We start from the raw sequence: 69,881 nt of genomic DNA on the forward strand, positions 1-69,881 counted from the left end.
AGGTTAAAAGAACACTAACCCTAGGCCTAACTCAAACCTCAACGCTAGGAAGGAAAATCAGCCTATGTTTGGGGATGGTCTCATGGAAATAGCAGTGGAGGCAGCCAAGTTGTGTCACTTTTGCACTCCCGTTTTGGTGCCTTCAACAGCTGCAATGTGCCTGGAGCACAGGGCTTCCTGGTTTTAAATGTCCTAGGCCTAAGCCTAACAGTAACCCTAGGAAGGTAAATCAGCCGGGTATGAGGGTTCTTCCTAAGGAAAAAGCTGTGAAAGCAGCCATGTTGTGGCATTTCTGAGCTCCCTTTTGGATGTCTTTCACAGCTCCAGTGTGCCTGGAGGTCTGGGCTTCCTGATTTTAAAAATCCTAGCACAAGGCCTACCTAACCCCAACCCGACGACGAGAAAGGAAAACCAGCCAGGAATTAGGGATGTCCCCAAGGAAATAGCTGTGGAGGCAGGAATGTGGTGGTACTTTTGTGCACTTCTTCGGTAGTCCTTCGCAGCTGCTGTGTTCTTGGAACTCAGGGCTTTCAGGTTAAAAGAACCCTAACCCTAGTCCGAACTCAAACCTCAACGCTAGGAAGGAAAATCAGCCTATGATTCGGGATGGTCTCATGGAAATAGCAGTGGAGGCAGCCAAGTTGTGTCACTTTTGTCCTGCCCTTGGGATGAATTGAACAGCTGCAGTGTGCCTGGAGCACAGGGCTTCCTGGTTTTAAAAGTCCTAGGCCTAAGCCCAACAGTAACCCTAGGAAGGTAAATCAGCCGGGTATTAGGGTTCTTCCTAAGGAAAAAGCTGTGAAAGCAGCCATGTTGTGGTACTTCTGCGCTCCCTTTGGGATGCCTTTGGCAGCTGCAGTAAGCCTGGAGCTCAGGGCTTCCTGGTTCAAAAAATCCTAGCCCTAGGCTGAAGCCTAACCCTAACCCTAGGCTGATAAATAAGCCTAGGAATAGGGATGGTGCCAACGAAAAAGCTGTGAAAGCAGCCATGTTGTGGCACTTTTGCACTCACTTTTGGATGCCTTTCACAGCTCCAGTGTGCCTGGAGGTCTGGGCTTCCTGATTTTAAAAATCCTAGCACAATTCCTACCTAACCCCAACGCGACGACGAGAAAGGCAAATCAGCCAGCAATTAGGGATGTCCCCAAGGAAATCGCTGTGGAGGCAGGCATGTTGTGGTACTTTTGTGCTCTTCTTGGGTATACTTTCGCAGCTGCTGTGTTCTTGGAACTCAGGGCTTTCAGGTTAAAAGAACACTAACCCTAGGCCTAACTCAAACCTCAACGCTAGGAAGGAAAATCAGCCTATGGTTGGGGATGGTCTCATGGAAATAGCAGTGGAGGCAGTCAAGTTGTGTCACTTTTGCCCTCCCTTTGGGATGCCTTGAACATCTCCAGTGTGCCTGGAGCACAGGGCTTCCTGGTTTTAAAAGTCCTTGGCCTAAGCCTGACAGTAACCCAAAGGAAGGTAAATCAGCCGGGTATGAGGGTTCTTCCTAAGGAAAAAGCTGTGAAAGCTGCCATGTTGTGGCACTTCGGCGCTCCCTTTGGGATGCCTTTGGCAGCTGCAGTAAGCCTGGAACTCAGGGCTTCCTGGTTCAAGAAGTCCTAGCCCTAGGCTGAACACTAATCCTAGGCAGATAAATCAGCCTAGGTATAGGGATGGTGCCAACGAAAAAGCTGTGAAAGCAGCCATGTTGTGGCACTTTTGCACTCCCTTTTGGATGCCTTTCACAGCTCCAGTGTGCCTGGAGGTCTGGGCTTCCTGATTTTAAAAATCCTAGCACAAGGCCTTCCTAACCCCAACCCGACGACGAGAAAGGCGAATCAGCCTGGAATTAGGGATGTCCCCAAGGAAATAGCTGTGGAGGCAGGCATGTGGTGGTACTTTTGTGCACTTCTTGGGTAGTCCTTCGCAGCTGCTGTGTTCTTGCAACTCAGGGCTTTCAGGTTAAAAGAACCCTAACCATAGGCCTAACTCAAACCTCAACGCTAGGAAGGAAAATCAGCCTATGATTCGGGATGGTCTCATGGAAATAGCAGTGGAGGCAGTCAAGTTGTGTCACTTTTGCTCAGCCCTTGGGATGCCTTGAACAGCTGCAGTGTGTCTGGAGCACAGGGCTTCCTGGTTTTAAAAGTCCTAGGCCTAAGCCTAACAGTAACCTTATGAAGGAAATTCAGCCGGGTATGAGGGTGATTCCTAAGGAAAAAGCTGTGAAAGCAGCCATGTTGTGGCACTTTTGCACTCCCTTTGGGATGCCTTTCACAGCTCCAGTGTGCCTGGAGGTCTGGGCTTCCTGATTTTCAAAATCCTAGCACAAGGCCTACCTAACCCCAACCCGACGATGAGAAAGGCAAATCAGCCAGGAATTAGGGATGGGAGCCAAGGAAATAGCTGTGGAGGCAGGCATGTTGTGGTACTTTTGTGCTCTTCTTGGGTAGTCCTTCGCAGCTGCTGTGTTCTTGGAACTCAGGGCTTTCTGGTTAAAAGAACACTAGCCCTAGGCCTAACTCAAACCTCCACGCTAGGAAGGAAAATCAGCCTATGATTCGGGATGGTCTCATGGAAATAGCAGTGGAGGCAGCCAAGTTGTGTCACTTTTGCGCTGCCCTTGGGATGAATTGAACAGCTGCAGTGTGCCTGGAGGTCTGGGATTCCTGATTTTAAAAATCCTAGCACAAGGCCTACCTAACCCCAACCCGACGCCGAGAAAGGCAAATCAGCCAGGAATTATGGATGTCCCCAAGGAAATCGCTGTGGAGGCAGGCATGTTGTGTTACTTTTGTGCTCTTCTTGGGTATACTTTCGCAGCTGCTGTGTTCTTGGAACTCAGGGCTTTCAGGTTAAACGAACACTAACCCTAGGCCTAACTCAAACCTCAACGCTAGGAAGGAAAATCAGCCTATGTTTGGGGATGGTCTCATGGAAATAGCAGTGGAGGCAGCCAAGTTGTGTCACTTTTGCACTCCCGTTTTGGTGCCTTCAACAGCTGCAATGTGCCTGGAGCACAGGGCTTCCTGGTTTTAAATGTCCTACGCCTAAGCCTAACAGTAACCCTACGAAGGTAAATCAGCTGGGTATTAGGGTTCTTCCTAAGGAAAAAGCTGTGAAAGCAGCCATGTTGTGGCATTTCTGAGCTCCCTTTGGGATGCCTTTGGCAGCTGCAGTAAGCCTGGAACTCAGGGCTTCCTGGTTCAAAAAATCCTAGCCCTAGGCTGAAGCCTAACCCTAACCCTAGGCAGATAAATCAGCCTAGGTATAGGGATGGTGCCAAGGAAAAAGCTGTGAAAGCAGCCATGTTGTGGCGCTTTTGCACTCCCTTTTGGATGCCTTTCACATCTCCAGTGTGCCTGGAGGTCTGGGCTTCCTGATTTTAAAAATCCTAGCACAAGGCCTACCTAACCCCAACGCGACGACGAGAAAGGAAAACCAGCCAGGAATTAGGGATGTCCCCAAGGAAATCGCTGTGGAGGCAGGCATGTTGTGGTACTTTTGTGCTCCTCTTGGGTATGCTTTGGCAGCTGCTGTGTTCTTGGAACTCAGGGCTTTCTGGTTAAAAGAACACTAACCCTAGGCCTAACTCAAACGTCAACGCTAGGAAGGAAAATCAGCCTATGGTTGGGGATGGTCTCATGGAAATAGCAGTGGAGGCAGTCAAGTTGTGTCACTTTTGCCCTCCCTTTGGGATGCCTTGAACAGCTGCAGTGTGCCTGGACCACAGGGCTTCCTGGTTTTAAAAGTCCTAGGCCTAAGCCTGACAGTAACCCTAGGAAGGTAAATCAGCCGGGTATTAGGGTTCTTCCTAAGGAAAAAGCTGTGAAAGCTGCCATGTTGTGGCACTTCTGCGCTCATTTTGGGATGCCTTTGGCAGCTGCAGTAAGCCTGGAACTCAGGGCTTCCTGGTTCAAAAAATTCTAGCCCAAGGCTGAACCCTATCCCTAACCCTAGGCAGATAAATCAGCCTAGGTATAGGGATGGTGCCAAGGAAAAAGCTGTGAAAGCAGCCATGTTGTAGCACTTTTGCACTCCCTTTTGGATGCCTTTCACAGCTCCAGTGTGCCTGGAGGTCTGGGCTTCCTGATTTTAAAAATCCTAGCACAAGGCCTACCTAACCCCATCCCGTCGACGAGAAAGGCAAATTAGCCAGGAATTAGGGATGTCCCCAGGGAAATAGCTGTGGAGGCAGGCATGTGGTGGTACTTTTGTGCACTTCTTGGGTAGTCCTTCGCAGCTGCTGTGTTCTTGGAACTCAGGACTTTCTGCTTTAAAGAACCCTTACCCTAGGCCTAACTCAAACCTCAACGCTAGGAAGGAAAATCAGCCTATGGTTGGGGATGATCTCATGGAAATAGCAGTGGAGGCAGTCAAGTTGTGTCACTTTTGCCCTCCCCTTGGGATGCCTTGAACATCTCCAGTGTGCCTGGAGCACAGGGCTTCCTGGTTTTAAAAGTCCTTGGCCTAAGCCTAACAGTAACCCTAGGAAGGTAAATCAGCCGGGTATGAGGGTTCTTCCTATAGAAAAAGCAGTGAAAGCAGCCATGTTGTGGCACTTTTGCACTCCCTTTTGGATGCCTTTCACAGCTCCAGTGTGCCTGGAGGTCTGGGCTTCCTGATTTTAAAAATCCTAGCACAAGGCCTACCTAACCCCAACCCGACGACGAGAAAGGAAAACCAGCCAGGAATAAGGGATGTCCCCAAGGAAATAGCTGTGGAGGCAGGCATGTGGTGGTACTTTTGTGCACTTCTTCGGTAGTCCTTCGCAGCTGCTGTGTTCTTGGAACTCAGGGCTTTCAGGTTAAAAGAACCCTAACCCTAGTCCGAACTCAAACCTCAACGCTAGGAAGGAAAATCAGCCTATGATTCGGGATGGTCTCATGGAAATAGCAGTGGAGGCAGCCAAGTTGTGTCACTTTTGTCCTGCCCTTGGGATGAATTGAACAGCTGCAGTGTGCCTGGAGCACAGGGCTTCCTGGTTTTAAAAGTCCTAGGCCTAAGCCCAACAGTAACCCTAGGAAGGTAAATCAGCCGGGTATTAGGGTTCTTCCTAAGGAAAAAGCTGTGAAAGCAGCCATGTTGTGGTACTTCTGCGCTCCCTTTGGGATGCCTTTGGCAGCTGCAGTAAGCCTGGAACTCAGGGCTTCCTGCTTCAAAAAATCCTAGCCCTAGGCTGAAGCCTAACCCTAACCCTAGGCTGATAAATCAGCCTAGGAATAGGGATGGTGCCAACGAAAAAGCTGTGAAAGCAGCCATGTTGTGGCAGTTTTGCACTCCCTTTTGGATGCCTTTCACAGCTCCAGTGTGCCTGGAGGTCTGGGCTTCCTGATTTTAAAAATCCTAGCACAAGGCCTTCCTAACCCCAACCCGACGACGAGAAAGGCGAATCAGCCTGGAATTAGGGATGTCCCCAAGGAAATAGCTGTGGAGGCAGGCATGTGGTGGTACTTTTGTGCACTTCTTGGGTAGTTCTTCGCATCTGCTGTGTTCTTGCAACTCAGGGCTTTCAGGTTAAAAGAACCCTAACCATAGGCCTAACTCAAACCTCAACGCTAGGAAGGAAAATCAGCCTATGATTCGGGATGGTCTCATGGAAATAGCAGTGGAGGCAGCCAAGTTGTGTCACTTTTGCGCAGCCCTTGGGATGCCTTGAACAGCTGCAGTGTGCCTGGAGCACAGGGCTTCCTGGTTTTAAAAGTCCTAGGCCTAAGCCTAACAGTAGCCTTATGAAGGAAATTCAGCCGGGTATGAGGGTGATTCCTAAGGAAAAAGCTGTGAAAGCAGCCATGTTGTGGCACTTTTGCACTCCCTTTGGGATGCCTTTCACAGCTCCAGTGTGCCTGGAGGTCTGGGCTTCCTGATTTTCAAAATCCTAGCACAAGGCCTCCCTAACCCCAACCCGACGATGAGAAAGGCAAATCAGCCAGGAATTAGGGATGGGAGCCAAGGAAATAGCTGTGGAGGCAGGCATGTTGTGGTACTTTTGTGCTCTTCTTGGGTAGTCCTTCGCAGCTGCTGTGTTCTCGGAACTCAGGGCTTTCTGGTTAAAAGAACACTAGCCCTAGGCCTAACTCAAACCTCCACGCTAGGAAGGAAAATCAGCCTATGATTCGGGATGGTCTCATGGAAATACCAGTGGAGGCAGACAAGTTGTGTCACTTTTGCGCTGCCCTTGGGATGAATTGAACAGCTGCAGTGTGCCTGGAGGTCTGGGATTCCTGATTTTAAAAATCCTAGCACAAGGCCTACCTAACCCCATCCCGTCGACGAGAAAGGCTAATTAGCCAGGAATTAGGGATGTCCCCAGGGAAATAGCTGTGGAGGCAGGCATGTGGTGGTACTTTTGTGCACTTCTTGGGTAGTCCTTCGCAGCTGCTGTGTTCTTGGAACTCAGGACTTTCTGGTTAAAAGAACCCTAACCATAGGCCTAACTCAAACCTCAACGCTAGGAAGGAAAATCAGCCTATGGTTGGGGATGATCTCATGGAAATAGCAGTGGAGGCAGTCAAGTTGTGTCACTTTTGCCCTCCCCTTGGGATGCCTTGAACATCTCCAGTGTGCCTGGAGCACAGGGCTTCGTGGTTTTAAAAGTCCTTGGCCTAAGCCTAACAGTAACCCTAGGAAGGTAAATCAGCCGGGTATGAGGGTTCTTCCTAAGGAAAAAGCAGTGAAAGCAGCCATGTTGTGGCACTTTTGCACTCCCTTTTGGATGCCTTTCACAGCTCCAGTGTGCCTGGAGGTCTGGGCTTCCTGATTTTAAAAATCCTAGCACAAGGCCTACCTAACCCCAACCCGACGACGAGAAAGGAAAACCAGCCAGGAATAAGGGATGTCCCCAAGGAAATAGCTGTGGAGGCAGGCATGTGGTGGTACTTTTGTGCACTTCTTCGGTAGTCCTTCACAGCTGCTGTGTTCTTTCAACTCAGGGCTTTCAGGTTAAAAGAACCCTAACCCTAGTCCGACCTCAAACCTCAACGCTAGGAAGGAAAATCAGCCTATGATTCGGGATGGTCTCATGGAAATAGCAGTGGAGGCAGCCAAGTTGTGTCACTTTTGTCCTGCCCTTGGGATGAATTGAACAGCTGCAGTGTGCCTGGAGCACAGGGCTTCCTGGTTTTAAAAGTCCTAGGCCTAAGCCCAACAGTAACCCTAGGAAGGTAAATCAGCCGGGTATTAGGGTTCTTCCTAAGGAAAAAGCTGTGAAAGCAGCCATGTTGTGGTACTTCTGCGCTCCCTTTGGGATGCCTTTGGCAGCTGCAGTAAGCCTGGAACTCAGGGCTTCCTGGTTCAAAATATCCTAGCCCTAGGCTGAAGCCTAACCCTTACCCTAGGCTGATAAATAAGCCTAGGAATAGGGATGGTGCCAACGAAAAAGCTGTGAAAGCAGCCATGTTGTGGCACTTTTGCACTCCCTTTTGGATGCCTTTCACAGCTCCAGTGTGCCTGGAGGTCTGGGCTTCCTGATTTTAAAAATCCTAGCACAATTCCTACCTAACCCCAACGCGACGACGAGAAAGGCAAATCAGCCAGCAATTAGGGATGTCCCCAAGGAAATCGCTGTGGAGGCAGGCATGTTGTGGTACTTTTGTGCTCTTCTTGGGTATACTTTCGCAGCTGCTGTGTTCTTGGAACTCAGGGCTTTCAGGTTAAAAGAACACTAACCCTAGGCCTAACTCAAACCTCAACGCTAGGAAGGAAAATCAGCCTATGGTTGGGGATGGTCTCATGGAAATAGCAGTGGAGGCAGTCAAGTTGTGTCACTTTTGACCTCCCTTTGGGATGCCTTGAACATCTCCAGTGTGCCTGGAGCACAGGGCTTCCTGGTTTAAAAAGTCCTTGGCCTAAGCCTGACAGTAACCCAAAGGAAGGTAAATCAGCCGGGTATGAGGGTTCTTCCTAAGGAAAAAGCTGTGAAAGCAGCCATGTTGTGGCACTTCGGCGCTCCCTTTGGGATGCCTTTGGCAGCTGCAGTAAGCCTGGAACTCAGGGCTTCCTGGTTCAAGAAGTCCTAGCCCTAGGCTGAACACTAACCCTAGGCAGATAAATCAGCCTAGGTATAGGGATGGTGCCAACGAAAAAGCTGTGAAAGCAGCCATGTTGTGGCACTTTTGCACTCCCTTTTGGATGCCTTTCACAGCTCCAGTGTGCCTGGAGGTCTGGGCTTCCTGATTTTAAAAATCCTAGCACAAGGCCTTCCTAACCCCAACCCGACGACGAGAAAGGCGAATCAGCCTGGAATTAGGGATGTCCCCAAGGAAATAGCTGTGGAGGCAGGCATGTGGTGGTACTTTTGTGCACTTCTTGGGTAGTCCTTCGCAGCTGCTGTGTTCTTGCAACTCAGGGCTTTCAGGTTAAAAGAACCCTAACCATAGGCCTAACTCAAACCTCAACGCTAGGAAGGAAAATCAGCCTATGATTCGGGATGGTCTCATGGAAATAGCAGTGGAGGCCGCCAAGTTGTGTCACTTTTGCGCAGCCCCTGTGATGCCTTGAACAGCTGCAGTGTGCCTGGAGCACAGGGCTTCCTGGTTTTAAAAGTCCTAGGCCTAAGCCTAACAGTAACCCTATGAAGGAAATTCAGCCGGGTATGAGGGTGATTCCTAAGGAAAAAGCTGTGAAAGCAGCCATGTTGTGGCACTTTTGCACTCCCTTTGGGATGCCTTTCACAGCTCCAGTGTGCCTGGAGGTCTGGGCTTCCTGATTTTAAAAATCCTAGCACAAGGCCTACCTAACCCCAACCCGACGATGAGAAAGGCAAATCAGCCAGGAATTAGGGATGGGAGCCAAGGAAATAGCTGTGGAGGCAGGCATGTTGTGGTACTTTTGTGCTCTTCGTGGGTAGTCCTTTGCAGCTGCTGTGTTCTTGGAACTCAGGGCTTTCTGGTTAAAAGAACACTAGCCCTAGGCCTAACTCAAACCTCCACGCTAGGAAGGAAAATCAGCCTATGATTCGGGATGGTCTCATGGAAATAGCAGTGGAGGCAGCCAAGTTGTGTCACTTTTGCACTCCCGTTTTGGTGCCTTCAACAGCTGCAATGTGCCTGGAGCACAGGGCTTCCTGGTTTTAAAAGTCCTAGGCCTAAGCCCAACAGTAACCCTAGGAAGGTAAATCAGCCGGGTATTAGGGTTCTTCCTAAGGAAAAAGCTGTGAAAGCAGCCATGTTGTGGTACTTCTGCGCTCCCTTTGGGATGCCTTTGGCAGCTGCAGTAAGCCTGGAACTCAGGGCTTCCTGCTTCAAAAAATCCTAGCCCTAGGCTGAAGCCTAACCCTAACCCTAGGCTGATAAATCAGCCTAGGAATAGGGATGGTGCCAACGAAAAAGCTGTGAAAGCAGCCATGTTGTGGCAGTTTTGCACTCCCTTTTGGATGCCTTTCACAGCTCCAGTGTGCCTGGAGGTCTGGGCTTCCTGATTTTAAAAATCCTAGCACAATTCCTACCTAACCCCAACGCGACGACGAGAAAGGCAAATCAGCCAGCAATTAGGGATGTCCCCAAGGAAATCGCTGTGGCGGCAGGCATGTTGTGGTACTTTTGTGCTCTTCTTGGGTATACTTTCGCAGCTGCTGTGTTCTTGGAACTCAGGGCTTTCAGGTTAAAAGAACACTAACCCTAGGCCTAACTCAAACCTCAACGCTAGGAAGGAAAATCAGCCTATGTTTGGGGATGGTCTCATGGAAATAGCAGTGGAGGCAGTCAAGTTGTGTCACTTTTGCCCTCCCTTTGGGATGCCTTGAACAGCTGCAGTGTGCCTGGAGCACAGGGCTTCCTGGTTTTAAAAGTCCTTCGCCTAAGCCTGACAGTAACCCAAAGGAAGGTAAATCAGCCGTGTATGAGGGTTCTTCCTAAGGAAAAAGCTGTGAAAGCAGCCATGTTGTGGCACTTCGGCGCTCCCTTTGGGATGCCTTTGGCAGCTGCAGTAAGCCTGGAACTCAGGGCTTCCTGGTTCAAGAAATCCTAGCCCTAGGCTGAACACTAACCCTAGGCAGATAAATCAGCCTAGTTATAGGGATGGTGCCAACGAAAAAGCTGTGAAAGCAGCCATGTTGTGGCACTTCTGCACTCCCTTTTGGATGCCTTTCACAGCTCCAGTGTGCCTGGAGGTCTGGGCTTCCTGATTTTAAAAATCCTAGCACAAGGCCTACCTAACCCCAACCCGACGACGAGAAAGGCGAATCAGCCTGGAATTAGGGATGTCCCCAAGGAAATAGCTGTGGAGGCAGGCATGTGGTGGTACTTTTGTGCACTTCTTGGGTAGTCCTTCGCAGCTGCTGTGTTCTTGCAACTCAGGGCTTTCAGGTTAAAAGAACCCTAACCATAGGCCTAACTCAAACCTCAACGCTAGGAAGGAAAATCAGCCTATGATTCGGGATGGTCTCATGGAAATAGCAGTGGAGGCCGCCAAGTTGTGTCACTTTTGCGCAGCCCTTGGGATGCCTTGAACAGCTGCAGTGTGCCTGGAGCACAGGGCTTCCTGGTTTTAAAAGTCCTAGGCCTAAGCCTAACAGTAACCCTATGAAGGAAATTCAGCCGGGTATGAGGGTTCTTCCTAAGGAAAAAGCTGTGAAAGCAGCCATGTTGTGGCACTTTTGCACTCCCTTTTGGATGCCTTTCACAGCTCCAGTGTGCCTGGAGGTCTGGGCTTCCTGATTTTAAAAATCCTAGCACAAGGCCTACCTAAACCCAACCCGACAACGAGAAAGGCAAATCAGCCAGGAATTAGGGATGTCCCCAAGGAAATCGCTGTGGAGGCAGGCATGTTGTGGTACTTTTGTGCTCTTCTTGGGTATACTTTCGCAGCTGCTGTGTTCTTGGAACTCAGGGCTTTCAGGTTAAACGAACACTAACCCTAGGCCTAACTCAAACCTCAACGCTAGGAAGGAAAATCAGCCTATGTTTGGGGATGGTCTCATGGAAATAGCAGTGGAGGCAGCCAAGTTGTGTCACTTTTGCCCTCCCTTTGGGATGCCTTGAACAGCTGCAGTGTGAATGGAGCACAGGGCTTCCTGGTTTTAAATGTCCTACGCCTAAGACTAACAGTAACCCTAGGAAGGTAAATCAGCCGGGTATTAGGGTTCTTCCTAAGGAAAAAGCTGTGAAAGCAGCCATGTTGTGGCACTTCTGCGCTCCCTTTGGGATGCCTTTGGCAGCTGCAGTAAGCCTGGAACTCAGGGCTTCCTGGTTCAAAAAATCCTAGCCCTTGGCTGAAGCCTAACCCTAACCATAGGCAAATAAATCAGCCTAGGTATAGGGATGGTGCCAAAGAAAAAGCTGTGAAAGCAGCCATGTTGTGGCACTTTTGCGCTCCCTTTTGGATGCCTTTCACATCTCCAGTGTGCCTGGAGGTCTGGGCTTCCTGGTTTTAAAAGTCCTAGGCCTAAGCCTAATAGTAACCCTACGAAGGTAAATCAGCCGGGTATTAGGATTCTTCCTCAGGAAAAAGCTGTGAAAGCAGCCATGTTGTGCAATTTTGAGCTCCCTTTGGGATGCCTTTGGCAGCTGCAGTAAGCCTGGAACTCAGGGCTTCCTGATTCAAAAAATCCTAGCCCTAGGCTGAACCCTAACCCTAACCCTAGGCAGATAAATCAGCCTAGGTATAAGGATGGTGCAGAGGAAAAAGCTGTGAAAGCAGCCATGTTGTGGCACTTTTGCACTCCCTTTTGGATGCCTTTCACAGCTCCAGTGTGCCTGGAGGTCTGGGCTTCCTGATTTTAAAAATCCTAGCACAAGGCCTACCTAACCCCAACCCGACGACGAGAAAGGCAAATCAGCCAGGAATTAGGGACGTCCCCAAGGAAATAGCTGTGAAGGCAGGCATGTTGTGGTACTTTTGTGCTCTTCTTGGGTATACTTTCGCAGCCGCTGTGTTCTTGGAACTCAGGGCTTTCAGGTTAAAGGAACACTAACCCTAGGCCTAACTCAAATCTCAACGCTAGGAAGGAAAATCAGCCTATGTTTGGGGATGGTCTCATGGAAATAGCAGTGGAGGCAGCCAAGTTGTGTCACTTTTGCACTCCCATTGTGATGCCTTGAACAGCTGCAGTGTGCCTGGAGCACAGGGCTTCCTGGTTTTAAATGTCCTAGGCCTAAGCCTAACAGTAACCCTAGGAAGGTAAATCAGCCGGGTATGAGGGTTCTTCCTAAGGAAAAAGCTGTGAAAGCAGCCATGTTGTGGCATTTCTGAGCTCCCTTTGGGATGCCTTTGGCAGCTGCAGTAAGCCTGGAACTCAGGGCTTCCTGATTCAAAAAATCCTAGCCCTAGGCTGAACCCTAACCCTAACCCTAGGCAAATAAATCAGCCTAGGTATAGGGATGGTGCCAAGGAAAAAGCTGTGAAAGCAGCCATGTTGTGGCACTTTTGCACTCCCTTTTGGATGCCTTTCAAATCTCCAGTGTACCTTGAGGTCTGGGCTTCCTGGTTTTAAACGTCCTAGGCCTAAGCCTAATAGTAACCATACGAAGGTTAATCAGCCGGGTATGAGGGTTCTTCCTAAGGAAAAAGCTGTGAAAGCAGCCATGTTGTGGCATTTTTGAGCTCCATTTGGGATGCCTTTGGCAGCTGCAGTAAGCCTGGAACTCAGGGCTTCCTGGTTCAAAAAATCCTAGCCCTAGGCTGAAGCCTAACCCTAACCCTAGGCAGATAAATCAGCCTAGTTATAGAGATGGTGGCAAGGAAAAAGCTGTGAAAGCAGCCATGTTGTGGCACTTTTGCACTCCCTTTTGGATGCCTTTCACAGCTCCAGTGTGCCTGGAGGTCTGGGCTTCCTGATTTTAAAAATCCTAGCACAAGGCCTACCTAACCCCAACCTGACGACGAGACAGGCAAATCAGCCAGGAATTAGGGATGTCCCCAAGGAAATCGCTGTGGAGGCAGGCATGTTGTGGTACTTTTGTGCACTTCTTGGGTATACTTTCGCAGCTGCTGTGTTCTTGGAACTCAGGGCTTTCAGGTTAAAAGAACACTAACCCTAGGCCTAACTCAAACCTCAACGCTAGGAAGGAAAATCAGCCTATGTTTGGGGATGGTCTCATGGAAATAGCAGTGGAGGCAGTCAAGTTGTGTCACTTTTGCCCTCCCTTTGGGATGCCTTGAACAGCTGCAGTGTGCCTGGAGCACAGGGCTTCCTGGTTTTAAAAGTCCTTCGCCTAAGCCTGACAGTAACCCAAAGGAAGGTAAATCAGCCGTGTATGAGGGTTCTTCCTAAGGAAAAAGCTGTGAAAGCAGCCATGTTGTGGCACTTCGGCGCTCCCTTTGGGATGCCTTTGGCAGCTGCAGTAAGCCTGGAACTCAGGGCTTCCTGGTTCAAGAAATCCTAGCCCTAGGCTGAACACTAACCCTAGGCAGATAAATCAGCCTAGTTATAGGGATGGTGCCAACGAAAAAGCTGTGAAAGCAGCCATGTTGTGGCACTTCTGCACTCCCTTTTGGATGCCTTTCACAGCTCCAGTGTGCCTGGAGGTCTGGGCTTCCTGATTTTAAAAATCCTAGCACAAGGCCTACCTAACCCCAACCCGACGACGAGAAAGGCGAATCAGCCTGGAATTAGGGATGTCCCCAAGGAAATAGCTGTGGAGGCAGGCATGTGGTGGTACTTTTGTGCACTTCTTGGGTAGTCCTTCGCAGCTGCTGTGTTCTTGCAACTCAGGGCTTTCAGGTTAAAAGAACCCTAACCATAGGCCTAACTCAAACCTCAACGCTAGGAAGGAAAATCAGCCTATGATTCGGGATGGTCTCATGGAAATAGCAGTGGAGGCCGCCAAGTTGTGTCACTTTTGCGCAGCCCTTGGGATGCCTTGAACAGCTGCAGTGTGCCTGGAGCACAGGGCTTCCTGGTTTTAAAAGTCCTAGGCCTAAGCCTAACAGTAACCCTATGAAGGAAATTCAGCCGGGTATGAGGGTTCTTCCTAAGGAAAAAGCTGTGAAAGCAGCCATGTTGTGGCACTTTTGCACTCCCTTTGGGATGCCTTTCACAGCTCCAGTGTGCCTGGAGGTCTGGGCTTCCTGATTTTAAAAATCCTAGCACAAGGCCTACCTAAACCCAACCCGACAACGAGAAAGGCAAATCAGCCAGGAATTAGGGATGTCCCCAAGGAAATCGCTGTGGAGGCAGGCATGTTGTGGTACTTTTGTGCTCTTCTTGGGTATACTTTCGCAGCTGCTGTGTTCTTGGAACTCAGGGCTTTCAGGTTAAACGAACACTAACCCTAGGCCTAACTCAAACCTCAACGCTAGGAAGGAAAATCAGCCTATGTTTGGGGATGGTCTCATGGAAATAGCAGTGGAGGCAGCCAAGTTGTGTCACTTTTGCCCTCCCTTTGGGATGCCTTGAACAGCTGCAGTGTGAATGGAGCACAGGGCTTCCTGGTTTTAAATGTCCTACGCCTAAGACTAACAGTAACCCTAGGAAGGTAAATCAGCCGGGTATTAGGGTTCTTCCTAAGGAAAAAGCTGTAAAAGCAGCCATGTTGTGGCACTTCTGCGCTCCCTTTGGGATGCCTTTGGCAGCTGCAGTAAGCCTGGAACTCAGGGCTTCCTGGTTCAAAAATCCTAGCCCTTGGCTGAAGCCTAACCCTAACCATAGGCAAATAAATCAGCCTAGGTATAGGGATGGTGCCAAAGAAAAAGCTGTGAAAGCAGCCATGTTGTGGCACTTTTGCGCTCCCTTTTGGATGCCTTTCACATCTCCAGTGTGCCTGGAGGTCTGGGCTTCCTGGTTTTAAAAGTCCTAGGCCTAAGCCTAATAGTAACCCTACGAAGGTAAATCAGCCGGGTATTAGGGTTCTTCCTCAGGAAAAAGCTGTGAAAGCAGCCATGTTGTGCAATTTTGAGCTCCCTTTGGGATGCCTTTGGCAGCTGCAGTAAGCCTGGAACTCAGGGCTTCCTGATTCAAAAAATCCTAGCCCTAGGCTGAACCCTAACCCTAACCCTAGGCAGATAAATCAGCCTAGGTATAAGGATGGTGCAGAGGAAAAAGCTGTGAAAGCAGCCATGTTGTGGCACTTTTGCACTCCCTTTTGGATGCCTTTCACAGCTCCAGTGTGCCTGGAGGTCTGGGCTTCCTGATTTTAAAAATCCTAGCACAAGGCCTACCTAACCCCAACCCGACGACGAGAAAGGCAAATCAGCCAGGAATTAGGGACGTCCCCAAGGAAATAGCTGTGAAGGCAGGCATGTTGTGGTACTTTTGTGCTCTTCTTGGGTATACTTTCGCAGCCGCTGTGTTCTTGGAACTCAGGGCTTTCAGGTTAAAGGAACACTAACCCTAGGCCTAACTCAAATCTCAACGCTAGGAAGGAAAATCAGCCTATGTTTGGGGATGGTCTCATGGAAATAGCAGTGGAGGCAGCCAAGTTGTGTCACTTTTGCACTCCCATTGTGATGCCTTGAACAGCTGCAGTGTGCCTGGAGCACAGGGCTTCCTGGTTTTAAATGTCCTAGGCCTAAGCCTAACAGTAACCCTAGGAAGGTAAATCAGCCGGGTATGAGGGTTCTTCCTAAGGAAAAAGCTGTGAAAGCAGCCATGTTGTGGCATTTCTGAGCTCCCTTTGGGATGCCTTTGGCAGCTGCAGTAAGCCTGGAACTCAGGGCTTCCTGATTCAAAAAATCCTAGCCCTAGGCTGAACCCTAACCCTAACCCTAGGCAAATAAATCAGCCTAGGTATAGGGATGGTGCCAAGGAAAAAGCTGTGAAAGCAGCCATGTTGTGGCACTTTTGCACTCCCTTTTGGATGCCTTTCAAATCTCCAGTGTACCTTGAGGTCTGGGCTTCCTGGTTTTAAACGTCCTAGGCCTAAGCCTAATAGTAACCATACGAAGGTTAATCAGCCGGGTATGAGGGTTCTTCCTAAGGAAAAAGCTGTGAAAGCAGCCATGTTGTGGCATTTTTGAGCTCCATTTGGGATGCCTTTGGCAGCTGCAGTTAGCCTGGAACTCAGGGCTTCCTGGTTCAAAAAATCCTAGCCCTAGGCTGAAGCCTAACCCTAACCCTAGGCAGATAAATCAGCCTAGTTATAGAGATGGTGGCAAGGAAAAAGCTGTGAAAGCAGCCATGTTGTGGCACTTTTGCACTCCCTTTTGGATGCCTTTCACAGCTCCAGTGTGCCTGGAGGTCTGGGCTTCCTGATTTTAAAAATCCTAGCACAAGGCCTACCTAACCCCAACCTGACGACGAGACAGGCAAATCAGCCAGGAATTAGGGATGTCCCCAAGGAAATCGCTGTGGAGGCAGGCATGTTGTGGTACTTTTGTGCACTTCTTGGGTATACTTTCGCAGCTGCTGTGTTCTTGGAACTCAGGGCTTTCTGGTTAAAAGAACACTAACCCTAGGCCTAACTCAAATCTCAACGCTAGGAAGGAATATCAGCCTATGGTTGGGGATGGTCTCACGGAAATAGCAGTGTAGGCAGCCAAGTTGTGTCACTTTTGCACTCCCGTTGTGATGCCTTGAACAGCTGCAGTGTGCCTGGAGCACAGGGCTTCCTGGTTTTAAATGTCCTAGGCCTAAGCCTAACAGTAACCCTAGGAAGGTAAATCAGCCGGGTATGAGGGTTCTTCCAAAGGAAAAAGCTGTGAAAGCAGCCATGTTGTGGCACTTCTGCGCTCCCTTTGGGATGCCTTTGGCAGCTGCAGTAAGCCTGGAACTCAGGGCTTCTTGGTTAAAAAAATGTTAGCCCTAGGCTGAACCCTAACCCTAGCCCTAGGCAGATAAATCAGCCTAGGTATAAGGATGGTGCAGAGGAAAAAGCTGTGAAAGCAGCCATGTTGTGGCACTTTTGCACTCCCTTTTGGATGCCTTTCACAGCTCCAGTGTGCCTGGAGGTCTGGGCTTCCTGATTTTAAAAATCCTAGCACAAGGCCTACCTAACCCCAACCCGACGACGAGAAAGGAAAATCAGCCAGGAATTAGGGACGTCCCCAAGGAAATAGCTGTGGAGGCAGGCATGTGGTGGTACTTTTGTGCACTTCTTGGGTTCTCCTTCACAGCTGCTGTGTTCTTGCAACTCAGGGCTTTCAGGTTAAAAGAACCCTACCCTAGGCCTAACTCAAACCTCAACGCTAGGAAGGAAAATCAGCCTATGGTTGGGGATGGTCTCATGGAAATAGCAGTGGAGGCAGCCAAGTTTTGTCACTTTTGCGCTGCCCTAGGGATGCCTTGAACAGCTGCAGTGTGCCTGGAGCACAGGGCTTCCTGGTTTTAGAAGTCCTAGTCCTAAGCCTAACAGTAACCCTAGGAAGGTAAATCAGCCGGGTATGAGGGTTCTTCCTAAGGAAAAAGCTGTGAAAGCTGCCATGTTGTGGCACTTCTGCACTCCCTTTGGGATGCCTTTGGCAGCTGCAGTAAGCCTGGAACTCAGGGCTTCCTGGTTCAAAAAATCCTAGCCCTAGACTGAAGCCTAACCCTAACCCTAGGCAGATAAATCAGCCTAGTTATAGGGATGGTGCCAAGGAAAAAGCTGTGAAAGCAGCCATGTTGTGGCACTTTTGCACTCCCTTTTGGATGCCTTTCACAGCTCCAGTGTGCCTGGAGGTCTGGGCTTCCTGATTTTAAAAATCCTAGCACAAGGCCTACCTAACCCCAACCTGACGACGAGAAAGGCAAATCAGCCAGGAATTAGGGATGTCCCCAAGGAAATTGCTGTGGAGGCAGGCATGTGGTGGTACTTTTCTGCACTTCTTGGGTATACTTTCGCAGCTGCTGTGTTCTTGGAACTCAGGGCTTTCTGGTTAATAGAACACTAACCCTAGGCCTAACTCAAACCTCAACGCTAGGAAGGAAAATCAGCCTATGGTTGGGGATGGTCTCATGGAAATAGCAGTGGAGGCAGCCAAGTTGTGTCACTTTTGCCCTCCCGTTGTGATGCCTTGAACAGCTGCAGTGTTCCTGGAGCACAGGGCTTCCTGGTTTTAAAAGTCCTAGGCCTAAGCCTAACAGTAACCCTAGGAAGGTAAATCAGCCGGGTATGAGGGTTCTTCCTAAGGAAAAAGCAGTGAAAGCAGCCATGTTGTGGCACTTCTGCGCTCCCTTTGGGATGCCTTTGGCAGCTGCAGTAAGCCTGGAACTCAGGGCTTCCTGATTCAAAAAATCCTAGCCCTAGTCTGAACCCTAACCCTAGCCCTAGGCAGATAAATCAGCCTAGGTATAAGGATGGTGCAGAGGAAAAAGCTGTGAAAGCAGCCATGTTGTGGCACTTTTGCACTCCCTTTTGGATGCCTTTCACAGCTCCAGTGTGCCTGGAGGTCTGGGCTTCCTGATTTTAAAAATCCTAGCACAAGGCCTACCTAACCCCAACCTGACGACGAGACAGGCAAATCAGCCAGGAGTTAGGGATGTCCCCAAGGAAATCGCTGTGGAGGCAGGCATGATGTGGTACTTTTGTGCACTTCTTTGGTATACTTTCGCAGCTGCTGTGTTCTTGGAACTCAGGGCTTTCAGATTAAAAGAACACTAACCCTTGGCCTAACTCAAAACTCAACGCTAGGAAGGAAAATCAGCCTATGATTCGGGATGGTCTCATGGAAATAGCAGTGGAGGCAGCCAAGTTGTGTCACTTTTGCCCTCCCTTTCGGATGCCTTGAACAGCTGCAGTAAGCGTGGAGCACAGAGCTTCCTGGTTTTAAAAGTCCTAGGCCCAAGCCTAACAGTAACCCTAGGAAGGTAAATCAGCCGGGTATGAGGGTTCTTCCTAAGGAAAAAGCTGTGAAAGCAGCCATGTTGTGGCACTTTTGCACTCCCTTTTGGATGCCTTTCACAGCTCCAGTGTGCCTGGAGGTCTGGGCTTCCTGATTTTAAAAATCCTAGCCCAAGGCCTACCTAACCCCAACCCGACGACGAGAAAGGCAAATCAGCCAGGAATTAGGGACGTCCCCAAGGAAATAGCTGTGAAGGCAGGCATGTGGTGGTACTTTTGTGCACTTCTTGGGTAGTCCTTGGCAGCTGCTGTGTTCTTGGAACTCAGGGCTTTCAGGTTAAAAGAACCCTAACCCTAGGCCTAACTCAAACCTCAACGCTAGGAAGGAAAATCAGCCTATGGTTGGGGATGGTCTCATGGAAATAGCAGTGGAGGCAGCCAAGTTGTGTCACTTTTGCGCTGCCCTTGGGATGCCTTGAACAGCTGCAGTGTGCCTGGAGCACAGGGCTTCCTGGTTTTAAAAGTCCTAGTCCTAAGCCTAACAGTAACCCTAGGAAGGTAAATCAGCCGGGTATGAGGGTTCTTCCTAAGGAAAAAGCTGTGAAATCTGCCATGTTGTGGCACTTCTGCGCTCCCTTTGGGATGCCTTTGGCAGCTGCAGTAAGCCTGGAACTCAGGGCTTCCTGGTTCAAAAAATCCTAGCCCTAGACTGAACCCTAACCATAACCCTAGGCAAATAAATCAGCCTAGGTATAGGGATGGTGCCAAGGAAAAAGCTGTGAAAGCAGCCATGTTGTGGCACTTTTGCACTCCCTTTTGGATGCCTTTCAAATCTCCAGTGTACCTTGAGGTCTGGGCTTCCTGGTTTTAAACGTCCTAGGCCTAAGCCTAATAGTAACCATACGAAGGTTAATCAGCCGGGTATGAGGGTTCTTCCTAAGGAAAAAGCTGTGAAAGCAGCCATGTTGTGGCATTTTTGAGCTCCATTTGGGATGCCTTTGGCAGCTGCAGTAAGCCTGGAACTCAGGGCTTCCTGGTTCAAAAAATCCTAGCCCTAGGCTGAAGCCTAACCCTAACCCTAGGCAGATAAATCAGCCTAGTTATAGAGATGGTGGCAAGGAAAAAGCTGTGAAAGCAGCCATGTTGTGGCACTTTTGCACTCCCTTTTGGATGCCTTTCACAGCTCCAGTGTGCCTGGAGGTCTGGGCTTCCTGATTTTAAAAATCCTAGCACAAGGCCTACCTAACCCCAACCTGACGACGAGACAGGCAAATCAGCCAGGAATTAGGGATGTCCCCAAGGAAATCGCTGTGGAGGCAGGCATGTTGTGGTACTTTTGTGCACTTCTTGGGTATACTTTCGCAGCTGCTGTGTTCTTGGAACTCAGGGCTTTCAGGTTAAAAGAACACTAACCCTAGGCCTAACTCAAACCTCAACGCTAGGAAGGAAAATCAGCCTATGTTTGGGGATGGTCTCATGGAAATAGCAGTGGAGGCAGTCAAGTTGTGTCACTTTTGCCCTCCCTTTGGGATGCCTTGAACAGCTGCAGTGTGCCTGGAGCACAGGGCTTCCTGGTTTTAAAAGTCCTTCGCCTAAGCCTGACAGTAACCCAAAGGAAGGTAAATCAGCCGTGTATGAGGGTTCTTCCTAAGGAAAAAGCTGTGAAAGCAGCCATGTTGTGGCACTTCGGCGCTCCCTTTGGGATGCCTTTGGCAGCTGCAGTAAGCCTGGAACTCAGGGCTTCCTGGTTCAAGAAATCCTAGCCCTAGGCTGAACACTAACCCTAGGCAGATAAATCAGCCTAGTTATAGGGATGGTGCCAACGAAAAAGCTGTGAAAGCAGCCATGTTGTGGCACTTCTGCACTCCCTTTTGGATGCCTTTCACAGCTCCAGTGTGCCTGGAGGTCTGGGCTTCCTGATTTTAAAAATCCTAGCACAAGACCTACCTAACCCCAACCCGACGACGAGAAAGGCGAATCAGCCTGGAATTAGGGATGTCCCCAAGGAAATAGCTGTGGAGGCAGGCATGTGGTGGTACTTTTGTGCACTTCTTGGGTAGTCCTTCGCAGCTGCTGTGTTCTTGCAACTCAGGGCTTTCAGGTTAAAAGAACCCTAACCATAGGCCTAACTCAAACCTCAACGCTAGGAAGGAAAATCAGCCTATGATTCGGGATGGTCTCATGGAAATAGCAGTGGAGGCCGCCAAGTTGTGTCACTTTTGCGCAGCCCTTGGGATGCCTTGAACAGCTGCAGTGTGCCTGGAGCACAGGGCTTCCTGGTTTTAAAAGTCCTAGGCCTAAGCCTAACAGTAACCCTATGAAGGAAATTCAGCCGGGTATGAGGGTTCTTCCTAAGGAAAAAGCTGTGAAAGCAGCCATGTTGTGGCACTTTTGCACTCCCTTTGGGATGCCTTTCACAGCTCCAGTGTGCCTGGAGGTCTGGGCTTCCTGATTTTAAAAATCCTAGCACAAGGCCTACCTAAACCCAACCCGACAACGAGAAAGGCAAATCAGCCAGGAATTAGGGATGTCCCCAAGGAAATCGCTGTGGAGGCAGGCATGTTGTGGTACTTTTGTGCTCTTCTTGGGTATACTTTCGCAGCTGCTGTGTTCTTGGAACTCAGGGCTTTCAGGTTAAACGAACACTAACCCTAGGCCTAACTCAAACCTCAACGCTAGGAAGGAAAATCAGCCTATGTTTGGGGATGGTCTCATGGAAATAGCAGTGGAGGCAGCCAAGTTGTGTCACTTTTGCCCTCCCTTTGGGATGCCTTGAACAGCTGCAGTGTGAATGGAGCACAGGGCTTCCTGGTTTTAAATGTCCTACGCCTAAGACTAACAGTAACCCTAGGAAGGTAAATCAGCCGGGTATTAGGGTTCTTCCTAAGGAAAAAGCTGTGAAAGCAGCCATGTTGTGGCACTTCTGCGCTCCCTTTGGGATGCCTTTGGCAGCTGCAGTAAGCCTGGAACTCAGGGCTTCCTGGTTCAAAAAATCCTAGCCCTTGGCTGAAGCCTAACCCTAACCATAGGCAAATAAATCAGCCTAGGTATAGGGATGGTGCCAAAGAAAAAGCTGTGAAAGCAGCCATGTTGTGGCACTTTTGCGCTCCCTTTTGGATGCCTTTCACATCTCCAGTGTGCCTGGAGGTCTGGGCTTCCTGGTTTTAAAAGTCCTAGGCCTAAGCCTAATAGTAACCCTACGAAGGTAAATCAGCCGGGTATTAGGGTTCTTCCTCAGGAAAAAGCTGTGAAAGCAGCCATGTTGTGCAATTTTGAGCTCCCTTTGGGATGCCTTTGGCAGCTGCAGTAAGCCTGGAACTCAGGGCTTCCTGATTCAAAAAATCCTAGCCCTAGGCTGAACCCTAACCCTAACCCTAGGCAGATAAATCAGCCTAGGTATAAGGATGGTGCAGAGGAAAAAGCTGTGAAAGCAGCCATGTTGTGGCACTTTTGCACTCCCTTTTGGATGCCTTTCACAGCTCCAGTGTGCCTGGAGGTCTGGGCTTCCTGATTTTAAAAATCCTAGCACAAGGCCTACCTAACCCCAACCCGACGACGAGAAAGGCAAATCAGCCAGGAATTAGGGACGTCCCCAAGGAAATAGCTGTGAAGGCAGGCATGTTGTGGTACTTTTGTGCTCTTCTTGGGTATACTTTCGCAGCCGCTGTGTTCTTGGAACTCAGGGCTTTCAGGTTAAAGGAACACCAACCCTAGGCCTAACTCAAATCTCAACGCTAGGAAGGAAAATCAGCCTATGTTTGGGGATGGTCTCATGGAAATAGCAGTGGAGGCAGCCAAGTTGTGTCACTTTTGCACTCCCGTTGTGATGCCTTGAACAGCTGCAGTGTGCCTGGAGCACAGGGCTTCCTGGTTTTAAATGTCCTAGGCCTAAGCCTAACAGTAACCCTAGGAAGGTAAATCAGCCGGGTATGAGGGTTCTTCCTAAGGAAAAAGCTGTGAAAGCAGCAATGTTGTGGAACTTCTGCGCTCCCTTTGGGATGCCTTTGGCAGCTGCAGTAAGCCTGGAACTCAGGGCTTCCTGCTTCAAAAAATCCTACCCCTAGGCTGAACCCTAACCCTAACCCTAGGCAGATAAATCAGCCTAGGTATAGGGAAGGTGCAGAGGAAAAAGCTGTGAAAGCAGCCATGTTGTGGCACTTTTGCACTCCCTTTTGGATGCCTTTCACAGCTCCAGTGTGCCTGGAGGTCTGGGCTTCCTGATTTTAAAAATCCTAGCACAAGGCCTACCTAACCCCAACCCGACGACGAGAAAGGCAAATCAGCCAGGAATTAGGGATGTCCCCAAGGAAATCGCTGTGGAGGCAGGCATGTTGTGGTACTTTTCTGCACTTCTTGGGTATACTTTCGCAGCTGCTGTGTTCTTGGAACTCAGGGCTTTCAGGTTAAAAGAACACTAACCCTAGGCCTAACTCAAACCTCAACGCTAGGAAGGAAAATCAGCCTATGATTCGGGATGGTCTCATGGAAATAGCAGAGGATGCAGCCAAGTTGTGTCACTTTTGCCCTCCCTTTCGGATGCCTTGAACAGCTGCAGTAAGCCTGGAGCACAGGACTTCCTGGTTTTAAACGTCCTAGGCCTAAGCCTAACAGTAAACGTAGGAAGGTAAATCCGCCGGGTATGAGGGTTCTTCCTAAGGAAAAAGCTGTGTAAGCAGCCATGTTGTGGCACTTTTGCACTCCCTTTTGGATGCCTTTCACAGCTCCAGTGTGCCTGGAGGTCTGGGCTTCCTGATTTTAAAAATCCTAGCACAAGGCCTACCTAATCCCAACCTGACGACGAGAAAGGCAAATCAGCCAGGAATTAGGGATGTCCCCAAGGAAATTGCTGTGGAGGCAGGCATGTGGTGGTACTTTTCTGCACTTCTTGGGTATACTTTCGCAGCTGCTGTGTTCTTGGAACTCAGGGCTTTCTGGTTAAAAGAACACTAACCCTTGGCCTACCTCAAACCTCAACGCTAGGAAGGAAAATCAGCCTATGGTTGGGGATGGTCTCATGGAAATAGCAGTGGAGGCAGCCAAGTTGTGTCACTTTTGCACTCCCGTTGTGATGCCTTGAACAGCTGCAGTGTTCCTGGAGCACAGGGCTTCCTGGTTTTAAATGTCCTAGGCCTAAGCCTAACAGTAACCCTAGGAAGGTAAATCAGCCAGGTATGAGGGCTCTTCCTAAGGAAAAAGCTGTGAAAGCTGCCATGTTGTGGCACTTCTGCGCTCCCTTTGGGATGCCTTTGGCAGCTGCAGTAAGCCTGGAACTCAGGGCTTCCTGATTCAAAAAATCCTAGCCCTAGTCTGAACTCTAAGCCTAACCCTAGGCAGATAAATCAGCCAATGTATAGGGATGGTGCCAAGGAAAAAGCTGTGAAAGCAGCCATGTTGTGGCACTTTTGCACTCCCTTTTGGATGCCTTTCACAGCTCCAGTGTGCCTGGAGGTCTGGGCTTCCTGATTTTAGAAATCCTAGCACAAGGCCTACCTAACCCCAACCTGACGACGAGAAAGGCAAATCAGCCAGGAATTAGGGATGTCCCCAAGGAAATCGCTGTGGAGGCAGGCATGTTGTGGTACTTTTGTGCTCTTCTTGGGTATACTTTCGCAGCTGCTGTGTTCTTGGAACTCAGGGCTTTCTGGTTAAAAGAACACTAACCCTAGGCCTAACTCAAATCTCAACGCTAGGAAGGAATATCAGCCTATGGTTGGGGATGGTCTCATGGAAATAGCAGTGGAGGCAGCCAAGTTGTGTCACTTTTGCACTCCCGTTGTGATGCCTTGAACAGCTGCAGTGTGCCTGGAGCACAGGGCTTCCTGGTTTTAAATGTCCTAGGCCTAAGCCTAACAGTAACCCTAGGAAGGTAAATCAGCCGGGTATGAGGGTTCTTCCTAAGGAAAAAGCAGTGAAAGCAGCCATGTTGTGGAACTTCTGCGCTCCCTTTGGGATGCCTTTGGCAGCTGCAGTAAGCCTGGAACTCAGGGCTTCCTGCTTCAAAAAATCCTAGCCCTAGGCTGAACCCTAACCCTAACCCTAGGCAGATAAATCAGCCTAGTTATAGGGATGGTGCCAAGGAAAAAGCTGTGAAAGCAGCCATGTTGTGGCACTTTTGCACTCCCTTTTGGATGCCTTTCACAGCTCCAGTGTGCCTGGAGGTCTGGGCTTCCTGATTTTAAAAATCCTAGCACAAGGCCTACCTAACCCCAACCCGATGACGAGAAAGGCAAATCAGCCAGGAATTAGGGATGTCCCCAAGGAAATCGCTGTGGAGGCAGGCATGTTGTGGTACTTTTCTGCACTTCTTGGGTATACTTTCGCAGCTGCTGTGTTCTTGCAACTCAGGGCTTTCAGGTTAAAAGAACACTAACCCTAGGCCTAACTCAAACCTCAACGCTAGGAAGGAAAATCAGCCTATGATTCGGGATGGTCTCATGGAAATAGCAGAGGATGCAGCCAAGTTGTGTCACTTTTGCCCTCCCTTTCGGATGCCTTGAACAGCTGCAGTAAGCCTGGAGCACAGGACTTCCTGGTTTTAAACGTCCTAGGCCTAAGCCTAACAGTAAACGTAGGAAGGTAAATCCGCCGGGTATGAGGGTTCTTCCTAAGGAAAAAGCTGTGTAAGCAGCCATGTTGTGGCACTTTTGCACTCCCTTTTGGATGCCTTTCACAGCTCCAGTGTGCCTGGAGGTCTGGGCTTCCTGATTTTAAAAATCCTAGCACAAGGCCTACCTAACCCCAACCTGACGACGAGAAAGGCAAATCAGCCAGGAATTAGGGATGTCCCCAAGGAAATAGCTGTGGAGGCAGGCATGTTGTGGTACTTTTCTGCACTTCTTGGGTATACTTTTGCAGCTGCTGTGTTCTTGGAACTCAGGGCTTTCTGGTTAAAAGAACACTAACCCTTGGCCTAACTCAAACCTCAACGCTAGGAAGGAAAATCAGCCTATGTTTGGGGATGGTCTCATGGAAATAGCAGTGGAGGCAGCCAAGTTGTGTCACTTGTCACTCCCGTTGTGATGCCTTGAACAGCTGCAGTGTTCCTGGAGCACAGGGCTTCCTGGTTTTAAATGTCCTAGGCCTAAGCCTAACAGTAACCCTAGGAAGGTAAATCAGCCAGGTATGAGGGTTCTTCCTAAGGAAAAAGCTGTGAAAGCAGCCATGTTGTGGCACTTCTGCGCTCCCTTTGGGATGCCTTTGGCAGCTGCAGTAAGCCTGGAACTCAGGGCTTCCTGATTCAAAAAATCCTAGCCCTAGTCTGAACTCTAAGCCTAACCCTAGGCAGATAAATCAGCCAATGTATAGGGATGGTGCCAAGGAAAAAGCTGTGAAAGCAGCCATGTTGTGGCACTTTTGCACTCCCTTTTGGATGCCTTTCACAGCTCCAGTGTGCCTGGAGGTCTGGGCTTCCTGATTTTAAAAATCCTAGCACAAGTCCTACCTAACCCCAACCTGACGACGAGAAAGGCAAATCAGCCAGGAATTAGGGATGTCCCCAAGGAAATCGCTGTGGAGGCAGGCATGTTGTGGTACTTTTGTGCACTTCTTGGGTATACTTTCGCAGCTGCTGTGTTCTTGGAACTCAGGGCTTTCTGGTTAAAAGAACACTAACCCTAGGCCTAACTCAAATCTCAACGCTAGGAAGGAATATCAGCCTATGGTTGGGGATGGTCTCATAGAAATAGCAGTGGAGGCAGCCAAGTTGTGTCACTTTTGCACTCCCGTTGTGATGCCATGAACAGCTGCAGTGTGCCTGGAGCACAGGGCTTCCTGGTTTTAAATGTCCTAGGCCTAAGCCTAACAGTAACCCTAGGAAGGTAAATCAGCCGGGTATGAGGGTTCGTCCTAAGGAAAAAGCTGTGAAAGCAGCCATGTTGTGGCACTTCTGCGCTCCCTTTGGGATGCCTTTGGCAGCTGCAGTAAGCCTGGAACTCAGGGCTTCCTGGTTCAAAAAATCCTAGCCCTAGGCTGAACCCTAACCCTAACCCTAGGCAGATAAATCAGCCTAGGTATAAGGATGGTGCAGAGGAAAAAGCTGTGAAAGCAGCCATGTTGTGGCACTTTTGCACTCCCTTTTGGATGCCTTTCACAGCTCCAGTGTGCCTGGAGGTCTGGGCTTCCTGATTTTAAAAATCCTAGCACAAGGCCTACCTAACCCCAACCTGACGACGAGACAGGCAAATCAGCCAGGAATTAGGGATGTCCCCAAGGAAATCGCTGTGGAGGCAGGCATGATGTGGTACTTTTGTGCACTTCTTTGGTATACTTTCGCAGCTGCTGTGTTCTTGGAACTCAGGGCTTTCAGATTAAAAGAACACTAACCCTTGGCCTAACTCAAACCTCAAGGCTAGGAAGGAAAATCAGCCTACGATTCGGGATGGTCTCATGGAAATAGCAGTGGAGGCAGCCAAGTTGTGTCACTTTTGCCCTCCCTTTCGGATGCCTTGAACAGCTGCAGTAAGCGTGGAGCACAGAGCTTCCTGGTTTTAAAAGTCCTAGGCCCAAGCCTAACAGTAACCCTAGGCAGGTAAATCAGCCGGGTATTAGGGTTCTTCCTAAGGAAAAAGCTGTGAAAGCAGCCATGTTGTGGCACTTTTGCACTCCCTTTTGGATGCCTTTCACAGCTCCAGTGTGCCTGGAGGTCTGGGCTTCCTGATTTTAAAAATCCTAGCACAAGGCCTACCTAACCCCAACCTGACGACGAGAAAGGCAAATCAGCCAGCAATTAGGGATGTCCCCAAGGAAATCGCTGTGGAGGCAGGCATGTTGTGGTACTTTTGTGCACTTCTTGGGTATACTTTCAGAGCTGCTGTGTTCTTGGAACTCAGGGCTTTCAGGTTAAAAGAACACTAACCCTAGGCCTAACTCAAACCTAAACGCTAGGAAGGAAAATCAGCCTATGGTTCGGGATGGTCTCATGGAAATAGCAGTGGAGGCAGCCAAGTTGTGTCACTTTTGCCCTCCCTTTCAGATGCCTTGAACAGCTGCAGTAAGCCTGGAGCACAGGGCTTCCTGGTTTTAAAAGTCCTAGGCCTAAGCCTAACAGTAACCCTAGGAAGGTAAATCAGCCGGGTATGAGGGTGGTTCCTAAGGAAAAAGCTGTGAAAGCAGCCATGTTGTGGCAGTTTTGCACTCCCTTTTGGATGCCTTTCACAGCTCCAGTGTGCCTGGAGGTCTGGCATTCTTGATTTTAAAAATCCTAGCACAAGGCCTACCTAACCCCAACCCGACGACGAGAAAGGCAAATCAGCCAGGAATTAGGGACGTCCCCAAGGAAATAGCTGTGAAGGCAGGCATGTGGTGGTACTTTTGTGCACTTCTTGGGTAGTCCTTGGCAGCTGCTGGGTTCTTGGAACTCAGGGCTTTCTGGTTAAAAGAACACTAACCCTAGGCCTAACTGAAACCTCAACGCTAGGAAGGAAAATCAGCCTATGGTTGGGGATGGTCTCATGGAAATAGCAGTGGAGGCAGCCAAGTTGTGTCACTTTTGCCCTCCCGTTGTGATGCCTAGAACAGCTGCAGTGTGCCTGGAGCACAGGGCTTCCTGGTTTTAAATGTCCTAGGCCTAAGCCTAACAGTAACACTAGGAAGGAAAATCAGCCGGGTATGAGGGTTCTTCCTAAGGAAAAAGCTGTGAAAGCAGCCATGTTGTGGCATTTCTGAGCTCCCTTTCGGATGCCTTTGGCAGCTGCAGTAAGCCTGGAACTCAGGGCTTCCTGGTTCAAAAAATCCTAGCCCTAGGCTGAACCCTAACCATAACCCTAGGCAGATAAATCAGCCTAGGTATAGGGATGGTGCCAAGGAAAAAGCTGTGAAAGCAGCCATGTTGTGGCACTTTTGCACTCCCTTTTGGATGCCTTTCACAGCTCCAGTGTGCCTGGAGGTCTGGGCTTCCTGATTTTAAAAATCCTAGCACAAGGCCTACCTAACCCCAACCCGACGACGAGAAAGGCAAATCAGCCAGGAATTAGGGATGTCCCCAAGGAAATCGCTGTGGAGGCAGGCATGTTGTGGTACTTTTGTGCTCTTCTTGGGTATACTTTCGCAGCTGCTGTGTTCTTGGAACTCAGGACTTTCAGGTTAAAAGAACACTAACCCTAGGCCTAACTCAAACCTAAACGCTAGGAAGGAAAATCAGCCTATGGTTGGGGATGGTCTCATGGAAATAGCAGTGGAGGCAGCCAAGTTGTGTCACTTTTTCCCTCCCTTTGGGATGCCTTGAACAGCTGCAGTGTTCCTGGAGCACAGGGCTTCCTGGTTTTAAATGTCCTAGGCCTAAGCCTAACAGTAACCCTAGGAAGGTAAATCAGCCGGGTATGAGGGTTCTTCCTAAGGAAAAAGCTGTGAAAGCAGCCATGTTGTGGCACTTCTGCGCTCCCTTTGGGATGCCTTTGGCAGCTGCAGTAAGCCTGGAACTCAGGGCTTCCTGGTTCAAAAAATCCTAGCACTAGGCTGAAGCCTAACACTAACCCTAGGCAAATAAATCAGCCTAGGTATAGGGATGGTGCCAAGGAAAAAGCTGTGAAAGCAGCCATGTTGTGGCACTTTTGCACTCCCTTTTGGATGCCTTTCACATCTCCAGTGTGCCTGGAGGTCTGGGCTTCCTGGTTTTAAAAGTCCTAGGCCTAAGCCTAATAGTAACCCTACGAAGGCAAATCAGCCGGGTATTAGGGTTCTTCCTAAGGACAAAGCTGTGAAAGCAGCCATGTTGTGGCATTTTTGAGCTCCATTTGGGATGTCTTTGGCAGCTGCAGTAAGCCTGGAACTCAGGGCTTCCTGGTTCAAAAAATCCTAGCCCTAGGCTGAATCCTAACCCTAACCCTACGCAGATAAATCAGCCTAGGTATAAGGAGGGTGCAGAGGAAAAAGCTGTGAAAGCAGCCATGTTGTGGCACTTTTGCACTCCCTTTTGGATGCCTTTCACAGCTCCAGTGTGCCTGGAGGTCTGGGCTTCCTGATTTTAAAAATCCTAGCACAAGGCGTACCTAACCCCAACCTGACGACGAGACAGGCAAATCAGCCAGGAATTAGGGATGTCCCCAAGGAAATAGCTGTGGAGGCAGGCATGTTGTGGTACTTTTCTGCACTTCTTGGGTATACTTTCGCAGCTGCTGTGTTCTTGGAACTCAGGGCTTTCAGGTTAAAAGAACACTAACCCTAGGCCTAACTCAAACCTCAACGCTAGGAAGGAAAATCAGCCTATGGTTGGGGATGGTCTCATGGAAATAGCAGTGGAGGCAGCCAAGTTGTGTCACTTTTGCACTCCCGTTGTGATGCCTTGAACAGCTGCAGTGTTCCTGGAGCACAGGGCTTCCTGGTTTTAAATGTCCTAGGCCTAAGCCTAACATTAACCCTAGGAAGGTAAATCAGCCGGGTATGAGGGTTCTTCCTAAGGAAAAAGCTGTGAAAGCAGCCATGTTGTGGCACTTCTGCGCTCCCTTTGGGATGCCTTTGGCAGCTGCAGTAAGCCTGGAACTCAGGGCTTCCTGCTTCAAAAAATCCTAGCCCTAGGCTGAACCCTAACCCTAACCCTAGGCAGATAAATCAGCCTAGGTATAGGGATGGTGCAGAGGAAAAAGCTGTGAAAGCAGCCATGTTGTGGCACTTTTGCACTCCCTTTTGGATGTCTTTCACAGCTCCAGTGTGCCTGGAGGTCTGGGATTCCTGATTTGAAAAATCCTAGCACAAGGCCTACCTAACCCCAACCTGACGACGAGAAAGGCAAATCAGCCAGCAATTAGGGATGTCCCCAAGGAAATCGCTGTGGAGGCAGGCATGTTGTGGTACTTTTCTGCACTTCTTGGGTATACTTTCGCAGCTGCTGTGTTCTTGGAACTCAGGACTTTCAGGTTAAAAGAACACTAACTCTAGGCCTAACTCAAACCTCAACGCTAGAAAGGAAAATCAGCCTAGGATTCGGGATGGTCTCATGGAAATAGCAGAGGAGGCAGCCAAGTTGTGTCACTTTTGCCCTCCCTTTCGGATGCCTTGAACAGCTGCAGTAAGCCTTGAGCACAGGGCTTCCTGGTTTTAAAAGTCCTAGGCCTAAGCCTAACAGTAACCCTAGGAAGGTAAATCAGCCGGGTATGAGGGTTCTTCCTAAGGAAAAAGCTGTGAAAGCAGCCATGTGGTGGCACTTTTGCACTCCCTTTTGGATGCCTTTCACAGCTCCAGTGTGCCTGGAGGTCTGGCCTTCTTGATTTTAAAAATCCTAGCACAAGGCCTACCTAACCCCAACCCGACGACGAGAAAGGCAAATCAGCCAGGAATTAGGGACGTCCCCAAGGAAATAGCTGTGAAGGCAGGCATGTGGTGGTACTTTTGTGCACTTCTTGGGTAGTCCTTGGCAGCTGCTGTGTTCTTGGAACTCAGGGCTTTCTGGTTAAAAGAACCCTAACCCTAGGCCTAACTCAAACCTCAACGCTAGGAAGGAAAATCAGCCTATGGTTGGGGATGGTCTCATGGAAATAGCAGTGGAGGCAGCCAAGTTGTGTCACTTTTGCGCTGCCCTTGGAATGCCTTGAAGAGCTGCAGTGTGCCTGGAGCACAGGGCTTCCTGGTTTTAAAAGTCCTAGGCCTAAGCCTAACAGTAACCCTAGGAAGGTAAATCAGCCGGGTATGAGGGTTCTTCCTGAGGAAAAAGCTGTGAAAGCAGCCATGTTGTGGCACTTCTGCGCTCCCTTTGGGATGCCTTTGGCAGCTGCAGTAAGACTGGAACTCAGGGCTTCCTGGTTCAAAAAATCCTAGCACTAGGCTGAAGCCTAACACTAACCCTAGGCAAATAAATCAGCCTAGGTATAGGGATGGTGCCAAGGAAAAAGCTGTGAAAGCAGCCATGTTGTGGCACTTTTGCACTCCCTTTTGGATGCCTTTCACATCTCCAGTGTGCCTGGAGGTCTGGGCTTCCTGGTTTGAAAAGTCCTAGGCCTAAGCCTAATAGTAACCCTACGAAGGTAAATCAGCCGGGTATTAGGGTTCTTCCTAAGGACAAAGCTGTGAAAGCAGCCATGTTGTGGCATTTTTGAGCTCCATTTGGGATGTCTTTGGCAGCTGCAGTAAGCCTGGAACTCAGGGCTTCCTGGTTCAAAAAATCCTAGCCCTAGGCTGAACCCTAACCCTAACCCTAGGCAGATAAATCAGCCTAGGTATAAGGATGGTGCAGAGGAAAAAGCTGTGAAAGCAGCCATGTTGTGGCACTTTTGCACTCCCTTTTGGATGCCTTTCACAGCTCCAGTGTGCCTGGAGGTCTGGGCTTCCTGATTTTAAAAATCCTAGCACAAGGCCTACCTAACCCCAACCTGACGACGAGACAGGCAAATCAGCCAGGAATTAGGGATGTCCCCAAGGAAATAGCTGTGGAGGCAGGCATGTTGTGGTACTTTTGTGCTCTTCTTGGGTGTACGTTCGCAGCTGCTGTGTTCTTGGAACTCAGGGCTTTCTGGTTAAAAGAACGCTAACCCTAGGCCTAACTCAAACCTCAACGCTAGGAAGGAAAATCAGCCTATGTTTGGGGATGGTCTCATGGAAATAGCAGTGGAGGCAGCCAAGTTGTGTCACTTTTGCACTCCCGTTGTGATGCCTTTCACATCTCCAGTGTGCCTGGAGGTCTGGGCTTCCTGGTTTGAAAAGTCCTAGGCCTAAGCCTAACAGTAACCCTACAAAGGTAAATCAGCCGGGTATTAGGGTTCTTCCTAAGGACAAAGCTGTGAAAGCAGCCATGTTGTGGCATTTTTGAGCTCCATTTGGGATGTCTTTGGCAGCTGCAGTAAGCCTGGAACTCAGGGCTTCCTGGTTCAAAAAATCCTAGCCCTAGGCTGAACCCTAACCCTAACCCTAGGCAGATAAATCAGCCTAGGTATAAGGATGGTGCCAACGAAAAAGCTGTGAAAGCAGCCATGTTGTGGCACTTTTGCACTCCCTTTTGGATGCCTTTCACAGCTCCAGTGTGCCTGGAGGTCTGGGCTTCCTGATTTTAAAAATCCTAGCACAAGGCCTACCTAACCCCAACCTGACGACGAGACAGGCAAATCAGCCAGGAATTAGGGATGTCCCCAAGGAAATAGCTGTGGAGGCAGGCATGTTGTGGTACTTTTGTGCTCTTCTTGGGTGTACGTTCGCAGCTGCTGTGTTCTTGGAACTCAGGGCTTTCTGGTTAAAAGAACACTAACCCTAGGCCTAACTCAAACCTCAACGCTAGGAAGGAAAATCAGCCTATGTTTGGGGATGGTCTCATGGAAATAGCAGTGGAGGCAGCCAAGTTGTGTCACTTTTGCACTCCCGTTGTGATGCCTTTCACATCTCCAGTGTGCCTGGAGGTCTGGGCTTCCTGGTTTTAAAAGTCCTAGGCCTAAGCCTAATAGTAACCCTACGAAGGTAAATCAGCCGGGTATTAGGGTTCTTCCTAAGGACAAAGCTGTGAAAGCAGCCATGTTGTGGCATTTTTGAGCTCAATTTGGGATGTCTTTGGCAGCTACAGTAAGCCTGGAACTCAGGGCTTCCTGGTTCAAAAAATCCTAGCCCTAGGCTGAACCCTAACCCTAACCCTAGGCAGATAAATCAGCCTAGGTATAAGGATGGTGCAAAGGAAAAAGCTGTGAAAGCAGCCATGTTGTGGCACTTTTGCACTCCCTTTTGGATGCCTTTCACAGCTCCAGTGTGCCTGGAGGTCTGGGCTTCCTGATTTTAAAAATCCTAGCACAAGTCCTACCTAACCCCAACCTGACGACGAGACAGGCAAATCAGCCAGGAATTAGGGATGTCCCCAAGGAAATAGCTGTGGAGGCAGGCATGTTGTGGTACTTTTCTGCACTTCTTGGGTATACTTTCGCAGCTGCTGTGTTCTTGGAACTCAGGGATTTCAGGTTAAAAGAACACTAACCCTAGGCCTAACTCAAACCTCAACGCTAGGAAGGAAAATCAGCCTATGATTCGGGATGGTCTCATGGAAATAGCAATGGAGGCAGCCAAGTTGTGTCACTTTTGCCCTCCCGTTGTGATGCCTTGAACAGCTGCAGTGTTCCTGGAGCACAGGGCTTCCTGGTTTTAAAAGTCCTAGGCCTAAGCCTAACAGTAACCCTAGGAAGGTAAATCAGCCGGGTATGAGGGTTCTTCCTAAGGAAAAAGCTGTGAAAGCAGCCATGTTGTGGCACTTCTGCGCTCCCTTTGGGATGCCTTTGGCAGCTGCAGTAAGCCTGGAACTCAGGGCTTCCTGCTTCAAAAAATCCTAGCCCTAGGCTGAACCCTAACCCTAACCCTAGGCAGATAAATCAGCCTAGGTATAGGGATGGTGCAGAGGAAAAAGCTGTGAAAGCAGCCATGTTGTGGCACTTTTGCACTCCCTTTTGGATGCCTTTCACAGCTCCAGTGTGCCTGGAGGTCTGGGCTTCCTGATTTGAAAAATCCTAGCACAAGGCCTACCTAACCCCAACCTGATGACGAGAAAGGCAAATCAGCCAGGAATTAGGGATGTCCCCAAGGAAATCGCTGTGGAGGCAGGCATGTTGTGGTACTTTTCTGCACTTCTTGGGTATACTTTCGCAGCTGCTGTGTTCTTGGAACTCAGGACTTTCAGGTTAAAAGAACACTAACCCTAGGCCTAACTCAAACCTCAACGCTAGGAAGGAAAATCAGCCTAGGATTCGGGATGGTCTCATGGAAATAGCAGAGGAGGCAGCCAAGTTGTGTCACTTTTGCCCTCCCTTTCGGATGCCTTGAACAGCTGCAGTAAGCCTTGAGCACAGGGCTTCCTGGTTTTAAAAGTCCTAGGCCTAAGCCTAACAGTAACCCTAGGAAGGTAAATCAGCCGGGTATGAGGGTTCTTCCTAAGGAAAAAGCTGTGAAAGCAGCCATGTTGTGGCACTTTTGCACTCCCTTTTGGATGCCTTTCACAGCTCCAGTGTGCCTGGAGGTCTGGCATTCTTGATTTTAAAAATCCTAGCACAAGGCCTACCTAACCCCAAACCGACGACGAGAAAGGCAAATCAGCCAGGAATTAGGGACGTCCCCAAGGAAATAGCTGTGAAGGCAGGCATGTGGTGGTACTTTTGTGCACTTCTTGGGTAGTCCTTGGCAGCTGCTGTGTTCTTGGAACTCAGGGCTTTCTGGTTAAAAGAACCCTAACCCTAGGCCTAACTCAAACCTCAACGCTAGGAAGGAAAATAAGCCTATGGTTGGGGATGGTCTCATGGAAATAGCAGTGGAGGCAGCCAAGTTGTGTCACTTTTGCGCTGCCCTTGGAATGCCTTGAAGAGCTGCAGTGTGCCTGGAGCACAGGTCTTCCTGGTTTTAAAAGTCCTAGGCCTAAGCCTAACAGTAACCCTAGGAAGGTAAATCAGCCGGGTATGAGGGTTCTTCCTAAGGAAAAAGCTGTGAAAGCTGCCATGTTGTGGAACTTCTGCGCTCCCTTTGGGATGCCTTTGGCAGCTGCAGTAAGCCTGGAACTCAGGGCTTCCTGGTTCAAAAAATCCTAGCCCTAGGTTGAACCCTAACCCTAACCCTAGGCAGATAAATCAGCCTATGTATAGGGATGGTGCCAAGGAAAAAGCTGTGAAAGCAGCCATGTTGTGGCACTTTTGCACTCCCATTTGGATGCTTTTCACAGCTCCAGTGTGCCTGGAGGTCTGGACTTCCTGATTTTAAAAATCCTAGCACAAGGCCTACCTAACCCCAACCTGACGACGAGAAAGGCAAATCAGCCAGGAATTAGGGACGTCCCCAAGGAAATCGCTGTGGAGGCAGGCATGTGTGGTACTTTTCTGCACTTCTTGGGTATACTTTCGCAGCTGCTGTGTTCTTGGAACTCAGGACTTTCAGGTTAAAAGAACACTAACCCTAGGCCTAACTCAAACCTCAACGCTAGGAAGGAAAATCAGCCTAGGATTCGGGATGGTCTCATGGAAATAGCAGAGGAGGCAGCCAAGTTGTGTCACTTTTGCCCTCCCTTTCGGATGCCTTGAACAGCTGCAGTAAGCCTTGAGCACAGGGCTTCCTGGTTTTAAAAGTCCTAGGCCTAAGCCTAACAGTAACCCTAGGAAGGTAAATCAGCCGGGTATGAGGGTTCTTCCTAAGGAAAAAGCTGTGAAAGCAGCCATGTTGTGGCACTTTTGCACTCCCTTTTGGATGCCTTTCACAGCTCCAGTGTGCCTGGAGGTCTGGCATTCTTGATTTTAAAAATCCTAGCACAAGGCCTACCTAACCCCAACCCGACGAAGAGAAAGGCAAATCAGCCAGGAATTAGGGACGTCCCCAAGGAAATAGCTGTGAAGGCAGGCATGTGGTGGTACTTTTGTGCACTTCTTGGGTAGTCCTTGGCAGCTGCTGGGTTCTTGGAACTCAGGGCTTTCTGGTTAAAAGAACACTAACCCTAGGCCTAACTCAAACCTCAACGCTAGGAAGGAAAATCAGCCTATGGTTGGGGATGGTCTCATGGAAATAGCAGTGGAGGCAGCCAAGTTGTGTCACTTTTGCACTCCCGTTGTGATGCCTAGAACAGCTGCAGTGTGCCTGGAGCACAGGGCTTCCTGGTTTTAAATGTCCTAGGCCTAAGCCTAACAGTAACCCTAGGAAGGTAAATCAGCCGGGTATTAGGGTTCTTCCTAAGGAAAAAGCTGTGAAAGCTGCCATGTTGTGGCACTTCTGCGCTCCCTTTGGGATGCCTTTGGCAGCTGCAGTAAGCCTGGAACTCAGGGCTTCCTGGTTCAAAAAATCCTAGCCCTAGGTTGAACCCTAAGCCTAACCCTAGGCAGATAAATCAGCCTATGTATAGGGATGGTGCCAAGGAAAAAGCTGTGAAAGCAGCCATGTTGTGGCACTTTTGCACTCCCATTTGGATGCTTTTCACAGCTCCAGTGTGCCTGGAGGTCTGGACTTCCTGATTTTAAAAATCCTAGCACAAGGCCTACCTAACCCCAACCTGACGACGAGAAAGGCAAATCAGCCAGGAATTAGGGACGTCCCCAAGGAAATAGCTGTGGAGGCAGGCATGTTGTGGTACTTTTGTGCTCTTCTTGGGTATACTTTCGCAGCTGCTGTGTTCTTGGAACTCAGGACTTTCAGGTTAAAAGAACACTAACCCTAGGCCTAACTCATATCTCAATGCTAGGAAGGAATATCAACCTATTGTTGGGGATGGTCTCATGGAAATAGCAGTGGAGGCAGCCAAGTTGTGTCACTTTTGCACTCCCGTTGTGATGCCATGAACAGCTGCAGTGTGCCTGGAGCACAGGGCTTCCTGGTTTTAAATGTCCTAGGCCTAAGCCTAACAGTAACCCTAGGAAGGTAAATCAGCCGGGTATGAGGGTTCTTCCTGAGGAAAAAGCTGTGAAAGCAGCCATGTTGTGGCACTTCTGCGCTCCCTTTGGGATGCCTTTGGCAGCTGCAGTAAGCCTGGAACTCAGGGCTTCCTGGTTCAAAAAATCCTAGCCCTAGGCTGAAGCCTAACACTAACCCTAGGCAAATAAATCAGCCTAGGTATAGGGATGGTGCCAAGGAAAAAGCTGTGAAAGCAGCCATGTTGTGGCACTTTTGCACTCCCTTTTGGATGCCTTTCACATCTCCAGTGTGCCTGGAGGTCTGGGCTTCCTGGTTTTAAAAGTCCTAGGCCTAAGCCTAATAGTAACCCTACGAAGGTAAATCAGCCGGGTATTAGGGTTCTTCCTAAGGACAAAGCTGTGAAAGCAGCCATGTTGTGGCATTTTTGAGCTCCATTTGGGATGTCTTTGGCAGCTGCAGTAAGCCTGGAACTCAGGGCTTCCTGGTTCAAAAAATCCTAGCCCTAGGCTGAACCCTAACCCTAACCCTAGGCAGATAAATCAGCCTAGGTATAAGGATGGTGCAGAGGAAAAAGCTGTGAAAGAAGCCATGTTGTGGCACTTTTGCACTCCCTTTTGGATGCCTTTCACAGCTCCAGTGTGCCTGGAGGTCTGGGCTTCCTGATTTTAAAAATCCTAGCACAAGGCCTACCTAACCCCAACCTGACGACGAGACAGGCAAATCAGCCAGGAATCAGGGATGTCCCCAAGGAAATAGCTGTGGAGGCAGGCATGTTGTGGTACTTTTCTGCAATTCTTGGGTATACTTTCGCAGCTGCTGTGTTCTTGGAACTCAGGGCTTTCAGTTTAAAAGAACACTAACCCTAGGCCTAACTCAAACCTCAACGCTAGGAAGGAAAATCAGCCTATGGTTGGGGATGGTCTCATGGAAATAGCAGTGGAGGCAGCCAAGTTGTGTCACTTTTGCACTCCCGTTGTGATGCCTTGAACAGCTGCAGTGTTCCTGGAGCACAGGGCTTCCTGGTTTTAAAACTCCTAGGCCTAAGCCTAACAGTAACCCTAGGAAGGTAAATCAGCCGGGTATGAGGGTTCTTCCTAAGGAAAAAGCTGTGAAAGCAGCCATGTTGTGGCACTTTTGCACTCCCTTTTGGATGCCTTTCACAGCTCCCGTGTGCCTGGAGGTCTGGGCTTCCTGATATTTAAAATCCTAGCCCAAGGCCTACCTAACACCAACCCGACGACGAGAAAGGCAAATCAGCCAGGAATTAGGGACGTCCCCAAGGAAATAGCTGTGAAGGCAGGCATGTGGTGGTACTTTTGTGCACTTCTTGGGTAGTCCTTGGCAGCTGCTGTGTTCTTGGAACTCAGGGCGTTCTGGTTATAAGAACCCTAACCCAAGGCCTAACTCAAACCTCAACGCTAGGAAGGAAAATCAGCCTATGCTTGGGGATGGTCTCATGGAAATAGCCGTGGAGGCAGCCAAGTTGTGTCACTTTTGTGCTGCCCTTGGGATGCCTTGAACAGCTGCAGTGTGCCTGGAGCACAGGGCTTCCTGGTTTTAAAAGTCCTAGGCCTAAGCCTAACAGTTACCCTAGGCAGGTAAATCAGCCGAGTATTAGGGTTCTTCCTAAGGAAAAAGCTGTGAAAGCAGCCATGTTGTGGCACTTCTGCGCTCCCTTTGGGATGCCTTTGGCAGCTGCAGTAAGCCTGGAACTCAGGGCTTCCTGGTTCAAAAAATCCTAGCCCTAGGCTGAACCCTAAGCCTAACCCTAGGCAGATAAATCAGCCTAGGTATAAGGATGGTGCCGAGGAAAAAGCTGTGAAAGCAGCCATGTTGTAGCACTTTTGCACTCCCTTTTGGATGCCTTTCACAGCTCCAGTGTGCCTGGAGGTCTGGGCTTCCTGATTTTAAAAATCCTAGCACAAGGCCTACCTAACCCCAACCTGACGACGAGAAAGGCAAATCAGCCAGGAATTAGGGATGTCCCCAAGGAAATCGCTGTGGAGGCAGGCATGTTGTGGTACTTTTGTGCACTTCTTGGGTATACTTTCGCAGCTGCTGTGTTCTTGGAACTCAGGGCTTTCAGGTTAAAAGAACACTAACCCTAGGCCTAACTCAACCCTCAACGCTAGGAAGGAAAACCAGCCTATGGTTGGGGAGGGTCTCATGGAAATAGCAGTGGAGGCAGCCAAGTTGTGTCACTTTTGCCCTCCCTTTCGGATGCCTTGAACAGCTGCAGTGTGCCTGGAGCACAGGGCTTCCTGGTTTTAAAAGTCCTAGGCCTAAGCCTAACAGTAACCCTAGGAAGGTAAATCAGCCGGGTATGAGGGTTCTTCCTAAGGAAAAAGCTGTGAAAGCAGCCATGTTGTGGCACTTTTGCACTCCCTTTTGGATGCCTTTCACAGCTCCAGTGTGCCTGGAGGTCTGGGCTTCCTGATTTTAAAAATCCTAGCACAAGGCCTACCTAACCCCAACCCGACGACGAGAAAGGCAAATCAGCCCGGAATTAGGGACGTCCCCAAGGAAATAGCGGTGAAGGCAGGCATGTGGTGGTACTTTTGTGCACTTCTTGGGTAGTCCTTGGCAGCTGCTGTGTTCTTGGAACTCAGGGCTTTCTGGTTAAAAGAACACTAACCCTAGGCCTAACTCAAACCTCAACGCTAGGAAGGAAAATCAGCCTATGTTTGGGGATGTTCTAATGGAAATAGCCGTGGAGGCAGCCAAGTTGTGTCACTTTTGCGCTGCCCTTGGGATGCCTTGAACAGCTGCAGTGTGCCTGGAGCACAGGGCTTCCTGGTTTTAAAAGTCCTAGGCCTAAGCCTAACAGTAACCCTAGGAAGGTAAATCAGCCGGGTATTAGGGTTCTTCCTAAGGAAAAAGCTGTGAAAGCTGCCATGTTGTGGCACTTCTGTGTTCCCTTTGGGATGCCTTTGGCAGCTGCAGTAAGCCTGGAACTCAGGGCTTCCTGGTTCAAAAAATCCTAGCCCTAGGTTGAACCCTAAACCTAACACTAGGCAGATAAATCAGCCTAGGTATAGGGATGGTGCGAAGGAAAAACTGTGAAAGCAGCCTTGTTGTGGCACTTTTGCACTCCCTTTTGGACGCCTTTCACATCTCCAGTGTGCCTGGGGGTCTGGGCTTCCTGGTTTTAAAAGTCCTAGGCCTAAGCCTAATAGTAACCCTACGAAGGTAAATCAGCCGGGTATTAGGGTTCTTCCTAAGGAAAAAGCTGTGAAAGCAGCCATGTTGTGGCATTTTTGAGCTCCATTTGGAATGCCTTTGGCAGCTGCAGGAAACCTGGAACTCAGGGCTTCCTGGTTCAAAAAATCCTAGCACTAGGCTGTACCCTAACCCTAACCCTAGGCAGATAAATCAGCCTAGGTATAAGGATGGTGCAGAGGAAAAAGCTGTGAAAGCAGCCATGTTGTGGCACTTTTGCACTCCCTTTTGGATGCCTTTCACAGCTCCAGTGTGCCTGGAGGTCTGGGCTTCCTGATTTTAAAAATCCTAGCACAAGGCCTACCTTACCCCAACCTGACGACGAGAAAGGCAAATCAGCCAGGAATTAGGGATGTCCCCAAGGAAATCGCTGTGGAGGCAGGCATGTTGTAGTACTTTTGTGCTCTTCTTGGGTATACTTTCGCAGCTGCTGTGTTCTTGGAACTCAGGGCTTTCAGGTTAAAAGAACACTAACCCTAGGCCTAACCCAAACCTCAACGGTAGGAAGGAAAATCAGCCTATGGTTGGGGATGGTCTCATGGAAATAGCAGTGGAGGCAGTCAAGTTGTGTCACTTTTGCCCTCCCTTTGGGATGCCTTGAACAGCTGCAGTGTGCCTGGAGCACAGGGCTTCCTGGTTTTAAATGTCCTAGGCCTAAGCCTAACAGTAACCCTAGGAAGGTAAATCAGCCGGGTATGAGGGTTCTTCCTAAGGAAAAAGCTGTGAAAGCAGCCATGTTGTGGCACTTCTGCGCTCCCTTTGGGATGCCTTTGGCAGCTGCAGTAAGCCTGGAGGTCTGGGCTTCCTGATTTTTAAAATCCTAGCCCAAGGCCTACCTAACCCCAACCCGACGACGAGAAAGGCAAATCAGCCAGGAATTAGGGACGTCCCCAAGGAAATAGCTGTGAAGGCAGGCATGTGGTGGTACTTTTGTGCACTTCTTGGGTAGTCCTTGGCAGCTGCTGTGTTCTTGGAACTCAGGGCGTTCTGGTTATAAGAACCCTAACCCTAGGCCTAACTCAAACCTCAACGCTAGGAAGGAAAATCAGCCTATGCTTGGGGATGGTCTCATGGAAATAGCCGTGGAGGCAGCCAAGTTGTGTCACTTTTGTGCTGCCCTTGGGATGCCTTGAACAGCTGCAGTGTGCCTGGAGCACAGGGCTTCCTGGTTTTAAAAGTCCTAGGCCTAAGCCTAACAGTAACCCTAGGCAGGTAAATCAGCCGAGTATTAGGGTTCTTCCTAAGGAAAAAGCTGTGAAAGCAGCCATGTTGTGGCACTTCTGCGCTCCCTTTGGGATGCCTTTGGCAGCTGCAGTAAGCCTGGAACTCAGGGCTTCCTGGTTCAAAAAATCCTAGCCCTAGGCTGAACCCTAAGCCTAACCCTAGGCAGATAAATCAGCCTAGGTATAAGGATGGTGCAGAGGAAAAAGCTGTGAAAGCAGCCATGTTGTAGCACTTTTGCACTCCCTTTTGGATGCCTTTCACAGCTCCAGTGTGCCTGGAGGTCTGGGCTTCCTGATTTTAAAAATCCTAGCACAAGGCCTACCTAACCCCAACCTGACGACGAGAAAGGCAAATCAGCCAGGAATTAGGGATGTCCCCAAGGAAATCGCTGTGGAGGCAGGCATGTTGTGGTACTTTTGTGCACTTCTTGGGTATACTTTCGCAGCTGCTGTGTTCTTGGAACTCAGGGCTTTCTGGTTAAAAGAACACTAACCCTAGGCCTAACTCAACCCTCAACGCTAGGAAGGAAAACCAGCCTAAGTTTGGGGAGGGTCTCATGGAAATAGCAGTGGAGGCAGCCAAGTTGTGTCACTTTTGCCCTCCCTTTCGGATGCCTTGAACAGCTGCAGTGTGCCTGGAGCACAGGGCTTCCTGGTTTTAAAAGTCCTAGGCCTAAGCCTAACAGTAACCCTAGGAAGGTAAATCAGCCAGGTATGAGGGTTCTTCCTAAGGAAAAAGCTGTGAAAGCAGCCATGTTGTGGCACTTTTGCACTCCCTTTTGGATGCCTTTCACAGCTCCAGTGTGCCTGGAGGTCTGGGCTTCCTGATTTTAAAAATCCTAGCACAAGGCCTACCTAACCCCAACCCGACGACGAGAAAGGCAAATCAGCCCGGAATTAGGGACGTCCCCAAGGAAATAGCGGTGAAGGCAGGCATGTGGTGGTACTTTTGTGCACTTCTTGGGTAGTCCTTGGCAGCTGCTGTGTTCTTGGAACTCAGGGCTTTCAGGTTAAAAGAACACTAACCCTAGGCCTAACTCAAACCTCAACGCTAGGAAGGAAAATCAGCCTATGTTTGGGGATGGTCTCATGGAAATAGCCGTGGAGGCAGCCAAGTTGTGTCACTTTTGCGCTGCCCTTGGGATGCCTTGAACAGCTGCAGTGTGCCTGGAGCACAGGGCTTCCTGGTTTTAAAAGTCCTAGGCCTAAGCCTAACAGTAACCCTAGGAAGGTAAATCAGCCGGGTATTAGGGTTCTTCCTAAGGAAAAAGCTGTGAAAGCTGCCATGTTGTGGCACTTCTGTGTTCCCTTTGGGATGCCTTTGGCAGCTGCAGTAAGCCTGGAACTCAGGGCTTCCTGGTTCAAAAAATCCTAGCCCTAGGTTGAACCCTAAACCTAACACTAGGCAGATAAATCAGCCTAGGTATAGGGATGGTGCGAAGGAAAAACTGTGAAAGCAGCCTTGTTGTGGCACTTTTGCACTCCCTTTTGGACGCCTTTCACATCTCCAGTGTGCCTGGGGGTCTGGGCTTCCTGGTTTAAAAAGTCCTAGGCCTAAGCCTAATAGTAACCCTACGAAGGTAAATCAGCCGGGTATTAGGGTTCTTCCTAAGGAAAAAGCTGTGAAAGCAGCCATGTTGTGGCATTTTTGAGCTCCATTTGGAATGCCTTTGGCAGCTGCAGGAAACCTGGAACTCAGGGCTTCCTGGTTCAAAAAATCCTAGCACTAGGCTGAACCCTAACCCTAACCCTAGGCAGATAAATCAGCCTAGGTATAAGGATGGTGCAGAGGAAAAAGCTGTGAAAGCAGCCATGTTGTGGCACTTTTGCACTCCCTTTTGGATGCCTTTCACAGCTCCAGTGTGCCTGGAGGTCTGGGTCTCCTGATTTTAAAAATCCTAGCACAAGGCCTACCTTACCCCAACCTGACGACGAGAAAGGCAAATCAGCCAGGAATTAGGGATGTCCCCAAGGAAATCGCTGTGGAGGCAGGCATGTTGTGGTACTTTTGTGCTCTTCTTGGGTATACTTTCGCAGCTGCTGTGTTCTTGGAACTCAGGGCTTTAAGGTTAAAAGAACACTAACCCTAGGCCTAACCCAAACCTCAACGGTAGGAAGGAAAATCAGCCTATGGTTGGGGATGGTCTCATGGAAATAGCAGTGGAGGCAGTCAAGTTGTGTCACTTTTGCCCTCCCTTTGGGATGCCTTGAACAGCTGCAGTGTGCCTGGAGCACAGGGCTTCCTGGTTTTAAAAGTCCTAGGCCTAAGCCTAACAGTAACCCTAGGAAGGTAAATCAGCCGGGTATGAGGGTTCTTCCTAAGGAAAAAGCTGTGAAAGCAGCCATGTTGTGGCACTTTTGCACTCCCTTTTGGATGCCTTTCACAGCTCCCGTGTGCCTGGAGGTCTGGGCTTCCTGATTTTTAAAATCCTAGCCCAAGGCCTACCTAACCCCAACCCGACGACGAGAAAGGCAAATCAGCCAGGAATTAGGGACGTCCCCAAGGAAATAGCTGTGAAGGCAGGCATGTGGTGGTACTTTTGTGCACTTCTTGGGTAGTCCTTGGCAGCTGCTGTGTTCTTGGAACTCAGGGCGTTCTGGTTATAAGAACCCTAACCCTAGGCCTAACTCAAACCTCAACGCTAGGAAGGAAAATCAGCCTATGCTTGGGGATGGTCTCATGGAAATAGCCGTGGAGGCAGCCAAGTTGTGTCACTTTTGTGCTGCCCTTGGGATGCCTTGAACAGCTGCAGTGTGCCTGGAGCACAGGGCTTCCTGGTTTTAAAAGTCCTAGGCCTAAGCCTAACAGTAACCCTAGGCAGGTAAATCAGCCGAGTATTAGGGTTCTTCCTAAGGAAAAAGCTGTGAAAGCAGCCATGTTGTGGCACTTCTGCGCTCCCTTTGGGATGCCTTTGCCAGCTGCAGTAAGCCTGGAACTCAGGGCTTCCTGGTTCAAAAAATCCTAGCCCTAGGCTGAACCCTAAGCCTAACCCTAGGCAGATAAATCAGCCTAGGTATAAGGATGGTGCCGCGGAAAAAGCTGTGAAAGCAGCCATGTTGTAGCACTTTTGCACTCCCTTTTGGATGCCTTTCACAGCTCCAGTGTGCCTGGAGGTCTGGGCTTCCTGATTTTAAAAATCCTAGCACAAGGCCTACCTAACCCCAACCTGACGACGAGAAAGGCAAATCAGCCAGGAATTAGGGATGTCCCCAAGGAAATCGCTGTGGAGGCAGGCATGTTGTGGTACTTTTCTGCACTTCTTGGGTATACTTTCGCAGCTGCTGTGTTCTTGGAACTCAGGGCTTTCAGGTTAAAAGAACACTAACCCTAGGCCTAACTCAACCCTCAACGCTAGGAAGGAAAACCAGCCTAAGTTTGGGGAGGGTCTCATGGAAATAGCAGTGGAGGCAGCCAAGTTGTGTCACTTTTGCCCTCCCTTTCGGATGCCTTGAACAGCTGCAGTGTGCCTGGAGCACAGGGCTTCCTGGTTTTAAAAGTCCTAGGCCTAAGCCTAACAGTAACCCTAGGAAGGTAAATCAGCCGGGTATGAGGGTTCTTCCTAAGGAAAAAGCTGTGAAAGCAGCCATGTTGTGGCACTTTTGCACTCCCTTTTGGATGCCTTTCACAGCTCCAGTGTGCCTGGAGGTCTGGGCTTCCTGATTTTAAAAATCCTAGCACAAGGCCTACCTAACCCCAACCCGACGACGAGAAAGGCAAATCAGCCCGGAATTAGGGACGTCCCCAAGGAAATAGCGGTGAAGGCAGGCATGTGGTGGTACTTTTGTGCACTTCTTGGGTAGTCCTTGGCAGCTGCTGTGTTCTTGGAACTCAGGGCTTTCTGGTTAAAAGAACACTAACCCTAGGCCTAACTCAAACCTCAACGCTAGGAAGGAAAATCAGCCTATGTTTGGGGATGGTCTCATGGAAATAGCCATGGAGGCAGCCAAGTTGTGTCACTTTTGCGCTGCCCTTGGGATGCCTTGAACAGCTGCAGTGTGCCTGGAGCACAGGGCTTCCTGGTTTTAAAAGTCCTAGGCCTAAGCCTAACAGTAACCCTAGGAAGGTAAATCAGCCGGGTATTAGGGTTCTTCCTAAGGAAAAAGCTGTGAAAGCTGCCATGTTGTGGCACTTCTGTGTTCCCTTTGGGATGCCTTTGGCAGCTGCAGTAAGCCTGGAACTCAGGGCTTCCTGGTTCAAAAAATCCTAGCCCTAGGTTGAACCCTAAACCTAACACTAGGCAGATAAATCAGCCTAGGTATAGGGATGGTGCGAAGGAAAAACTGTGAAAGCAGCCTTGTTGTGGCACTTTTGCACTCCCTTTTGGACGCCTTTCACATCTCCAGTGTGCCTGGGGGTCTGGGCTTCCTGGTTTAAAAAGTCCTAGGCCTAAGCCTAATAGTAACCCTACGAAGGTAAATCAGCCGGGTATTAGGGTTCTTCCTAAGGAAAAAGCTGTGAAAGCAGCCATGTTGTGGCATTTTTGAGCTCCATTTGGAATGCCTTTGGCAGCTGCAGGAAACCTGGAACTCAGGGCTTCCTGGTTCAAAAAATCCTAGCACTAGGCTGAACCCTAACCCTAACCCTAGGCAGATAAATCAGCCTAGGTATAAGGATGGTGCAGAGGAAAAAGCTGTGAAAGCAGCCATGTTGTGGCACTTTTGCACTCCCTTTTGGATGCCTTTCACAGCTCCAGTGTGCCTGGAGGTCTGGGTCTCCTGATTTTAAAAATCCTAGCACAAGGCCTACCTTACCCCAACCTGACGACGAGAAAGGCAAATCAGCCAGGAATTAGGGATGTCCCCAAGGAAATCACTGTGGAGGCAGGCATGTTGTGGTACTTTTGTGCTCTTCTTGGGTATACTTTCGCAGCTGCTGTGTTCTTGGAACTCAGGGCTTTCAGGTTAAAAGAACCGTAACCCTAGGCCTAACCCAAACCTCAACGGTAGGAAGGAAAATCAGCCTATGGTTGGGGATGGTCTCATGGAAATAGCAGTGGAGGCAGTCAAGTTGTGTCACTTTTGCCCTCCTTTGGGATGCCTTGAACAGCTGCAGTGTGCCTGGAGCACAGGGCTTCCTGGTTTTAAATGTCCTAGGCCTAAGTCTAACAGTAACCCTAGGAAGGTAAATCAGCCGGGTATGAGGGTTCTTCCTAAGGAAAAAGCTGTGAAAGCAGCCATGTTGTGGCACTTCTGCGCTCCCTTTGGGATGCCTTTGGCAGCTGCAGTAAGCCTGGAACTCAGGGCTTCCTGGTTCAAAAAATCCTAGCCCTAGGCTGAAGCCTAACACTAACCCTAGGCAAATAAATCAGCCTAGGTATAGGGATGGTGCAAAGGAAAAAGCTGTGAAAGCAGCCATGTTGTGGCACTTTTGCACTCCCTTTTGGATGCCTTTCACATCTCCAGTGTGCCTGGAGGTCTGGGCTTCCTGGTTTTAAAAGTCCTAGGCCTAAGCCTAATAGTAACCCTACGAAGGTAAATCTGCCGGGTATTAGGTTCTTCCTAAGGACAAAGCTGTGAAAGCAGCCATGTTGTGGCATTTTTGAGCTCCATTTGGGATGCCTTTGGCAGCTGCAGTAAGCCTGGAACTCAGGGCTTCCTGGTTCAAAAAATCCTAGCCCTAGGTTGAACCCTAACCCTAACCCTAGGCAGATAAATCAGCCTAGGTATAAGGATGGTGCAGAGGAAAAAGCTGTGAAAGCAGCCATGTTGTGGCACTTTTGCACTCCCTTTTGGATGCCTTTCACAGCTCCAGTGTGCCTGGAGGTCTGGGCTTCCTGATTTTAAAAATCCTAGCACAAGGCCTACCTAACCCCAACCTGACGACGAGACAGGCAAATCAGCCAGGAATTTGGGATGTCCCCAAGGAAATCGCTGTGGAGGCAGGCATGTGGTGGTACTTTTGTGCTCTTCTTGGGTATACTTTCGCAGCTGCTGTGTTCTTGGAACTCAGGGCTTTCAGGTTAAAAGAACCGTAACCCTAGGCCTAACTCAAACCTCAACGCTAGGAAGGAAAATCAGCCTATGGTTGGGGATGGTCTCATGGAAATACCAGTGGAGGCAGTCAAGTTGTGTCACTTTTGCCCTCCCTTTGGGATGCCTTGAACAGCTGCAGTGTGCCTGGAGCACAGGGCTTCCTGGTTTTAAAAGTCCTAGGCCCAAGCCTAATAGTAACCCTACGAAGGTAAACCAGCCGGGTATGAGGGTGCTTCCTAAGGAAAAAGCTGTGAAAGCAGCCATGTTGTGGCACTTTTGCACTCCCTTTTGGATGCCTTTCACAGCTCCCGTGTGCCTGGAGGTCTGGGCTTCCTGATTTTTAAAATCCTAGCACAAGGCCTACCTAACCCCAACCCAACGACGAGAAAGGCAAATCAACCAGGAATTAGGGACGTCCCCAAGGAAATAGCTGTGAAGGCAGGCATGTGGTGGTACTTTTGTGCACTTCTTGGGTAGTCCTTGGCAGCTGCTGTGTTCTTGGAACTCAGGGCTTTCTGGTTAAAAGAACCCTAACCCTAGGCCTAACTCAAACCTCAACGCTAGGAAGGAAAACCAGCCTAAGTTTGGGGATGGTCTCATGGAAATAGCCGTGGAGGCAGCCAAGTTGTGTCACTTTTGCGCTGCCCTTGGGATGCCTTGAACAGCTGCAGTGTGCCTGGAGCACAGGGCTTCCTGGTTTTAAAGTCCCAGGCCTAAGCCTAACAGTAACCCTAGGAAGGTAAATCAGCCGAGTATTAGGGTTCTTCCTAAGGAAAAAGCTGTGAAAGCAGCCATGTTGTGGCACTTCTGCGCTCCCTTTGGGATGCCTTTGGCAGCTGCAGTAAGCCTGGAACTCAGGGCTTCCTGGTTCAAAAAATCCTAGCCCTAGGCTGAACCCTAACCCTAACCCTAGGCAGATATATCAGCCTATGTATAGGGATGGTGCCAAGGAAAAAGCTGTGAAAGCAGCCATGTTGTGGCACTTTTGCACTCCCTTTTGGATGCCTTTCACAGCTCCAGTGTGCCTGGAGGTCTGGGCTTCCTGATTTTAAAAATCCTAGCACAAGGCCTACCTAACCCCAACCCGACGACGAGAAAGGCAAATCAGCCAGGAATTAGGCATGTCCCCAAGGAAATCGCTGTGGAGGCAGGCATGTTGTGGTACTTTTCTGCACTTCTTGGGTATACTTTCACAGCTGCTGTGTTCTTGGAACTCAGGGCTTTCAGGTTAAAAGAACACTAACCCTAGGCCGAACTCAAACCTCAACGCTAGGAAGGAAAACCAGCCAAAGTTTGGGGAGGGTCTCATGGAAATAGCAGTGGAGGCAGCCAAGTTGTGTCACTTTTGCCCTCCCTTTCGGATGCCTTGAACAGCTGCAGTAAGCCTGGAGCACAGGGCTTCCTGTTTTAAAAGTCCTAGGCCTAAGCCTAACAGTAACCCTAGGAAGGTAAATCAGCGGGTATTAGGGTTCTTCCTAAGGAAAAAGCTGTGAAAGCTGCCATGTTGTGGCACTTCTGTGTTCCCTTTGGGATGCCTTTGGGCAGCTGCAGTAAGCCTGGAACTCAGGGCTTCCTGGTTCAAAAAATCCTAGCCCTAGGTTGAACCCTAAACCTAACACTAGGCAGATAAATCAGCCTAGGTATAGGGATGGTGCGAAGGAAAAACTGTGAAAGCAGCCTTGTTGTGGCACTTTTGCACTCCCTTTTGGATGCCTTTCACAGCTCCAGTGTGCCTGGAGGTCTGGGTCTCCTGATTTTAAAAATCCTAGCACAAGGCCTACCTAACCCCAACCTGACGACGAGAAAGGCAAATCAGCCAGGAATTAGGGATGTCCCCAAGGAAATCGCTGTGGAGGCAAACATATTGTGGTACTTTTGTGCTCTTCTTGGGTATACTTTCGCAGCTGCTGTGTTCTTGGAACTCAGGGCTTTCAGGTTAAAAGAACACTAACCCTAGGCCTAACTCAAACCTCAACGCTAGGAAGGAAAATCAGCCTATGGTTGGGGATGGTCTCATGGAAATAGCAGTGGAGGCAGTCAAGTTGTGTCACTTTTGCCCTCCCTTTGGGATGCCTTGAACAGCTGCAGTGTGCCTGGAGCACAGGGCTTCCTGGTTTTAAATGTCCTAGGCCTAAGCCTAACAGTAACCCTAGGAAGGTAAATCAGCCGGGTATGAGGGTTCTTCCTAAGGAAAAAGCTGTGAAAGCAGCCATGTTGTGGCACTTCTGCGCTCCCTTTGGGATGCCTTTGGCAGCTGCAGTAAGCCTGGAACTCAGGGCTTCCTGGTTCAAAAAATCCTAGCCCTAGTCTGAAGCCTAACACTAACCCTAGGCAAATAAATCAGCCTAGGTATAGGGATGGTGCCAAGGAAAAAGCTGTGAAAGCAGCCATGTTGTGGCACTTTTGCACTCCCTTTTGGATGCCTTTCACATCTCCAGTGTGCCTGGAGGTCTGGGCTTCCTGGTTTTAAAAGTCCTAGGCCTAAGCCTAATAGTAACCCTACGAAGGTAAATCAGCCGGGTATTAGGGTTCTTCCTAAGGACAAAGCTGTGAAAGCAGCCATGTTGTGGCATTTTTGAGCTCCATTTGGGATGCCTTTGGCAGCTGCAGTAAGCCTGGAACTCAGGGCTTCCTGGTTCAAAAAATCCTAGCCCTAGGCTGAACCCTAACCCTAACCCTAGGCAGATAAATCAGCCTAGGTATAAGGATGGTGCAGAGGAAAAAGCTGTGAAAGCAGCCATGTTGTGGCACTTTTTGCACTCCCTTTTGGATGCCTTTCACAGCTGCAGTGTGCCTGGAGGTCTGGGCTTCCTGATTTTTAAAATCCTAGCCCAAGGCCTACCTAACCCAACCCAACGACGAGAAAGGCAAATCAGCCAGGAATTAGGGACGTCCCCAAGGAAATAGCTGTGAAGGCAGGCATGTGGTGGTACTTTTGTGCACTTCTTGGGTAGTCCTTGGCAGCTGCTGTGTTCTTGGAACTCAGGGCTTTCTGGTTAAAAGAACCCTAACCCTAGGCCTAACTCAAACCTCAACACTAGGAAGGAAACCAGCCTAAGGTTGGGGATGGTCTCATGGAAATAGCCGTGGAGGCAGCCAAGTTGTGTCACTTTTGCGCTGCCCTTGGGATGCCTTGAACAGCTGCAGTGTGCCTGGAGCACAGGGCTTCCTGGTTTTAAAAGTCCTAGGCCTAAGCCTAACAGTAACCCTAGGCAGGTAAATCAGCCGAGTATTAGGGTCCTTCCTAAGGAAAAAGCTGTGAAAGCAGCCATGTTGTGGCACTTGTGCGCTCCCTTTGGGATGCCTTTGGCAGCTGCAGTAAGCCTGGAACTCAGGGCTTCCTGGTTCAAAAAATCCTAGCCCTAGGCTGAACCCCAACCCTAACCCTAGGCAGATAAATCAGCCTATGTATAGGGATGGTGCCAAGGAAAAAGCTGTGAAAGCAGCCATGTTGTGGCACTTTTGCACTCCCTTTTGGATGCCTTTCACAGCTCCAGTGTGCCTGGAGGTCTGGGCTTCCTGATTTTAAAAATCCTAGCACAAGGCCTACCTAACCCCAACCTGACGACGAGACAGGCAAATCAGCCAGGAATTAGGGATGTCCCCAAGGAAATCGCTGTGGAGGCAGGCATGTTGTGGTACTTTTGTGCTCTTCTTGGGTATACTTTCGCAGCTGCTGTGTTCTTGGAACTCAGGGCTTTCAGGTTAAAAGAACACTAACCCTAGGCCTAACTCAAACCTCAACGCTAGGAAGGAAAATCAGCCTATGGTTGGGGATGGTCTCATGGAAATAGCAGTGGAGGCAGTCAAGTTGTGTCACTTTTGCCCTCCCTTTGGGATGCCTTGAACAGCTGCAGTTTGCCTGGAGCACAGGGCTTCCTGGTTTTAAAAGTCCTAGGCCCAAGCCTAATAGTAACCCTACGAAGGTAAACCAGCCGGGTATGAGGGTTCTTCCTAAGGAAAAAGCTGTGAAAGCAGCCATGTTGTGGCACTTTTGCACTCCCTTTTGGATGCCTTTCACAGCTCCAGTGTGCCTGGAGGTCTGGGCTTCCTGATTTTTAAAATCCTAGCCCAAGGCCTACCTAACCCCAACCCAACGACGAGAAAGGCAAATCAGCCAGGAATTAGGGACGTCCCCAAGGAAATAGCTGTGAAGGCAGGCATGTGGTGGTACTTTTGTGCACTTCTTGGGTAGTCCTTGGCAGCTGCTGTGTTCTTGGAACTCAGGGCTTTCTGGTTAAAAGAACCCTAACCCTAGGCCTAACTCAAACCTCAACGCTAGGAAGGAAAACCAGCCTAAGGTTTGGGATGGTCTCATGGAAATAGCTGTGGAGGCAGCCAAGTTGTGTCACTTTTGCGCTGCCCTTGGGATGCCTTGAACAGCTGCAGTGTGCCTGGAGCACAGGGCTTCCTGGTTTGAAAAGTCCTAGGCCTAAGCCTAACAGTAACCCTAGGCAGGTAAATCAGCCGAGTATTAGGGTTCTTCCTAAGGAAAAAGCTGTGAAAGCAGCCATGTTGTGGCACTTGTGCGCTCCCTTTGGGATGCCTTTGGCAGCTGCAGTAAGCCTGGAACTCAGGGCTTCCTGGTTCAAAAAATCCTAGCCCTAGGCTGAACCCTAACCCTAACCCTAGGCAGATAAATCAGCCTATGTATAGGGATGGTGCCAAGGAAAAAGCTGTGAAAGCAAGCATGTTGTGGCACTTTTGCACTCCCTTTTGGATGCCTTTCACAGCTCCAGTGTGCCTGGAGGTCTGGGCTTCCTGATTTTAAAAATCCTAGCACAAGGCCTACCTAACCCCAACCCGACGACGAGAAAGGCAAATCAGCCAGGAATTAGGGATGTCCCCAAGGAAATCGCTGTGGAGGCAGGCATGTTGTGGTACTTTTCTGCACTTCTTGGGTATACTTTCACAGCTGCTGTGTTCTTGGAACTCAGGGCTTTCTGGTTAAAAGGACCGTAAACCTAGGCCTAACTCAAATCTCAACGCTAGGAAGGAATATCAGCTTATATTTGGGGATGGTCTCATGGAAATAGCAGTGGAGGCAGCCAAGTTGTGTCACTTTTGCACTCCCGTTGTGATGCCTTGAACAGCTGCAGTGTGCCTGGAGCACAGGGCTTCCTGGTTTTAAATGTCCTAGGCCTAAGCCTAACAGTAACCCTAGGAAGGTAAATCAGCCGGGTATGAGGGTTCTTCCTAAGGAAAAAGCAGTGAAAGCAGCCATGTTGTGGCACTTCTGCGCTCCCTTTGGGATGCCTTTGGCAGCTGCAGTAAGCCTGGAACTCAGGGCTTCCTGCTTCAAAAAATCCTAGCCCTAGGCTGAACCCTAACCCTAACCCTAGGCAGATAAATCAGCCTAGGTATAAGGATGGTGCAGAGGAAAAAGCTGTGAAAGCAGCCATGTTGTAGCACTTTTGCACTCCCATTTGGATGCCTTTCACAGCTCCAGTGTGCCTGGAGGTCTGGGCTTCCTGATTTTAAAAATCCTAGCACAAGGCCTACCTAACCCCAACCTGACGACGAGACAGGCAAATCAGCCAGGAATTTGGGATGTCCCCAAGGAAATCGCTGTGGAGGCAGGCATGTGGTGGTACTTTTGTGCTCTTCTTGGGTATACTTTCGCAGCTGCTCTGTTCTTGGAACTCAGGGCTTTCTGGTTAAAAGAACACTAACCCTAGGCCTAACTCAAACCTCAACGCTAGGAAGGAAAATCAGCCTATGTTTGGGGATGGTCTCATGGAAATAGCAGTGGAGGCAGCCAAGTTGTGTCACTTTTGCGCTGCCCTTGGAATGCCTTGAACAGCTGCAGTGTGCCTGGAGCACAGGGCTTCCTGGTTTTAAATGTCCTAGGCCTAAGCCTAACAGTAACCCTAGGAAGGTAAATCAGCCAGGTATGAGGGTTCTTCCTAAGGAAAAAGCTGTGAAAGCAGCCATGTTGTGGCACTTCTGCGCTCCCTTTGGGATGCCTTTGGCAGCTGCAGTAAGCCTGGAACTCAGGGCTTCCTGGTTCAAAAAATCCTAGCCCTAGGCTGAAGCCTAACACTAACCCTAGGCAAATAAATCAGCCTAGGTATAGGGATGGTGCCAAGGAAAAAGCTGTGAAAGCAGCCATGTTGTGGCACTTTTGCACTCCCTTTTGGATGCCTTTCACATCTCCAGTGTGCCTGGAAGTCTGGGCTTCCTGATTTTAAAAGTCCTAGGCCTAAGCCTAATAGTAACCCTACGAAGGTAAATCAGCCGGTTATTACGGTTCTTCCTAAGGACAAAGCTGTGAAAGCAGCCATGTTGTGGCATTTTTGAGCTCCATTTGGGATGCCTTTGGCAGCTGCAGTAAGCCTGGAACTCAGGGCTTCCTGGTTCAAAAAATCCTAGCCCTAGGCTGAACCCTAAGCCTAACACTAGGCAGATAAATCAGCCACTATATAGGGATGGTGCCAAGGAAAAAGCTGTGAAAGCAGCCATGTTGTGGCACTTTTGCACTCCCTTTTGGATGCCTTTCACAGCTCCAGTGTGCCTGGAGGTCTTGGCTTCCTGATTTTAAAAATCCTAGCACAAGGCCTACCTAACCCCAACCTGACGACGAGAAAGGCAAATCAGCCAGGAATTAGGGATGTCCCCAAGGAAATTGCTGTGGAGGCAGGCATGTTGTGGTACTTTTGTGCACTTCTTGGGTATACTTTCACAGCTGCTGTGTTCTTGGAACTCAGGGCTTTGTGGTTAAAAGAACACTAACCCTAGGCCTAACTCAAATCTCAACTCTAGGAAGGAATATCAGCCTATGTTTGGGGATGGTCTCATGGAAATAGCAGTGGAGGCAGCCAAGTTGTGTCACTTTTGCCCTCCCTTTCGGATGCCTTGAACAGCTGCAGTGTGCCTGGAGCACAGGGCTTCCTGGTTTTAAATGTCCTAGGCCTAAGCCTAACAGTAACCCTAGGCAGGTAAATCAGCCGAGTATTAGGGTTCTTCCTAAGGAAAAAGCTGTGAAAGCAGCCATGTTGTGGCACTTGTGCGCTCCTTTTGGGATGCCTTTGGCAGCTGCAGTAAGCCTGGAACTCAGGGCTTCCTGGTTCAAAAAATCCTAGCCCTAGGCTGAAGCCTAACCCTAACCCTAGGCAGGTGAATCAGCTTAGGTATAGGGATGGTGCCAAGGAAAAAGCTGTGAAAGCAGCCATGTTGTGGCACTTTTGCACTCCCTTTTGGATGCCTTGAACAGCTGCAGTAAGCCTGGAGCACAGGGCTTCCTGGTTTTAAATGTCCTAGGCCTAAGCCTAACAGTAACCCTAGGAAGGTAAATCAGCCGGGTATGAGGGTTCTTCCTAAGGAAAAAGCTGTGAAAGCAGCCATGTTGTGGCACTTTTGCACTCCCTTTTGGATGCCTTTCACAGCTCCAGTGTGCCTGGAGGTCTGGGCTTCCTGATTTTAAAAATCCTAGCACAAGGCCTACCTAACCCCAACCTGACGACGAGAAAGGCAAATCAGCCAGGAATTAGGGATGTCCCCAAGGAAATCGCTGTGGAGGCAGGCATGTTGTGGTACTTTTGTGCACTTCTTGGGTATACTTTCGCAGCTGCTGTGTTCTTGGAACTCAGGGCTTTCAGGTTAAAAGAACACTAACCCTAGGCCTAACTCAAACCTCAACGCTAGGAAGGAAAATCAGCCTATGATTCGGGATGGTCTCATGGAAATAGCAGTGGAGGCAGCCAAGTTGTGTCACTTTTGCCCTCCCTTTCGGATGCCTTGAACAGCTGCAGTGTGCCTGGAGCACAGGGCTTCCTGGTTTGAAAAGTCCTAGGCCTAAGCCTAACAGTAACCCTAGGCAGGTAAATCAGCCGAGTATTAGGGTTCTTCCTAAGGAAAAAGCTGTGAAAGCAGCCATGTTGTGGCACTTCTGCGCTCCCTTTGGGATGCCTTTGGCAGCTGCAGTAAGCCTGGAACTCAGGGCTTCCTGCTTCAAAAAATCCTAGCCCTAGGCTGAACCCTAACCCTAACCCTAGGCAGATAAATCAGCCTAGGTATAGGGATGGTGCAGAGGAAAAAGCTGTGAAAGCAGCCATGTTGTGGCACTTTTGCACTCCCTTTTGGATGCCTTTCACAGCTCCAGTGTGCCTGGAGGTCTGGGCTTCCTGATTTTAAAAATCCTAGCACAAGGCCTACCTAACCCCAACCCGATGATGAGAAAGGCAAATCAGCCAGGAATTAGGGATGTCCCCAAGGAAATAGCTGTGGAGGCAGGCATGTTGTGGTACTTTTGTGCTCTTCTTGGGTAGTCCTTCGCAGCTGCTGTGTTCTTGGAACTCAGGGCTTTCAGGTTAAAAGAACACTAACCCTAGGCCTAACTCAAACCTCAACGCTAGGAAGGAAAATCAGCCTATGTTTGGGGATGGTCTCATGGAAATAGCAGTGGAGGCAGCCAAGTTGTGTCACTTTTGCCCTCCCTTTCGGATGCCTTGAACAGCTGCAGTGTTCCTGGAGCACAGGGCTTCCTGGTTTTAAAAGTCCTAGGCCTAAGCCTAACAGTAACCCTAGGAAGGTAAATCAGCCGGGTATGAGGGTTCTTCCTAAGGAAAAAGCTGTGAAAGCAGCCATGTTGTGGCATTTCGGAGCTGCCTTTCGGATGCCTTTGGCAGCTGCAGTAAGCCTGGAACTCAGGGCTTCCTGGTTCAAAAAATCCTAGCCCTAGGCTGAACCCTAACCCTAACCCTAGGCAGATAAATCAGCCTAGGTATAGGGATGGTGCAAAGGAAAAAGCTGTGAAAGCAGCCATGTTGTGGCACTTTTGCACTCCCTTTTGGATGCCTTTCACAGCTCCAATGTGCCTGGAGGTCTGGGCTTCCTTATTTTAAAAATCCTAGCACATGGCCTACCTAACCCCAACCTGATGACGAGAATGGCAAATCAGCAAGGAATTAGGCATGTCCCCAAGGAAATAGCTGTGGAAGCAGGCATGTTGTGGTACTTTTGTGCACTTCTTGGGTAGTCCTTCGCAGCTGCTGTGTTCTTGGAACTCAGGGCTTTCAGGTTAAAAGAACCGTAACCCTAGGCCTAACTCAAACCTCAACGCTAGGAAGGAAAATCAGCCTATGGTTGGGGATGGTCTCATGGAAATAGCAGTGGAGGCAGCCAAGTTGTGTCACTTTTGCACTCCCGTTGTGATGCCTTGAACAGCTGCAGTGTGCCTGGAGCACAGGGCTTCCTGGTTTTAAATGTCGTAGGCCTAAGCCTAACAGTAACCCTAGGAAGGTAAATCAGCCGGGTATGAGGGTTCTTCCAAATGAAAAAGCTGTGAAAGCAGCCATGTTGTGGCACTTCTGCGCTCCCTTTGGGATGCCTTTGGCAGCTGCAGTAAGCCTGGAACTCAGGGCTTCCTGGTTCAAAAAATCCTAGCCCTAGGCTGCAGCCTAACCCTAACCCTAGGCAGATAAATCAGCCAAGGTATAGGGATGGTGCAAAGGAAAAAGCTGTGAAAGCAGCCATGTTGTGGCACTTTTGCACTCCCTTTTGGATGCCTTTCACAGCTCCAATATGCCTGGAGGTCTGGGCTTCCTGATTTTAAAAATCCTAGCACAAGGCCTACCTAACCCCAACCTGATGACGAGAATGGCAAATCAGCCAGGAATTAGGCATGTCCCCAAGGAAATCGCTGTGGAGGCAGGCATGTTGTGGTACTTTTGTGCTCTTCTTGGGTAGTCCTTCGCAGCTGCTGTGTTCTTGGAACTCAGGGCTTTCAGGTTAAAAGAACCGTAACCCTAGGCCTAACTCAAACCTCAACGCTAGGAAGGAAAATCAGCCTATGGTTGGGGATGGTCTCATGGAAATAGCAGTGGAGGCAGCCAAGTTGTGTCACTTTTGCCCTCCCTTTCGGATGCCTTGAACAGCTGCAGTGTGCCTGGAGCACAGGGCTTCCTGGTTTTAAAAGTCCTAGGCCTAAGCCTAACAGTAACCCTAGGAAGGTAAATCAGCCGGGTATGAGAGTTCTTCCAAAGGAAAAAGCTGTGAAAGCAGCCATGTTGTGGCATTTCTGAGCTCCCTTTCGGATGCCTTTGGCAGCTGCAGGAAGCCTGGAACTCAGGGCTTCCTGGTTCAAAAAATCCTAGCCCTAGGCTGAACCCTAACCCTAACCCTAGGCAGATAAATCAGCCTAGGTATAGGGATGGTGCCAAGGAAAAAGCTGTGAAAGCAGCCATGTGGTGGCACTTTTGCACTCCCTTTTGGATGCCTTTCACAGCTCCAGTGTGCCTGGAGGTCTGGGCTTCCTGATTTTAAAGCCCTAGGCCTAAGCGTAGCACTAACCCTGGGAAGGTAATTCAGCCGGGTATTAGGGTTCTTCCTAAGGAAAAAGCTGTGAAAGCAGCCATGTTGTGGCACTTCTGCGCTCCCTTTGGGATGCCTTTGGCAGCTGCAGTAAGCCTGGAACTCAGGGCTTCCTGGTTCAAAAAATCCTAGCCCAAGGCTGAAGCCTAACCCTAACCCTAGGCAGATAAATCAGCCAAGGTATAGGGATGGTGCAAAGGAAAAAGCTGTGAAAGCAGCCATGTTGTGGCACTTTTGCACTCCCTTTTGGATGCCTTTCACAGCTCCAATGTGCCTGGAGGTCTGGGCTTCCTGATTTTAAAAATCCTAGCACAAGGCCTACCTAACCCCAACCTGATGACGAGAATGGCAAATCAGCCAGGAATTAGGCATGTCCCCAAGGAAATAGCTGTGGAAGCAGGCATGTTGTGGTACTTTTGTGCACTTCTTGGGTAGTCCTTCGCAGCTGCTGTGTTCTTGGAACTCAGGGCTTTCAGGTTAAAAGAACCGTAACCCTAGGCCTAACTCAAACCTCAACGCTAGGAAGGAAAATCAGCCTATGGTTGGGGATGGTCTCATGGAAATAGCAGTGGAGGCAGCCAAGTTGTGTCACTTTTGCCCTCTCTTTCGGATGCCTTGAACAGCTGCAGTGTGCCTGGAGCACAGGGCTTCCTGGTTTTAAATGTCCTAGGCCTAAGCCTAACAGTAACCCTAGGAAGGTAAATCAGCCGGGTATGAGGGTTCTTCCAAATGAAAAAGCTGTGAAAGCAGCCATGTTGTGGCATTTCTGAGCTCCCTTTGGGATGCCTTTGGCAGCTGCAGTAAGCCTGGAACTCAGGGCTTCCTGGTTCAAAAAATCCTAGCCCTAGGCTGAACCCTAACCCTAACCCTAGGCAGATAAATCAGCCTAGGTATAGGGATGGTGCCAAGGAAAAAGCTGTGAAAGCAGCCATGTGGTGGCACTTCTGCACTCCCTTTTGGATGCCTTTCACAGCTCCAGTGTGCCTGGAGGTCTGGGCTTCCTGATTTTAAAAATCCTAGCACAAGGCCTACCTAACCCCAACCCGATGACGAGAAAGGCAAATCAGCCAGGAATTAGGGATGTCCCCAAGGAAATAGCTGTGGAGGCAGGCATGTTGTGGTACTTTTGTGCTCTTCTTGGGTAGTCCTTCGCAGCTGCTGTGTTCTTGGAACTCAGGGCTTTCAGGTTAAAAGAACACTAACCCTAGGCCTAACTCAAACCTCAACGCTAGGAAGGAAAATCAGCCTATGGTTGGGGATGGTCTCATGGAAATAGCAGTGGAGGCAGCCAAGTTGTGTCACTTTTGCGCTCCTGTTGTGATGCCTTGAACAGCTGCAGTGTTCCTGGAGCACAGGGCTTCCTGGTTTTAAATGTCCTAGGCCTAAGCCTAACAGTAACCCTAGGAAGGTAAATCAGGCGGGTATGAGGGTTCTTCCTAAGGAAAAAGCAGTGAAAGCAGCCATGTTGTGGCACTTCTGCGCTCCCTTTGGGATGCCTTTGGCAGCTGCAGTAAGCCTGGAACTCAGGGCTTCCTGCTTCAAAAAATCCTAGCCCTAGGCTGAACCCTAACCCTAACCCTAGGCAGATAAATCAGCCTAGGTATAGGGATGGTGCAGAGGAAAAAGCTGTGAAAGCAGCCATGTGGTGGCACTTTTGCACTCCCTTTTGGATGCCTTTCACAGCTCCAGTGTGCCTGGAGGTCTGGGCTTCCTGATTTTAAAAATCCTAGCACAAGGCCTACCTAACCCCAACCCGATGATGAGAAAGGCAAATCAGCCAGGAATTAGGGATGTCCCCAAGGAAATAGCTGTGGAGGCAGGCATGTTGTGGTACTTTTGTGCTCTTCTTGGGTAGTCCTTCGCAGCTGCTGTGTTCTTGGAACTCAGGGCTTTCAGGTTAAAAGAACACTAACCCTAGGCCTAACTCAAACCTCAACGCTAGGAAGGAAAATCAGCCTATGTTTGGGGATGGTCTCATGGAAATAGCAGTGGAGGCAGCCAAGTTGTGTCACTTTTGCCCTCCCTTTCGGATGCCTTGAACAGCTGCAGTGTGCCTGGAGCACAGGGCTTCCTGGTTTTAAAAGTCCTAGGCCTAAGCCTAATAGTAACCCTACGAAGGTAAATCAGCCGGGTATTAGGGTTCTTCCTAAGGACAAAGCTGTGAAAGCAGCCATGTTGTGGCATTTTTGAGCTCCATTTGGGATGCCTTTGGCAGCTGCAGTAAGCCTGGAACTCAGGGCTTCCTGGTTCAAAAAATCCTAGCCCTAGGCTGAACCCTAACCCTAACCCTAGGCAGATAAATCAGCCTAGGTATAAGGATGGTGCAGAGGAAAAAGCTGTGAAAGCAGCCATGTTGTGGCACTTTTGCACTCCCTTTTGGATGCCTTTCACAGCTGCAGTGTGCCTGGAGGTCTGGGCTTCCTGATTTTTAAAATCCTAGCCCAAGGCCTACCTAACCCCAACCCAACGACGAGAAAGGCAAATCAGCCAGGAATTAGGGACGTCCCCAAGGAAATAGCTGTGAAGGCAGGCATGTGGTGGTACTTTTGTGCACTTCTTGGGTAGTCCTTGGCAGCTGCTGTGTTCTTGGAACTCAGGGCTTTCTGGTTAAAAGAACCCTAACCCTAGGCCTAACTCAAACCTCAACGCTAGGAAGGAAAATCAACCTAAGGTTGGGGATGGTCTCATGGAAATAGCCGTGGAGGCAGCCAAGTTGTGTCACTTTTGCGCTGCCCTTGGGATGCCTTGAACAGCTGCAGTGTGCCTGGAGCACAGGGCTTCCTGGTTTTAAAAGTCCTAGGCCTAAGCCTAACAGTAACCCTAGGCAGGTAAATCAGCCGAGTATTAGGGTCCTTCCTAAGGAAAAAGCTGTGAAAGCAGCCATGTTGTGGCACTTGTGCGCTCCCTTTGGGATGCCTTTGGCAGCTGCAGTAAGCCTGGAACTCAGGGCTTCCTGGTTCAAAAAATCCTAGCCCTAGGCTGAACCCTAACCCTAACCCTAGGCAGATAAATCAGCCTATGTATAGGGATGGTGCCAAGGAAAAAGCTGTGAAAGCAGCCATGTTGTGGCACTTTTGCACTCCCTTTTGGATGCCTTTCACAGCTCCAGTGTGCCTGGAGGTCTGGGCTTCCTGATTTTAAAAATCCTAGCACAAGGCCTACCTAACCCCAACCTGACGACGAGACAGGCAAATCAGCCAGGATTTAGGGATGTCCCCAAGGAAATCGCTGTGGAGGCAGGCATGTTGTGGTACTTTTGTGCTCTTCTTGGGTATACTTTCGCAGCTGCTGTGTTCTTGGAACTCAGGGCTTTCAGGTTAAAAGAACACTAACCCTAGGCCTAACTCAAACCTCAACGCTAGGAAGGAAAATCAGCCTATGGTTGGGGATGGTCTCATGGAAATAGCAGTGGAGGCAGTCAAGTTGTGTCACTTTTGCCCTCCCTTTGGGATGCCTTGAACAGCTGCAGTGTGCCTGGAGCACAGGGCTTCCTGGTTTTAAAAGTCCTAGGCCCAAGCCTAATAGTAACCCTACGAAGGTAAACCAGCCGGGTATGAGGGTTCTTCCTAAGGAAAAAGCTGTGAAAGCAGCCATGTTGTGGCACTTTTGCACTCCCTTTTGGATGCCTTTCACAGCTCCCGTGTGCCTGGAGGTCTGGGCTTCCTGATTTTTAAAATCCTAGCCCAAGGCCTACCTAACCCCAACCCAACGACGAGAAAGGCAAATCAGCCAGGAATTAGGGACGTCCCCAAGGAAATAGCTGTGAAGGCAGGCATGTGGTGGTACTTTTGTGCACTTCTTGGGTAGTCCTTGGCAGCTGCTGTGTTCTTGGAACTCAGGGCTTTCTGGTTAAAAGAACCCTAACCCTAGGCCTAACTCAAACCTCAACGCTAGGAAGGAAAACCAGCTTAAGGTTGGGGATGGTCTCATGGAAATAGCTGTGGAGGCAGCCAAGTTGTGTCACTTTTGCGCTGCCCTTGGGATGCCTTGAACAGCTGCAGTGTGCCTGGAGCACAGGGCTTCCTGGTTTGAAAAGTCCTAGGCCTAAGCCTAACAGTAACCCTAGGCAGGTAAATCAGCCGAGTATTAGGGTTCTTCCTAAGGAAAAAGCTGTGAAAGCAGCCATGTTGTGGCACTTCTGCGCTCCCTTTGGGATGCCTTTGGCAGCTGCAGTAAGCCTGGAACTCAGGGCTTCCTGGTTCAAAAAATCCTAGCCCTAGGCTGAACCCTAACCCTAACCCTAGGCAGATAAATCAGCCTATGTATAGGGATGGTGCCAAGGAAAAAGCTGTGAAAGCAGGCATGTTGTGGCACTTTTGCACTCCCTTTTGGATGCCTTTCACAGCTCCAGTGTGCCTGGAGGTCTGGGCTTCCTGATTTTAAAAATCCTAGCACAAGGCCTACCTAACCCCAACCCGACGACGAGAAAGGCAAATCAGCCAGGAATTAGGGATGTCCCCAAGGAAATCGCTGTGGAGGCAGGCATGTTGTGGTACTTTTGTGCACTTCTTGGGTATACTTTCACAGCTGCTGTGTTCTTGGAACTCAGGGCTTTCTGGTTAAAAGGACCGTAACCCTAGGCCTAACTCAAATCTCAACGCTAGGAAGGAATATCAGCTTATATTTGGGGATGGTCTCATGGAAATAGCAGTGGAGGCAGCCAAGTTGTGTCACTTTTGCACTCCCGTTGTGATGCCTTGAACAGCTGCAGTGTGCCTGGAGCACAGGGCTTCCTGGTTTTAAATGTCCTAGGCCTAAGCCTAACAGTAACCCTAGGAAGGTAAATCAGCCGGGTATGAGGGTTCTTCCTAAGGAAAAAGCAGTGAAAGCAGCCATGTTGTGGCACTTCTGCGCTCCCTTTGGGATGCCTTTGGCAGCTGCAGTAAGCCTGGAACTCAGGGCTTCCTGCTTCAAAAAATCCTAGCCCTAGGCTGAACCCTAACCCTAACCCTAGGCAGATAAATCAGCCTAGGTATAAGGATGGTGCAGAGGAAAAAGCTGTGAAAGCAGCCATGTTGTAGCACTTTTGCACTCCCATTTGGATGCCTTTCACAGCTCCAGTGTGCCTGGAGGTCTGGGCTTCCTGATTTTAAAAATCCTAGCACAAGGCCTACCTAACCCCAACCTGACGACGAGACAGGCAAATCAGCCAGGAATTTGGGATGTCCCCAAGGAAATAGCTGTGGAGGCAGGCATGTGGTGGTACTTTTGTGCTCTTCTTGGGTATACTTTCGCAGCTGCTCTGTTCTTGGAACTCAGGGCTTTCTGGTTAAAAGAACACTAACCCTAGGCCTAACTCAAACCTCAACGCTAGGAAGGAAAATCAGCCTATGTTTGGGGATGGTCTCATGGAAATAGCCGTGGAGGCAGCCAAGTTGTGTCACTTTTGCGCTGCCCTTGGGATGCCTTGAACAGCTGCAGTGTGCCTGGAGCACAGGGCTTCCTGGTTTTAAATGTCCTAGGCCTAAGCCTAACAGTAACCCTAGGAAGGTAAATCAGCCGGGTATGAGGGTTCTTCCTAAGGAAAAAGCTGTGAAAGCAGCCATGTTGTGGCACTTCTGCGCTCCCTTTGGGATGCCTTTGGCAGCTGCAGTAAGCCTGGAACTCAGGGCTTCCTGGTTCAAAAAATCCTAGCCCTAGGCTGAAGCCTAACACTAACCCTAGGCAAATAAATCAGCCTAGGTATAGGGATGGTGCCAAGGAAAAAGCTGTGAAAGCAGCCATGTTGTGGCACTTTTGCACTCCCTTTTGGATGCCTTTCACATCTCCAGTGTGCCTGGAGGTCTGGGCTTCCTGATTTTAAAAGTCCTAGGCCTAAGCCTAATAGTAACCCTACGAAGGTAAATCAGCCGGTTATTAGGGTTCTTCCTAAGGACAAAGCTGTGAAAGCAGCCATGTTGTGGCATTTTTGAGCTCCATTTGGGATGCCTTTGGCAGCTGCAGTAAGCCTGGAACTCAGGGCTTCCTGGTTCAAAAAATCCTAGCCCTAGGCTGAACCCTAACCCTAACCCTAGGCAGATAAATCAGCCTAGGTATAAGGATGGTGCAGAGGAAAAAGCTGTGAAAGCAGCCATGTTGTAGCACTTTTGCACTCCCTTTTGGATGCCTTTCACATCTCCAGTGTGCCTGGAGGTCTGGGCTTCCTGGTTTTAAAAGTCCTAGGCCTAAGCCTAATAGTAACCCTACGAAGGTAAATCAGCCGGGTATTAGGGTTCTTCCTAAGGACAAAGCTGTGAAAGCAGCCATGTTGTGGCATTTTTGAGCTCCATTTGGGATGCCTTTGGCAGCTGCAGTAAGCCTGGAACTCAGGGCTTCCTGGTTCAAAAAATCCTAGCCCTAGGCTGAACCCTAAGCCTAACACTAGGCAGATAAATCAGCCACTATATAGGGATGGTGCCAAGGAAAAAGCTGTGAAAGCAGCCATGTTGTGGCACTTTTGCACTCCCTTTTGGATGCCTTTCACAGCTCCAGTGTGCCTGGAGGTCTTGGCTTCCTGATTTTAAAAATCCTAGCACAAGGCCTACCTAACCCCAACCTGACGACGAGAAAGGCAAATCAGCCAGGAATTAGGGATGTCCCCAAGGAAATTGCTGTGGAGGCAGGCATGTTGTGGTACTTTTGTGCACTTCTTGGGTATACTTTCACAGCTGCTGTGTTCTTGGAACTCAGGGCTTTGTGGTTAAAAGAACACTAACCCTAGGCCTAACTCAAATCTCAACTCTAGGAAGGAATATCAGCCTATGTTTGGGGATGGTCTCATGGAAATAGCAGTGGAGGCAGCCAAGTTGTGTCACTTTTGCCCTCCCTTTCGGATGCCTTGAACAGCTGCAGTGTGCCTGGAGCACAGGGCTTCCTGGTTTTAAAAGTCCTAGGCCTAAGCCTAATAGTAACCCTACGAAGGTAAATCAGCCGGGTATTAGGGTTCTTCCTAAGGACAAAGCTGTGAAAGCAGCCATGCTGTGGCAATTTTTGAGCTCCATTTGGGATGCCTTTGGCAGCTGCAGTAAGCCTGGAACTCAGGGCTTCCTGGTTCAAAAAATCCTAGCCCTAGGCTGAACCCTAACCCTAACCCTAGGCAGATAAATCAGCCTAGGTATAAGGATGGTGCAGAGGAAAAAGCTGTGAAAGCAGCCATGTTGTGGCACTTTTGCACTCCCTTTTGGATGCCTTTCACAGCTGCAGTGTGCCTGGAGGTCTGGGCTTCCTGATTTTTAAAATCCTAGCCCAAGGCCTACCTAACCCCAACCCAACGACGAGAAAGGCAAATCAGCCAGGAATTAGGGACGTCCCCAAGGAAATAGCTGTGAAGGCAGGCATGTGGTGGTACTTTTGTGCACTTCTTGGGTAGTCCTTGGCAGCTGCTGTGTTCTTGGAACTCAGGGCTTTCTGGTTAAAAGAACCCTAACCCTAGGCCTAACTCAAACCTCAACGCTAGGAAGGAAAATCAACCTAAGGTTGGGGATGGTCTCATGGAAATAGCCGTGGAGGCAGCCAAGTTGTGTCACTTTTGCGCTGCCCTTGGGATGCCTTGAACAGCTGCAGTGTGCCTGGAGCACAGGGCTTCCTGGTTTTAAAAGTCCTAGGCCTAAGCCTAACAGTAACCCTAGGCAGGTAAATCAGCCGAGTATTAGGGTCCTTCCTAAGGAAAAAGCTGTGAAAGCAGCCATGTTGTGGCACTTGTGCGCTCCCTTTGGGATGCCTTTGGCAGCTGCAGTAAGCCTGGAACTCAGGGCTTCCTGGTTCAAAAAATCCTAGCCCTAGGCTGAACCCTAACCCTAACCCTAGGCAGATAAATCAGCCTATGTATAGGGATGGTGCCAAGGAAAAAGCTGTGAAAGCAGCCATGTTGTGGCACTTTTGCACTCCCTTTTGGATGCCTTTCACAGCTCCAGTGTGCCTGGAGGTCTGGGCTTCCTGATTTTAAAAATCCTAGCACAAGGCCTACCTAACCCCAACCTGACGACGAGACAGGCAAATCAGCAAGGATTTAGGGATGTCCCCAAGGAAATCGCTGTGGAGGCAGGCATGTTGTGGTACTTTTGTGCTCTTCTTGGGTATACTTTCGCAGCTGCTGTGTTCTTGGAACTCAGGGCTTTCAGGTTAAAAGAACACTAACCCTAGGCCTAACTCAAACCTCAACGCTAGGAAGGAAAATCAGCCTATGGTTGGGGATGGTCTCATGGAAATAGCAGTGGAGGCAGTCAAGTTGTGTCACTTTTGCCCTCCCTTTGGGATGCCTTGAACAGCTGCAGTGTGCCTGGAGCACAGGGCTTCCTGGTTTTAAAAGTCCTAGGCCCAAGCCTAATAGTAACCCTACGAAGGTAAACCAGCCGGGTATGAGGGTTCTTCCTAAGGAAAAAGCTGTGAAAGCAGCCATGTTGTGGCACTTTTGCACTCCCTTTTGGATGCCTTTCACAGCTCCCGTGTGCCTGGAGGTCTGGGCTTCCTGATTTTTAAAATCCTAGCCCAAGGCCTACCTAACCCCAACCCAACGACGAGAAAGGCAAATCAGCCAGGAATTAGGGACGTCCCCAAGGAAATAGCTGTGAAGGCAGGCATGTGGTGGTACTTTTGTGCACTTCTTGGGTAGTCCTTGGCAGCTGCTGTGTTCTTGGAACTCAGGGCTTTCTGGTTAAAAGAACCCTAACCCTAGGCCTAACTCAAACCTCAACGCTAGGAAGGAAAACCAGCTTAAGGTTGGGGATGGTCTCATGGAAATAGCTGTGGAGGCAGCCAAGTTGTGTCACTTTTGCGCTGCCCTTGGGATGCCTTGAACAGCTGCAGTGTGCCTGGAGCACAGGGCTTCCTGGTTTGAAAAGTCCTAGGCCTAAGCCTAACAGTAACCCTAGGCAGGTAAATCAGCCGAGTATTAGGGTTCTTCCTAAGGAAAAAGCTGTGAAAGCAGCCATGTTGTGGCACTTCTGCGCTCCCTTTGGGATGCCTTTGGCAGCTGCAGTAAGCCTGGAACTCAGGGCTTCCTGGTTCAAAAAATCCTAGCCCTAGGCTGAACCCTAACCCTAACCCTAGGCAGATAAATCAGCCTATGTATAGGGATGGTGCCAAGGAAAAAGCTGTGAAAGCAGGCATGTTGTGGCACTTTTGCACTCCCTTTTGGATGCCTTTCACAGCTCCAGTGTGCCTGGAGGTCTGGGCTTCCTGATTTTAAAAATCCTAGCACAAGGCCTACCTAACCCCAACCCGACGACGAGAAAGGCAAATCAGCCAGGAATTAGGGATGTCCCCAAGGAAATCGCTGTGGAGGCAGGCATGTTGTGGTACTTTTGTGCACTTCTTGGGTATACTTTCACAGCTGCTGTGTTCTTGGAACTCAGGGCTTTCTGGTTAAAAGGACCGTAACCCTAGGCCTAACTCAAATCTCAACGCTAGGAAGGAATATCAGCTTATATTTGGGGATGGTCTCATGGAAATAGCAGTGGAGGCAGCCAAGTTGTGTCACTTTTGCACTCCCGTTGTGATGCCTTGAACAGCTGCAGTGTGCCTGGAGCACAGGGCTTCCTGGTTTTAAATGTCCTAGGCCTAAGCCTAACAGTAACCCTAGGAAGGTAAATCAGCCGGGTATGAGGGTTCTTCCTAAGGAAAAAGCAGTGAAAGCAGCCATGTTGTGGCACTTCTGCGCTCCCTTTGGGATGCCTTTGGCAGCTGCAGTAAGCCTGGAACTCAGGGCTTCCTGCTTCAAAAAATCCTAGCCCTAGGCTGAACCCTAACCCTAACCCTAGGCAGATAAATCAGCCTAGGTATAAGGATGGTGCAGAGGAAAAAGCTGTGAAAGCAGCCATGTTGTAGCACTTTTGCACTCCCATTTGGATGCCTTTCACAGCTCCAGTGTGCCTGGAGGTCTGGGCTTCCTGATTTTAAAAATCCTAGCACAAGGCCTACCTAACCCCAACCTGACGACGAGACAGGCAAATCAGCCAGGAATTTGGGATGTCCCCAAGGAAATAGCTGTGGAGGCAGGCATGTGGTGGTACTTTTGTGCTCTTCTTGGGTATACTTTCGCAGCTGCTCTGTTCTTGGAACTCAGGGCTTTCTGGTTAAAAGAACACTAACCCTAGGCCTAACTCAAACCTCAACGCTAGGAAGGAAAATCAGCCTATGTTTGGGGATGGTCTCATGGAAATAGCCGTGGAGGCAGCCAAGTTGTGTCACTTTTGCGCTGCCCTTGGGATGCCTTGAACAGCTGCAGTGTGCCTGGAGCACAGGGCTTCCTGGTTTTAAATGTCCTAGGCCTAAGCCTAACAGTAACCCTAGGAAGGTAAATCAGCCGGGTATGAGGGTTCTTCCTAAGGAAAAAGCTGTGAAAGCAGCCATGTTGTGGCACTTCTGCGCTCCCTTTGGGATGCCTTTGGCAGCTGCAGTAAGCCTGGAACTCAGGGCTTCCTGGTTCAAAAAATCCTAGCCTTAGGCTGAAGCCTAACACTAACCCTAGGCAAATAAATCAGCCTAGGTATAGGGATGGTGCCAAGGAAAAAGCTGTGAAAGCAGCCATGTTGTGGCACTTTTGCACTCCCTTTTGGATGCCTTTCACATCTCCAGTGTGCCTGGAGGTCTGGGCTTCCTGATTTTAAAAGTCCTAGGCCTAAGCCTAATAGTAACCCTACGAAGGTAAATCAGCCGGTTATTAGGGTTCTTCCTAAGGACAAAGCTGTGAAAGCAGCCATGTTGTGGCATTTTTGAGCTCCATTTGGGATGCCTTTGGCAGCTGCAGTAAGCCTGGAACTCAGGGCTTCCTGGTTCAAAAAATCCTAGCCCTAGGCTGAACCCTAACCCTAACCCTAGGCAGATAAATCAGCCTAGGTATAAGGATGGTGCAGAGGAAAAAGCTGTGAAAGCAGCCATGTTGTAGCACTTTTGCACTCCCTTTTGGATGCCTTTCACATCTCCAGTGTGCCTGGAGGTCTGGGCTTCCTGGTTTTAAAAGTCCTAGGCCTAAGCCTAATAGTAACCCTACGAAGGTAAATCAGCCGGGTATTAGGGTTCTTCCTAAGGACAAAGCTGTGAAAGCAGCCATGTTGTGGCATTTTTGAGCTCCATTTGGGATGCCTTTGGCAGCTGCAGTAAGCCTGGAACTCAGGGCTTCCTGGTTCAAAAAATCCTAGCCCTAGGCTGAACCCTAAGCCTAACACTAGGCAGATAAATCAGCCACTATATAGGGATGGTGCCAAGGAAAAAGCTGTGAAAGCAGCCATGTTGTGGCACTTTTGCACTCCCTTTTGGATGCCTTTCACAGCTCCAGTGTGCCTGGAGGTCTTGGCTTCCTGATTTTAAAAATCCTAGCACAAGGCCTACCTAACCCCAACCTGACGACGAGAAAGGCAAATCAGCCAGGAATTAGGGATGTCCCCAAGGAAATTGCTGTGGAGGCAGGCATGTTGTGGTACTTTTGTGCACTTCTTGGGTATACTTTCACAGCTGCTGTGTTCTTGGAACTCAGGGCTTTGTGGTTAAAAGAACACTAACCCTAGGCCTAACTCAAATCTCAACTCTAGGAAGGAATATCAGCCTATGTTTGGGGATGGTCTCATGGAAATAGCAGTGGAGGCAGCCAAGTTGTGTCACTTTTGCCCTCCCTTTCGGATGCCTTGAACAGCTGCAGTGTGCCTGGAGCACAGGGCTTCCTGGTTTTAAAAGTCCTAGGCCTAAGCCTAACAGTAACCCTAGGAAGGTAAATCAGCCGGGTATTAGGGTTCTTCCTAAGGAAAAAGCTGTGAAAGCTGCCATTTTGTGGCACTTCTGTGCTCCCTTTGGGATGCCTTTGGCAGCTGCAGTAAGCCTGGAACTCAGGGCTTCCTGGTTCAAAAAATCCTAGCCCTAGGTTGAAGCCTAAACCTAACACTAGGCAGATAAATCAGCCTAGGTATAGGGATGGTGCAAAGGAAAAACTGTGAAAGCCGCCTTGTTGTGGCACTTTTGCACTCCCTTTTGGATGCCTTTCACAGCTCCAGTGTGCCTGGAGGTCTGGGCTTCCTGATTTTAAAAATCCTAGCACAAGGCCTACCTAACCCCAACCCGATGATGAGAAAGGCAAATCAGCCAGGAATTAGGGATGTCCCCAAGGAAATCGCTGTGGAGGCAGGCATGTTGTGGTACTTTTGTGCTCTTCTTGGGTAGTCCTTCGCAGCTGCTGTGTTCTTGGAACTCAGGGCTTTCAGGTTAAAAGAACACTAACCCTAGGCCTAACTCAAACCTCAACGCTAGGAAGGAAAATCAGCCTATGTTTGGGGATGGTCTCATGGAAATAGCA

This window comes from Melospiza melodia, chromosome 26, assembly GCF_035770615.1.
Source record: "Melospiza melodia melodia isolate bMelMel2 chromosome 26, bMelMel2.pri, whole genome shotgun sequence".
NCBI lineage: Eukaryota > Metazoa > Chordata > Aves > Passeriformes > Passerellidae > Melospiza > Melospiza melodia.